The sequence below is a fragment of the Aethalodelphis obliquidens genome, unplaced genomic scaffold (assembly GCF_003676395.1).
Source record: "Aethalodelphis obliquidens isolate GAN/ISIS:26980383/991018 unplaced genomic scaffold, ASM367639v1 scaffold5, whole genome shotgun sequence".
NCBI classification, from domain to species: Eukaryota; Metazoa; Chordata; class Mammalia; order Artiodactyla; family Delphinidae; genus Aethalodelphis; species Aethalodelphis obliquidens.
In genome coordinates, this window is record NW_020837949.1 from 33,589,612 (window position 1) to 33,661,700 (window position 72,089).

Here is a 72,089-nt window from a genome sequence, read left to right on the forward strand (position 1 = left end):
TAGAAGCTTTGTGTGTTTACCTTATTTGATAAAATTCTTTATCCCAAGAGAAAACATTTAAAATCTTAATTATTATCCTCATAGCACCTTTTTATATTCATTAGCTCTAAATTAATAACAGCTTCATAATTTAGCTTTAAACACAGAATTAATATTAGTACTGTTATACAAAACATGTTTTGGGTGTGTTTTATTGAAACCAAAACTGTAACAAATTTTGAGAGCCTTGTAAACTGAAACTACATGAGATTGATATTTACATCTCAAAATGTATTGAAGTCTTAACAGGAGAACTATGATTATAGCTTTTGGATATTTGTCATCAATATGGTTTTGGTGGCCAGAGGGAATATGTTTTGCTTTTTTGACATGAGTTAGACACAAAAGCCCAGGGACACCTAGTGAGACAAAAATCTCAATAACTGAAGGAAAATAATAAACAGTAAGGACCTTTACTCCTGTCAGCCGTAGCAGATTCATAATGTGTTATGGGATGATGATATAACACATACAGGGTATTTAGACATTGAAAAGCAACATGTTGTCCTTAGAATATTTTCTATTAGCACATTGGTCTTAGAGGAAGGAAGAAAAGAAGGAAGGAATGAAAAAAGAAAAGAAAGGAAGAAAAATGAATTGATTGAGGTAGAATTTCTTACATTGAAGACTTAACTTCTAAAAATCTTGGAAAACACCTTGGGATATTCTGAAGAAGGCAGCAGTGTGATTTGACCTTGGACAGATGGGAGATTCATTGGTACTTCCCTATATAACTGCCAACTTGATTTTCGTTGCCTTAGGTATTACCATTTTACTTCTATAGTTTTCTCACCATTCCTCTGGTACGTCACTTCTGAGCTAAAAAAGAGAAATACTATTTTTATTTTCTTCTTTTAAATCCTGACATGATTTTTTTTTTTTCTTTTTGTGATATAGCATCCCTCCACCCTCATCTGACATGGTTAGTACACGACTTTACAGGTAGCTCACATCTCTTTGGGTCTTTGCAACATGCCAGACATGTTATAGCAATAATGTTTTCCATTAGAATATTTAGAATATTTTTTAAAGTTACATTATTTATTAGTTAATTCTTATTTGCACTTTTAGGAGAGAGTGAAAGAAATCAAAAGATTTTAGCTATATTATTTAATCCTTTCTTAATACTCTACTTCATTTTTTTCATTTTATTATTTCCTTAAACAAACAAAAAATGAAAAAAAATCTTTTACTCATGTGCTTTCATTCTTCAAAAATGGAACCGCTCTTCTCAGGTAGTTTGGGTTTCCCTTTCTAAATGATCCCTGTTTCTTCTTCGCCCTTCCTCCACTTTATACACAGTCAACAAGAATTCTCCGATTTTATCAGTAGTCTCACATCAGCCTTGTTCTTTTCATTTTCACGGTTACTGCCTTAGAAGAGGCCATCATTAATTCTCCTGTGGATTCTTGAAGTGTTTCCAGAGGGTCTTTACAAGTAAAAACTCCCCAGAAATAACTAGTCGATGAATTAAGTTTCAAAATTTGCCATTGAATTGTTCATTGCATCACTGTGTGTCCTCTGTTCCAGTGATTTCTAAACATAAAAAAAAATGATAGTAAGGATTTTTTCATTGTGATTTGGTGTATCTATTAATATGGATTTTTATGTGTACATCTATATCAATATATATATTAGCTCTGAAAAATCTTTCATGAAATAGTATTTATCCTGACTGCCTGAGATGAGCACTAATAATTTTTTCCTATTTTATTCCTCTCTATTCACTTCCAGTATAGAGTCAGTCTTCATTATTGGTAGATTCTGTATTTGCAGATTTGCCTAAACCCTAAAGTTTGTTTGTTAAGACCAAACTCAACACTCATAGTCCTTTCACAGTCCTTTGTAGCTATGTGTATGTGCAGCATGGTGAAAAGTTTGAGTTACCAGATAGGCACATACCAGCTGAGGTCACACATGGTGAAATGCACTGCTTTCTTGTTTAACTCTCATACTGTAAAAGTTTTTCACACTTTTGTGCTTTTCGTTGGTGATTCTGCTGTTTTAAATGCCCCCAGCATAGTGCTGAAGCTCTGTCTAGTGCTTCTAAGCACAAGAGGGCCGTGGTGTGCCTTACTGAGAAAATATGTGTGTTGGATAAACTTTGTTCAGGCATGAGTTATAGTGCTATTGGCCATGAGTTCAATGTTAATGAATCAACAATATGTATTAAATAAGGTGTCTTTTAAACAGAAACAAACATAAAATAAGGTTATGTATTGATAGGTTTACAAAAATGTGGCCAGACAGGTACTTAATGCTGAATTTCTCCAGTGGTAGTGAATCAGTATTTACTAATTCAGTGTTTGCAGGTACTGTATAGAATATAACTACTGTAAATAACAAAAATTGACTGTTGCATGTTAAATTTTGGTCAGGATCCAGTGACATTATTTCATGGGCTGGCCTACAATTTGCAAAACACTGCCTCCCATGAGTCATTTTTCTCAAAGTTTGCTGCTAGGAAAAACTTTGTTTTTCAGGAGCAAATTGCAGCTATGTTTTCTTTTCTCTGAGAGATTTGTAACTTGCTGCTTTGTATTTTTTACCTTGCCTGCCAGGAAACTTAATGCAGACTTTATGCTCAATTACAGCAGCAGTATTAATCCTTGATGTTGGAATGCTTGCTTTCCTGTTTTTAGCCCTGGTTTCCTCCTTTTATTTCTACTATATTATTTTTGTTTGATTTATTCTTTTTGTAAAAGAGTCTTGAAACCTCTTGGGGAAAAGACGGAAATGAATTAATGAATAGGTAAATAATTGAAACAAGTAATCCTGGAAGAAAGATCTGAGATAAGAGGCTATCTTTTTAGTAGAGACTCTAAAATATAATATTATTGTCAAATGCTTTGATGGTATGTGTTCTCCTTATTAAGTTATTTTTAAAATGTGTTGTGTGTTAACTTAAAAACATTCTTTGTGAAGATGAAGTAGAAGGGTTTTCTGAAGTGTCAGAATAATTAAGTAAAGCTTAACAACTTAACGATAACAGTGTAAGAAAATTACAAAATGTGTATTAACATGCTCCCTTCTAAGATCACCTATCTCTTCATTACTGTATGAATAGTCACCAATATAGATGATATAAAAAATTCTTGCTGTTCTTTAGCAATAGCAAAGTAGGTATAGTATGGATAATTAAATCATCAATAGTGAACATCTAGTCATAACCTCATTTTAATATTTCTACCTTACTCACTAGAGTTATTCACATCTTCCTTTCCACATCTCTGTGTCCATCTATGAAGATAATCCTAGATAGTCAAGAGTTGCTGTACCAAGTTGCAAACTAAGTGAAAGTTTATGTACTCTCTTCACTTAACCAAACTCAGTATATTTTATGGATTGCTTCAGTGAAAAAACAGTAATGGGTAATAAATTCATTAATCCTAAATTTCTAAGATTACATTTTGCCACAGTGTGTGAAAAAAGTTAAAACAGTTTGTGAAAAAAGTGATAAAGGACACACTGTGTGAATATATTCTCCTAACATTTATTAACATCACAATTGAGGATACCTCTATTGTTAAAAATAATTGGCAGTGTACGCTAAAGGATATTATGTCTCAGACTCACAATTTAAAAGGGCCTCTTAAAATAAGCTTCCTATAGTCTATCTCTAGTATTTTTTAAAACAGTAGAATTAGATGTTTTTCTATTTTCATTTACTAACGAATTTGAAAGTGTTAAACCTCAAGGTCTATTTTCAAGCAATATACCAATATTTTCCAAAATATAATCTTCTCTAAAAGTAATTCATATAAATAATATGAATATTTACTCATTTATGTTAATCTGACCATGAGAGCATCAAACCTTAATGATGGTTATATTCTTGTAGTTGACAGTCGCACAAAGGCCATGTTACATTATTTTACATGGGAAAAGTCAAATTTTAACATTGTTGGGAAGAGATAAAAAGCTCTCATATATCTGAATCATTATAGACTTGTTAAAGGATATTAATCAATCCACATTTGTATCACTAGTATATCACTAATACATTTGAAATATATGAGAGATAGAGCAATGTAGGGATTAAGCCCAATGGATTCTAGAGCCAGCAGCCTGGGTCCAAGTCCTAGTTCTACCAGTTGCTATCCCTGTGACCTTGGAGAGATAACCTCTCTGTGCCTTTGTTTTCCTCATTTGCAAAATAGGGATCATTATATGATATCTGTCTTACAAGAGTAAATGAGTTATTATTTATGAAGTCGTCAGAATCGAACCAGGCACATAGAAGTCACCATCTAAGTGTTTAAGTAAATAAATAACTAGGTAAGAGGATTTATAACTCTTTAGATAAGAGATGGTTATTCCAATGTTAAAAAATGTATGGCATTTTAAAACTGAATGAAACTCAAGATCATGTAGAAACAGTCCTTTTGATTTTTTAACAGCATTACCACTCCCACACCTTTTTAATTTTTTTCAAATGAAATCATGGGAACCTCAAAATAGAAAACAAATTGATGTTATTGAATGGGGCAGAAGGTCTGGATCTTTGCCCATGCTACATTTGGTTACATCTCTCAGAGGCTTCTGAATTATGCCATAGACTCCAGAGGTTCTAAGGATGAAAGTTTAAAAATTCCCGATTTTGATGAAAGCCTTCTTGTACAGATGAGGTAACTGATGCTCAGAGTTGGTAATGGTTCACTTTCAAGGTAACACAGCTTATTAGTCTTCAGCAAATGCTAAAAACCAACGATTCTTGTCCACTGCACACTCACTTACTCCCATGGCTCTCTCAAAGCCCCACATGGTTGAGCCCTTACTGGGCAAGATGAAAACACATTTTAGTCTTTATTTTCCAGGTGATCCCAATGTCTCACTTTAGACATGTCTTCTAACAATATTCCTACAGTTAAATGCCTTTCCATCCCAATCTATCATTATGGCCTATATGAAAAGAAAAATAATTTTTAACTTTCATATTTTCTTGTCAGTTGAGTAAGGCGCTCCATGTGCAAACTAATTAAGACTGAGTCAACACAGTGTTAAAAATATATTTGAGTGTGAATTTCACCAGTGATAAGAGAATGATCCTACCATCTACAAAAGGAATGGGCATTCAAATTATAACTTATTATCTACATAGCATTTCATGCTGTGCAGAATACCTGCACAAACACACTAATGGGACTCAAAAACGTTTGAACGGATGGTTCAAAAGATTGTGGGAATTAATATGGGTAGCTAAAACAAGAGCCAGAGTTTGAGTTGGACTCAAATCTAGTTGGGCTGAATTTTCATACCCTTGTAAAAGACTTAAACAATTGATGTGTGGGAGTCTTACTGTTGATTGCTAATTGCTAATTATATAAAAATCAGCTTGTACAAGTGATTGGAGCTAAGGTAAAATACAAGTTATATAGTGCAAGCCAATATTACAGGCTTAGAGAAGCACCTAAAATTTTTAATACTGAGAAAGCGTTTTTGAGTGCAAACAGTTAAATTTTCTTTATCCTTGATAGGTACAAACATTATTTTATAATTGATTTCCCTTCTTTGGCCCTTGACGAACATACAACTTAACATGTCATAAAGCAACTTACTGCCTCAGGGCCAAAAATAAAAATGGTAGCCATTAATGGCTATTTCACACATTTGAATATTGAATGAAATATTAATAATGTGATTAGTTTTTGCTTACGAGAATTTCAGACTTTGGAGGAAAACAAAACAATACTGATTGGATCATTGAATCCCTAATTACATCATATTGGAATAAACCTTAATCTTGGATTATGAATAAGGTTAAGGATTGTAGCATCATCTCTATAAGCTACTAGCTTCTGTGTGGTCATAAAAATTTGGCTGAATACTACTTTTTAAGTAGAGCAAAATGACATGGAAAAAATGTGTGCCATCAGCTGCTCTTCCTTTAATAGGATTTTCTGATGTGCAAATCACTACAGTAGAATGATGCAGTGGGGCATAAGGACAGTGAATCAGGTAATTAATTGAGTGTAACACTAATTATATTCACTATGAACTGAAATATATACATTTGATGGCCATGATGGCACACCAGTATTCAAAGCCCAAGGTGAGAAATGCATTTCAACTTCTCTCTTTATAAAAACTCAGCAGTCTGCTACAGTCTGTATCTGGTATCAAATTCTATATATCTACCTGTGTTTTTAACGTGGAAACCCAATTCCTAAAGGAAAGGTCATTATCATTATTAAGTTTTATAAGAAAATCTGTACGTACCAGTATCTATTTAATAACGGAGACATCATGAATGTCAGACTTAACACGCTTTGCAGAGTGCTAATAACTCCTAAAGTGTATCCTTGTCTCAAGTTAAAGTCAGTATTGGAAATTTTATATTACCTGCTCTGCCTGAAAGCATTAAAAAGTACTTCTGTAATAGCTAAGCTAAAGAAGAAAATAGTGACTTTTTACAACTTTGCCTAATTTTTGGTTCAATTTCAAAGCTCATTTATAGATAAGTCATATGAAGTTGGCATTGGCTTGAATTAAGCAAGGGGATCATTTTAACCACATATATTTTATGTTGCCTTCAGGATGAAATAAAAAAAAAGTATTTATGTGTGCTTCTGTTTGGAAGTTTTGTAAGGTATATGTGTTTTAGATACATTATTAACTACATCAGAATGCTTTTTTTCATATTTCTTTTAGTTTTGGAATTTCGTGGACATAAAATATGCATTTATTCAGAAACTAAACACAAAACTTTAGTAATTTCTGCATTGCAATGATCCTAATTCAAGTCCAGTGATAGATTGAAAGAGATTGTTTCTTTTTCTATTATATATTTAAATTAAAAATAGGAAGATGTAGTTTCTACTAATGAGTTTTGTAGGGCTGTTTTAATATGATGTCCCTTAGGAGGTTTCCTCACTCGGTATGAAGGCTCCTAAGAGGTGCTTGTGCACCTGATTAATTCATAAATGGCGCTGAGGGCTGCACATTTGCCCAATCCTAGTTAAATCGTAGTAGGCGGCTATTCCTCTGTAGGATGCATTGCAAATTGTGATGCTCTTATTATACACCTAATTACGGCATTCTACACCAGTCTGATTCTTTCCATAAATTCTTATAAATGTGGTGTCCATTTTAGAAGTTAGAGATTGAGGTTCATTAAAATGACTCCAATCCATATGATTGCAGTAGAACAATGACGAGACTTGCTGGAAAATTGCGCTGAAATTCTATAAAGAACATATATGTAAAATATGGCGAAATTAAAATACAGTGATTTACAAAAATTAATTTTGTATTGTAAATAATTAAGCAGATACTGTGGGGATACAAGAGGAAAAAAATGAAAAACATCTGAAAGGATAGATGTAGTTGTTTTGGGGTGAGTAACCAATTTAAAAATTTTGTGATTTGAAGCATAGTTCTTAACCCTTCTGTGCCTCAGTGCCTCGTGGGGGGTAGTAATCCAACCTATCTTATTGAGTGTGAGAGTTGATTGAGTTAATATATGTAAAGTGCTTAGAACGGTGCCTGACACATAGTAAGTTCTGTGTAAGCCCTTTTACAGATCCTTTTCTCTCAGGCTCTACCCAATCTAATTCTCACCTGAGATGTACTGTTTTCTACTATAATGCTTTAGCTAAAAGTAATATTCTAATATTTCCACTGCTGTTCCTCCTATCCTTTGACATTGCTTCTTCTTGATGTTATTCTGGCTGAGAGGAGAGGAGGTTTCCCTTTACAGTTAGAGAGACAAGATGGATTAGAGTTTAATCAAACACAAATTTGTACAGGTAATACATTTTTTTTCCCTAGATTTATAGCTGAAAAAAATGGCCCAGTGTATAAATACCATGTAACTCAAATTATTTGTCTTCAAATATGCCTTTTATAATTTCTCCCTATTATACGAAGCAACAGTGTTTTATTAAGATACAGCCATTTCTTGCTATATCTAAGGTAAATGTTCAGGTGTCTTCTGAATCCCGTCATTGTTTCTGGGGATACACAAGTTCTATCTTCATAAGTTAGGAACCATTCTACTGAACTGAATTCATCATTTAAGTCAGGTTTATTGTTATTATTTATCTGCTCTTGTGATGTAAATACCAGGTCCAGAAACTATCTGAACATTTATCTAAACCTGGAGGATACTCCTTCAATATGGTCCTTTCCTTTTATTGAGGAGCTGTGAGATGTCAATTACATTATATTAAAGAAAGGAAAGGAGTGTGCATATTATTAATGTTTTAAATGAAACATAAAGAAAAATGAAGCTCAAGGAAGTTAATAGGCTTATCTCAGATTTGACAACTAGTTAATGGTGTGGGTAGAACACATGGCTTGTGATTCATGGATATTTTTCCTTCCATTCTGCATTTTATCATAAAACACAAGAAACAGGAAAAAAAAGAGTTATGAAAAGGCAACAATATAAATGTGAAAACATATTGTGAATGTAAGTTTAACACTTTTTTCTTTTAATTTACCAATCACATAGTCACTCAGAATGTGAAACTCTTTTATGACCTTTCCATCTGACACAGCTGAATTGTTTCAGATCAGCTAAGAAAAACTTAGACATATTGTGCTGACTTATACGGTCTAATGGGTTTAACAGAAAATGTTTCTCCCCTAGATAAATATGTTCTAAGTTTTAATAATACAGGACCTTTCACTTATAAAATTATCCAGTTTATAAAACATAATTATCAACATTTAAAAATGCTTTGGATGTGTGCCATTTGACCATCTTTTTTTTTTTTTTTCCACATTGTAGACCAAAGCATAGAGAAACTTGATCACTTAGTAAAGCTGTTCTGACCCCAGTAAAAATAAGGTAAAGAATTAAATGATTACATATGTTGGTAGGATAAAATCTCCATTAAGGTTGAATTAACAGGATGATGCTCTGATCTCTTATTGGACAAAGAAGTGCATTATATTTAGAATAAATAGCATACCTGAGATCCTGATCCTTTAACACAGGTGGTTCACAGTGTATATAGTAGCAGTGGTGGTCATATTTGTGTGGAGACAGATTGAAGATGAATTTAAATATACTTTATAAAAGGGAAAAGAGAAGTTGCTTCTGTTGTCATAGTTAACTATAATAGAATAGTATCTTGCTCAATATTAGCTTGTTATCCAGCACTAGCCTGAGAAGTGGACTGATATTCAGATTTAGCATAAATAGAGTAAATAGAATTGTAAGAAGTTTAATTTATCAAATGAATCTGCACAAATACAATTATAAAATAAAAATTACTTTCAAAAAGTTTAAGTTGGTAAAATATACTGGACAAACATCACACAGTAACGCTACTATAATCCTAATAAATATTACTTCTGAGTTTTATCCCTAGCTGTCATATTGCCTTTATAAAGACTTCAGAATATGCTCTCTTGAGATTTTGACTGCATCCATGTGTTAGTAGCCCATACCACCTCGAGATCAAAACATTACAGGGTTTTTTTCTTTTTTTTAAGTGGGTCGTGGGTAGAAGGGAGGGGTGATTGGGATTCAAATGAATCTCCAAATCCTGCATTAAAACAAAGGTCTGTCAGGCTTCCCTGGTGGTGCAGTGGTTAAGAATCTGCCTGCCAATGCAGGGGACACGGGTTCGAGCCCTGGTCCGGGAAGATCACACATGCCGCGGAGCAACTAAGCCCATGCGCCACAACTACTGAGCCTGCGTGCCACAACTACTGAAGCCTGCGTGCCTAGAGCCCGTGCTCCGCAACAAGAGAAGCCACCGCAAGAGAAGCTGGCACACCGCAACGAAGAATAGCCGCCACTCGCCACAACTAGAGAAAGCCTGCGCACAGAAACGAAGACTGAACGCAGCCAAAAATAAATAAAGTAAATAAATTAAAAAAAAAAAGTCTATCAAGCTATGTAAAAGTCATCCTTAAATCTGGAATAAAGATATACTAAAAACAAACTTTCTTGGGGATTTTTTGAGGCTTATTGGATCTGGAATTTCTTTCCAAAATTAAAGTAGATTTTCTATTATTATTTGAATATATGAGTTAAAAACAGTGTATTATCAATTAACTTTACCTGTTCCTTTTTACTTTTTTTAGATTGGCGTTAGCTAGCCATTCAAAATCCCTTGGATTCTATACAGTACACTGGAGATCACATTAAAGGTACTAGACCTCTCATGAGGTGGGGAAGGGCCACAGAAGTAGCTGACCATTTGCCAGTGAACCTGAAGGGGTTTCTGATTAGCATTTAATGAAAAGGGAATTCATGACCCTGGTGACTGGAGGGCATGGATGCAGTAGGATTGGGTACCGAAAATGAATGCCTCTATGCAAACTGTAGAAGTTAGAGCAAGTTGGAGGATAGTGATGGACAAGTTAACTCCTCCCAGCCTCCCTCGTGGATCACTCATGGAGAGATGGCATGAAACTTGGGAAAGGGCAATATAATCTTGAAATGGCAAATTTCAACTGAAAGTGGCTGAGTGTACCTTAAAATGACAGGATTATGTAAAAATGGAGGGCCATGAGCTAAGTTAAGTTATAGAGAAATAAAAATTTTGCACATCTGAAGTTGTGGTTATAAAATCATACCCCATCTCTGGTATAAAAATTTAAAGAAATTATTAAAGAATGCTTTAACTCTCAAAATATCTTGGCTTAGGTTTTAGGTGTAATGTGGAACAAGAATATTACCTCGTCTTTTGTTCAAGAAAATTAAAGCAAATTATTTTTCGTTTATTGTCCAGCTTCAGGATTTTAATCCAAGCAATAGTTATGAGTAAGTCAAAAGACAAAGAGTCAGATAAAAGCCTTGCAATCTGAAATCACACAAATTAATTACAAGGGTCTGACTGAAAGTTGGACTTAGCAGAGTGTCTGCCAACAGTAAGCTGGGAATAAATGTTATGGTTGTCTTTATTACTTTTATTACATTCCACTCCTAACCAGTTTAGGAGAGAAGCAGGGCATTCAGGGGGAGCCTTCTTGGTCTTACCCATAACTACCTCCATGACAGTGTTGTAGGAGTTGGAAGCAGGCTTTGAGAGAGAAACTTGAACTTGCAAAATGATTCCTTATACTGGAATTTTTGATTCCCTTGATTGCTGATCTGAAAGCCACAGCACAGTGCCTATACAGTAGTGGTGAGGGAGGGAAGGGGCAGCTCATGGACACCTATGTTTGAATTAGTCTTCAGCTGTATTAGTCCTAAGGCGCCTTGATCTTGCTGGTGATAAAGCCCACCTATTGCTTCTATTTACAATCAAGGTTAAAGACTGTTAGTATTAAAGTAAATTTCATGGGCAGGAGGATTATAGTAATATCTCCATTCCTTGCTAAAACAACTAAGTTTCTGCCTATTCCAAATGGTATTTATACAAGTGTGTATGTGACAGTTTAACACCCTAAATGTGATCTAATAGTTCTACTGAATTTTAGACTGAATGCTACCATAAACATCTACTATATTAAAAATATTTGCATATGGCCTTCTCCTATTCTGAAAATTTATGAATTTTAATAAAGTTGCTTAGATTGTATAGCCCACAGTTATAATTGCTCATAATCCAGGAATATTATTTAAAGGGAATTGAAATTATATGAAAACACTTAAGAGCAGAATTATGTCTTCAGCTTTCCCATTACTTTTTATATGTTGATTATTAATTTCACCATGGTAAATGAAAGGATACTTAATTGAGATGAAAACTCTACTTAGCTTTGTAAATATGTTCGTGAATTAACATGTGTACAAATGTATCTTCATGATAACTTAAGATTTATCAACAAACAAACCTATAGAGTAATATGTACTTTGGTCTAGCCATTATAACAATTAAATAGTTGTTTTCTTAAGGCAAGGCAACACCACCACCAAAAAGAATACTATGTAATTATAATGAATGATTAAAAAAAATAATTAGGTTCCAGATCAATAATGTACATCCAGTTTCATGTAATAAAAAGTAACAACTTCATACGTTAGAAAAATATAAAATGGAAAATAAAGTTTTAGAAATTTATTTTAGAGCATTTTCTAAACTGGATAATTCCAGAAATCTTCCCTCACTGTCCTTCTCCTTCTATAGTAAACCACTGCTAACTGTTCTTTTGAATTTTTTTGTTTTTTCAATTTAGTTTAACACAGCTTTATTGCTGGGTATACAGAAGTCAACAAGAGACATTAGGTGTCCTGAAGAGTTTCACGATTAGTAAGGAAGATTATTTGTTGGCTCATTTATGTATGCTCCAAATGTACAAAAAATTATTTAAGGCAGCCTTAAAAAATACATTGTAACAGTATAAATAATATGAATAAAAAACAGGTAAGAATGATGAAGGGGAGAATAAACAGGACTAGGGAAATAAAATGTAATTAGAAATAACATCCATGCATTATACACATGCAATAAAATCTTAAATACTTTCAGTGAGATATGTGTAAAGTGATAAAATGCAATGTACGATTAAGTATAATAATTAAAAAGTACAGGGCTTCCCTGGTGGCGCAGTGATTGAGAGTCCGCCTGCCGATGCAGGGGACATGGGTTCGTGCCCCGGTCCGGGAAGGTCCCACATGCCGCGGAGCTGCTGGGCCCGTGAGCCATGGCCGCTGGGCCTGCGCGTCCGGAGCCTGTGCTCCGCAACGGGAGAGGCCACAACAGTGAGAGGCCCGCGTACCACAAAAAAAAAAAAAAAAAAAAAAAAGTACAAAGTAGAGCTGTAACAGAAAGAGAATTGAATGCATAACTAGCGAATCTTTTGAGGTTTTAGCTAAATGAAACAGGTTTTTGGAAGAGGTGGTATCTGACCTCACTTTTGAAGAAACTAGAGAAAGAGTAGACACATGGAGTAGAGGGTGGAACAATACCTGCAAAGTTGTATAGGCATGAAACAGAATGGTATAGAACGTGGTACTAGTGTATTTAGGAAATCAAATGCTGCATTATAAAGTAGAAGAGAGCACAGGTAGGCTTATTGGTGGGTGTGGAACTGGCCAGATCTAGAGTGCGTAACTTTTTGTATTAAAAGAATATGGATAAAGGAGAACTTCAGTGACCCAGGTTTGAGATGCTGGTTCAGTTGAATGATTAGGAAGAGGTGTGAAATAATTACTGTTATTTTCAAGTTGGGGTTGGGAAATCAAACAAAGAATAGTATCGTGAACCTCCAGTTTTTACCTCCTAGATTTTTGAAGGCAGTGTTTTTTTCATCTATATTTTCACCAACTACTACTTGCCCTACCCCAGCAATACCACTGGAATATTTTGAAGCTAATTCCAGAAGTTATATAATTTAATCAGCAAACAGTTCAGCATGTATTTCTATATGATAAGGACTTATTAGAAACATAACTGGAACACACATAAAACATTAATAGTAATCCCCTAAGATTCTCCAATACCTAGTCAATGTTAAAATTTTCCCAATTATTCTTCCAAAAATTCGTAGGGATAATATATTAAGGACACTTTTTTGCCTGGCTTTGTCTGTATATTTCATATAAAAGTATATTTCTTGGCTAAACTAATCAAAGTACTATTAACATCAATTCTAAAACATACAGTGTTTGAAATGATAGTGGCTTATAACGAAAGTTTTGGACTATTTAAATTCTGGGACACAGGATTCAGTTGTCAGCAGCTAGGATGAGATGAACTACTACAGAATCCGTATCGCCTATAGTTTTACAGATAGAGGAAAGGTGGCAGAACATAGCACAATTCAGTTTTCAAAGATGCATTAGTAAAAGTTCATTTAATAAATGATTTTTTTTTACTTGACGGAGAGCCAGAAACTACTTGAATATCCCCTGTATCTGTTTAAGAAAATAGTTCGGGTAGCTATAGGAAATGGGTGAAATGATTACTAAAATCAGTAAATGCAAAGAAAGCAAAGGAAAACATAAACCATACAAAAATATTTCCAGTACCAAATTTTTTGTCATTTGTTAAACCACAAATAGGCATACACAGAGCTGTAGTTCAACATGCTTTTGTTGCTAACTTAAAGTTTGGAGCACTGCTCTGCAAATCAACCAGACTGGACCATGAGTTACAAATTTTATATATACATATAATATATATGTATATTATATATATATAATATACATATATGAAGTGTAAGAGACTAATTGGGAAGTTATGGTTGGACATGAACAAATGTTAGAGACAAATTATTAGAGGGGTAAGAAGACTTAAGCTGGGAGGAACTGACTAGTTCTTTACAGGTAATGCATAATTCTAACTGATAAAATTGAATTCAACATAGATATTTCAGAAAACTTATTTTCTAGTTGTAATATTTATATTAGAATTCATAGTCTGCCTCATTTGAGCTTCAGTAAGTCTGCAAGTGGCTCCCTAACTTGCAAGTGAAAGTGCTTATTACATAGTAACAGATGGAAAAATAGAACCAAACTGCACATGGGATAAAATCAGAGTCAACATATAGTTTATTTGCAAAGGAATATTTTTTCAACTAAAATCATTGCACCTACTAACTGACCAAGAGTCTTTTCCTGTATTAATCATTAAAAATGACTTTTAAAGTGTTCATTTTAAAGGGAGATTTTTCATCTTAAACAGGTTTGTTGGGCAAGAAAGTTATTTAGTAATAAAAAATGACCAATACTGCTTTTGAAATTGTTCTTCAAAACATATCTATACAAAGTTCTTTATGAAAGATAGAATAAAAAGGGATTTTAGCTCATCAGTAACTCTTAAAATGTGTAAGTCCTTTATGACTATAAACTCTGTCATTTTATTCTTGTACAATAGCCAGCAGTGCTACACAGAGTAAACAGTTGTTCCCAACTTCAGAAGCCTGCAGAGGTCAGTATAGCGACAGCAACAAGACATCACATGGATCAGTTGATCAATGCTGAAAGTGGACCATTAGATCACAAACTTATTATTTATACATACCACCATCTTGAATATTAAAATGAAGTTTGTCATAGTTAGGATAGAATATCCTTTGAGTAATTGGTCTTTATAACATTTACATTTAAAGAAAATCAACATTTGGAAAATCATTCTGCTCAAAAAGGGTGGCGGGCAGAATAAGAAATGAAATTTAAAATTACAGTAGTGACCACTTTATATAAAAATAAATGTTCTTTATGTGTACTGAAGGATTTGAAAAATGTTCTGTTCCTTTGAACTGGGGAATATATTCTTCATACTTGGTTCACCAGCTTCTGGCACCTGTCAGTGAAGCTCACTGTTAACCTGGGCAAAGCTATGATTTTTTTTTTTTGACATTGATACATCAATGAAGTTTTCTTATTTCTAGTCATATTCTGTATAATTCAAAGTAAAAAATGCTTCCAAATATAGCCATAGTTCTCAGGTACAGTTTACAATTTTCTGTACCCACATTGAAAATAAGTATTTTAAATTTGGACATGGAAATGTGCACAGATATATTTCTTATGAAAACATTTTTACAATTGGTTTTTATGAAAGTGAAGAAAACAGACAAGTTTTAGAAACTGTACTTTGATATCCAGAAGCTGTCTTATCCATGATGACCTGTCAGTGACCTTTGTCATGACACTGAAGGACTGCACTCTCCAGGGGTGAGAAGTAATTCAACTTCAATTGTTCCTGTGCGCCAGACATGTATAAAACAGAGACTATAAACATATACTGTAGGCTTATTTTGGCTCCAGTTAAGCTGACACCATCAAACTCATTTAGTTTAGAACTTGGAGACATGGTTTCAGTATCAGTTCTCTGCTGCAATCCAGAAGGTTAAAGAAAAACCAACATTGGGCTTTTGCTGGGACAGCAGTTACCTATTGTAAAGTAAGTTCCTCATACTTTTTTACAATAATGCTATGTCAGTGTTTGCTGTTTCTAATTCCACTATGGATGGGCAAAGTCAAAAGCTTTCTCAAAAGATCAGAAGATAGAAAGTGAGACATTAAATTGACATTTTAAAAAAAAGAATATGTTTACTATTTTAAATTTAGCTTTGCTTTTCCCTAAATGTACTTCGGTAGGCACTTGTGCAAAAATATGAATGAAGTATGCAGGCAAGCAGTTAGTTTTTATTGTCCACAAATAAATGTATACTAAATTTTTTTCTACTTACATATTTGTTACAATTTTTATCTAAAATTTTAAAAACTTCTCTGAGAACATCATCTCAGTGTTCTTGTAGTATGACCATATATCCTAATCCATGGCAGTATAATGGACTGTAATAGCCTACAAATTAGGCAAAGATAAATAACCCTATAGTGGATATAAAATAAAGTTAATATAGTTAATAATGCTAATTAATATCACATTCTATATCCTATCAAAAAGTAACTTGAATTTATATAAACTGGTTACTTATTAGGCCACAAATACAACCTAAAAAAATCTCAAAAGGCATAAAGTATTTAGGATGTTATCTTAATACAATGCATAACCAGAAATTAATAACAAAGGACAAGTTTAAAATGTCACTTGCAATAAAAATAATTCTTTCTTGAATAATGCTAAGATCAAGGAGAATGTCAAGCCTGCGATTACCAGTTGTAAAATGACAATGGGAACATCACCAAACAAAGTGTATGGTGTGCATCCAAAGCTGTAATCTGACAAGAATTCAGAGATGTAAGTGCTTAAATTTAAAAATAAGAAAAAATAAATAGGTATTAAACAGTTGGACAAATGAATATAACCAGAGTTGAAGAAAACAGAAACTTATAAATAACTAAAAAAACCCCAAATAAACAAATCTCTCCAAGATAATGTTCTTTGAAGAAAACTAAAATATGAAATCTGTAATATAGCTAATCTGGTAATAATCTGGTAGGCCTCCCAGAGATGTCACATCCTAACCAGGAACTTGTGAGTGGGTTATCATAAATGGTGAAAATGACTTCGGATATATGATTAAGTTAAGGATCTTGAAAAGGGGAGATAATCCGGAATTATCCCAGTGTGCCCAAGGTAACCATAAGATTCCTAGTCTGGGGGAGGCAGTAGAGGTAGAGTCATAGAGCTGCAAGGACTCAACAGAGGTTAGAAGGAGAAAATATGTTACACTGCTGGTTTCGAAAATGGAGGAAGGGGCCATGAGCCAAGGAATAGGAGCATCCTTTTGAAGTGGGAAAGGCAGGGAAATGGATCTCCCCAAGAGCTTGCCAAAAGGGCACAGCCTGTGCACATGTTTTAGACTTCTGAAATAATTATATGTCATATATATGCATATAATATATAGAATAAACTATAAAAACTATCATGTTTTTATATGTACAATACAGTTGTTACATAATTGTGTTGCTTTAAGACTCTAAGCTTGTGATAATTTGTAACAGTGACAATAGGAAACTAATATAGCTAACAACTGAAAGGGAAAAGCTCATAAGGAGAATTAAAAGTAAGGCTAACTATAAAATAATATGTATGGCTGAGATTAAATATGTTGGATCACTAAATACAATTTAATGCTAATAATTTCAAAATCTGAAAGAATGCAAGAATCTCCTGAAATGGTTCCAAAGTCTGGCCAGTGAAGTATACAAAAATAAATGGTACAGTGTACTTCCAAAGCTAGATACAAACATTACAAAATAAATTCAGAGAAAACCCAAAAGAATATTAAAAAGTAAACCATCATTATATGTATTAACACTTTAAGCTTCAAGATAATCCCATGAGGAAAGCAACCTTATTATCCCCATTTTGTAGATGAAGAAACTGAGGTTAATAGGCCCTAAATTACATAGTTAATAAGTTTCAGAGCCAGTTTTGAAACACAGGGCATCTGGTTTCAGTGCTTATGTTGTAACATTTTTACTTCAAAATACAAGGATGGATCAAAATAGATCAATTTCAGTAAGTCATTGAATCAATAATAATTCAGAAAAAAATATTTTGTCATATTTCAAAGAATATCTTGATGAAATGCGATATCCCTTTCTAAAAAAATTGGCACAAACTAAATATAAAACAATGCTGTGATAAAGTTTATTTTAACAATAATCAGCATTTTATTTGATTTTGAAACATTGAATACATTTTAATTAAAATTAGGAACCAGAACAACATAAGGATGTCTATTGCTGTTATTCAAGATGATTCTGAAAGTTCTAGAGAATATAATAAAGGAAGAAAAAATTTAGATGTTAATATTGGAAAGAAAAAGATAAAATTATCGTTGCTAGAAAACATACTTGTTTAGAAAACTCAGAATAATTGATTAAAAATTTTAGCCCTAACAAGCAAGATTAGTAATGTAATCAGTTACAAAATCAATTTGTTTATAATATATCACTATGAAAGTTTAGTCAGTATAATGGCAAATATTCTCATTCACAAAGCAATGAAAATAAGTTATACAAATGATTTTAAGGTGAAAATATGTTCTAGACTTGTTGAAGAACCTCTATAAAGATTAGGAAAGGAAAAGAGAAAGAACACTTCAATAATTGTTTTCCTGAATTAGAAACATACTAAATCTGAGTACCAATTATCCCCTTAAATAAATGATAAATCCAATTAAAATTTTGAAGTAGTATTGTGTAACTTTTCTTAAATGTTTTACCCTGGGGTAGATATTATGTCAAGTAATAGATGTATAAGTATGCATGCTTTTTTAAGACTTACATAGTTTACTGGTTAGGATTATTATTATTTGTAGATGAAGAAACAGGTTTTGAGAAGTCAAGTGTTTATGACACAGAATTAAACATTGTCTCAGCCTGTACAATTTGAGATCCTCCCACTTTAATACTTTGTAACATGACTCAAAATCCCTATTAAAAATGTTGGGAAACTTTATCAAATGATTCTAAATTTCATGTGTAAGATTAAATCTATGAGAATAGCCAGGATAATTCTATAAAAAATATAGCTTATTTAATGGTGTACTTGGCTTTTAAATGTTAAAGTACATTGTAAAATTATAGTAATTAATAGGGAGATATCAGTACAAGGAACAGAAGAGAAAACTTAACCATCAAACCTAAGTATCAGTGAAAACACTAGTATGTGATAAAAATGGTATTTTAAGTCAGTGCAAATTGATGAAATATTTTCTAAGTAGTGCTAGGACAATTATTTTTAACCATAATTACATTCCCAATAACATGCCATACTTCAGAACTTCAAAATATAATCCGGATTGGTTAAAGAATTAAATACAGCATATGAATCTACAAAAAAGCAAAAAAAATTAAGCAAATATTAATGTGATTCCACAACAAGAAGGTCTTTATAAAAATGAAATAAAAAATCATAAAAGAAAAATGAATGGATTTCAATAAATAGACATTTGAAGTTTTGTATATAAATCAGTACTAGAAACAAGGTAAGCCACAAATTGGGAAAGAATTTTCAATGTATTTGATCAATGACTGATGTTATTATGTGGACAATTCTTATATATTAATTATAATAAAGTAAGCAATATTAAAAGAAATCAAATCACTAGACAGATGATTAAAATAAATGCAAATGTCTAATAAACACTTATAAAATTATTCAGCCTCACTTTTAATCAGTGAACACTAAACTGATCATACAGCATTCTCTCCCCCCTCAAAAAAGGCTGATTGAATGGCTGATTTCTGACTGTTAATGAAGAAGTCTGTTAGTTTACTTTTTTAAGTAATGGCTTTATTGAGACATGATTCACGTCATAAAATTCCTCCTTTCATGGTATACAATCCACTTTTTAGTATGTTCACAGAGTTATACAACCATAACCACTATCTAATTTTAGAACATTTTCATTACCCCAAAGAGAAAAATTATGCCTATTATCATCATTCTCCATTACCTTCTCCCCCTTGGAAGCACTAATTTACTTTCTGTCTCATCAGGTTTGCCTATTCTGGACATTTCCTATAAATGGAATTATCCATTTTGGTCTTTGATATTGGCTTCTTTCAGCTGGCATGTTTTCAGGGTTCATCCATGTTGCATCATGAATCAAAGCTTCATTCATATTTATGGCCAAATGTTCCATTTTATGGATTTCCATGTTTTCTTTATCTGTTCATCAGTTGATGGACATTTGTTGTTTCCACTTTTTGGACTATTATTAATAATGCTGCTTTGCACATTCATGTACAAACATTTGTGTGGACGTTTGCTTTCAGTTCTCTTTGCTATATATCCAGGAGTGGAACTCCTAAGTTATGTAGTAGTTGTATGTTTAATATTTTGAGGAGCTGCTGAAATGTTTATCAAAGAGGTTGCACCTTTAACAATCTCAGCAGCAATGTAGGAGAGTGCCAATTTCTTCACATCCTTGCCAAAATTTGTTAATGTCTGTGTTCTTAATTTTAGTTACCCCAGGGGGTATAAAGTGATCTTTCATTATGGTTTTGATTTTTATTTTCCTAATGACTAATGATACTGAGCATCTTTTCATATACTTATTGACCATTTGTGTATCTTCTTTAGAGAGCTGTCTATTTAAATCCTGTGCCACTTTTTAATTTGGCTATTTGTCTTTTTATTGTTGACCTGTAAGCATTTGTCCTGGATACAGGTCCCTTATTAGGTACAAGTGTGCAAAAAATGTTCTCCCATTCTGTGGGCTGTATATATATTTTCTTGATGGTATCTTATGAAGCACAGAAGTTTTTAATTTTGGTGAAATCGAATCAATTTTTTTTTGGTCACCTGTGCTTTTGGTGTCATATCTAAGAAAGCATTGTCAAACTCGTAAAGATTTACTCTTAAGTTTTCTTCTAAATATTTTAGAGTTTTAGTGCTTACATTTACATCTGTGATATATCTTGAGTTAACTTTTATATATTGTGTGAATTAGGGGTACATTTTCATCCTTTTGTGTGTAGATTTCCTGTTGCTCAGCACCAGTTGTTAAAAAGACTGTTCTTTCCTCATTGAATTTGCTTGATATCCTTGTTTGTTGTTGTTGTTTAGTGACTTAACTGCACTAAGTTTATAAAGTCTATTTTTAGTTATGTGGAAGCGTTGGAAACTCATTAAGCTTAGTGGTCAATTAATGATGGGACAGAGATTACCTTACGTATCTTGAATTAATAAATCTCCCAGCCTTTGCCAAGTGGTTCTCTGTGTATTGGAAGGCATGCATCACTGCTCCAACAGGCAGTCTATAACCCTGCCTTAGCCTTCTGTTCCTGCCTGGGGAGAGCCTCAAGTTCTGGTAGAGGTGGGCGATTGGGGTGTTTCCAGCTTTTCCTTGAAATGTGCACAGTTCTGCATGTGTGCTTGGCATTCTAGATTCTCAAGAATATATCAGAGCTTTACAGCACTGCTTATGGAAGTATCATTCCCCAGATATTCCTTTTGAGATTTTTAGTCAGCCTCTTATTTAGCACTGACTAGTACTCCACCTCAGGCTGCTTTGATGTTGAATAATTGCCACTGATTATTTTCAACAAATGCTCTAGGAATATGGCTGTTCACACAGGGCAAGCTTTGAGTTTGATCAAATGAAGGCAAACCCTAAGAATGGAGTTTTTCAGGGAGCTTCCAAATGGCAATATTTCTCTGGGAATGGGACTTTTGGGGATCTCCAAACCCATCTGTTTCTTCCAGTGGCTACTAGGTTGCTAATTTTTATAGCCATCATAGTTGTGAGGCTATTGGTTTTCAAGCATGCTATGGACCTGGGAAGAGAGGGATAGGAATAGAGGAAATTTAAATGACACAAAGCTTACTGTTCATACTGAGATTCAGTCATTTTTCTTGATAAGTTCTCCTTGGATTATTGCAAGTCTTTGGTTAAATTTCCAAGATTCTGAAAAAGTTGATTTTGATGATTTTTGCCAGTGGTCTCATTTCTTCTGTGGCAGAGCAGATTTTTCAGAAGTCCTTTTCCACCATTCCCAACATGCTTCTCTTAATTTACTTTTAATATAAATTATTCTATTCTAAGTTTAAATTGTTTTAAGCTTTATTTACAGTGTGGTTTAGAACATGCTAGAAATTGCATAATTTACAACTACTTAAGCTTATTAAAATTATGAGAAGCTTCAAATGAAAACTTAAAAATTTCCAAAATGGTACATACTTTTAGAGTTCTTTTTGAGCTAAATCACCAAAACATATTTGACGTCTGTCTTAATAGGAAAGGAGTTTGAAGGACCTGTTTGAAGAGAATGAGAATTGTGACAACACAGATGGACCTAAAGGGCATTATGCTCAGTGAAATAAGTCAGAGAGAGAAAGGCAAATACTGTATGATATCACTTGTATGTGGAATCTAAAAAAAACAACAACAACAACAAATGAACAAGCACGACAATACAGAAACAGACCCATAGATACAGAGAACAAATAAGTGGTTGTCAGAGGGGAGGAGAGTGGGGGAATGAAAGGAAACAAAAGGTAACTAACTATGTGAAATAATGTGTGTGTGTGTACATCACATTGTACACCTTAAATATATATAATTTTTTGTCAATTGCACCTCAGTAAAGCTGAAAAAAGGAAAAAAAAAGGAATAAGAAGACTTTAAGTATTATTTAGATTGGGACAGCAAAACACAAAGTTCTTTTGACTTCTCTATTTAAGAATATGACAGTGTTGAAGGGAATATATATGATATGAGAGAAGATAGGAAAAATTGTGAAGAAAACAAAGAAGAAAATGAGGAGGGAAGTGCCATGGTTGGAGATTGGAGCCTGTGGAAAGAGGCAAGTGGGAAATTCCTTAGGGCAGATGGTTAAATATCTTTTAAGAAAAGGGATTTCTAAAAATCAAGTTTGTTCTATATGCATACCCAAGCTCTCAATTAAGTCATTACCAAAAAAATTACATATACAAAACATAAAATTAAAAAAAAAAAAGGAAAAGTGAGAGCCAGCACGTATAAACTTTTTTTTGACCCAAAAGTTATTTATTAAACTTACAATAAAATATTTTTCAATGCATTAAAAAATTGCAAAATAATTGATGCATTTTTCAATAAAGATACCAGATTTAATATTTACTGACAAGATAAAGATATGTTTAATGACTTGTTCTATTTCAAGGTCACCTTATTGAGCGATACATCATGAAATCAGTAGTTGTACATGTAGGAAATTTACCAATGGAGCTTTCTTCCACGGGTGTGTATATTTTAATTTGTCTCATGTGGGTATCTCTTCCGTTCTGATGATTGGCTAGAACAGCAATCTGTATCATGAATGTACGAGTTGGCTTCTTATGATTATCAGTTAAGGGAACGTGAATCCAGCCACTTGGTTGCACCAATTCAAGTTGCCGGATTTCTTGAAGATTATGAAAATTATTTCCTACTCTGACTGAGATCTTGCTTGGAGTATAGCTGTCATCAGATTTGTAGTCCGCATAAATACATAATGTCTTCACTGTTGTTTTTCTTCTGAATTGGATGTTCACTAAATGAGGCTGGGAGCCATCTGACTGCCAGTAAGTTTCTAGATTGTCATCTCGTAATTGATCCACTCCAAATCCTGGTTTGCAAGATGAGAGAGCACATATAAACTTCTGATATTCTCTGGAGGGTGTATTCAACTCTCTGTCCTGCTGTAGCACTGTCTTCCAGTCTTATCATAAAACTGGATCACCAGATCACATGGACAGTTTGTATACTCTCTCGGGAGGATGAGATGTTTCTACAGTGTATTTTGGAACCCCATCAGTAGAGACCTCTGATTCATTGAGGATTCCAGAGAATGCCAACTTGAAACCTAAAAACAATTACGATAAATTTGAGGAACTTCAGTATTAATTTAGCATTGAATCCCATGACCTGGATGCTACTTCCCGAAAAATTTTGGCAAAGAATGCTTATAGTATTATCCTTGTGGTTGGAAACTTCTCAACAAAGCAACACACATAGATGAAAGCAATGCTTTGATGGACTTTTTGAGAAGGATTCAGTTTCATCTCCATCTATGATTACATGCCCAGAATCATATAAACAAAGACTTCACAATTTAGCTGATGTTCCAAGATTGAAATTAGTTGCCTTGGTTCTCCTTGTTGAATCCCAGAAGATGGGCTGAATTCAGGAAGCACTGTGCCTTTGCACTGCTGAAGCGTGCTTTCAGTGTGTCCAGCAAAATGGTCCCAGAACACCAGCAGAGCCACAGAGAGCTGGAAAACACTTTGGGACTAGTAATGAGAACCTTTAATGATTCCTTTCTAAAGTCCTCTTTAAAATCCTCTCTAAAATCCATTTTCTGATCCTTACTGTCAAGAAGAATAATGGGTAATGCATCTATACCTATATTTTGTGGAATATAAATTTTTCTCCCTTTTATTTAGATATAAAACAACCAAGTTTTAGCGCAGGTATTTTTTTGTAGCTATGGCACTTAACAATTTTTTCACCATCATTTGAATCAGTTTGACTTCCCAGTGAGTGATGTACAGCAGACAAATACTTCACTATACCTGAGAGTGAAATTAAATCGACTAGCCACACACTGCTAGCTCTAAACTTGGAATTCTTGTTGACAATAAAAGATTACAAAATATCTTGCTTCAGAGCCTATGGTAAATAATTTCAGATATAATCATTTTATGCATTGTCCCCCTTGAGGCTCTGAAATATTCGCAGTATCTCTCCACACAGTCTACACTAGGACACAAGCACACTCACTCACTTGCTCATCTAAGTTAATATTTTACTCTTGTTTCTTTAGTCTAAATGCCCTTCCCCTAAATTTCAAGTCTCATCCCTTAAATCTGGGCTCTACTGCTCATTCTTCCATACACTCTTTTCCTCATTCTCCTTGTACTTTTCTCAGAATACTGCTTGCACCTCTGTTTGGCTTAATTTCCGTCAACAAGGTATTTGTTGTCTGTTGGAGGCAGATGCAAAGCTCCTTGTAAGCAGATTCTCTCTCATTTATCTACTTTTCTCTGCAGCTAGCTTTGAAATATTTGGTGATCTGAATAGAAAAAGGAGCCCAAAATTCAGACTTCCATGGAAAACTAGTGGAGAAAAATATCCAGTTACTCTGCATTTTTTGTATTTTGTATTAGGAGTTTATGGAGAAAACTCCTAGAAAAATCAGACAGGGAAAAACACTACACTGAGGCCTATGCCGTAGTGCTTAAATTTCATACGTAGGCTCTAACTGTGTGGAAATTTGCTACAGTCTCTGAGTAGCAAAGACTTCCACAATGTGCACAAAGGTTTTGACTAATTGGACTGAAATGACAGGTTACTTTAATTGAACAAGTTAGATATCATTTTGAGCTACACTCTTATTTGGTGTCTAGAGAGCCAATAACAAAGGGAATTGACTGAACTTTTCAACTTTTCACTATTTATTTAGACACTGTATAGACGTAGCCCAAAGGAAATCTCTCCCAAAATACCTCAAAGAATTTTTTCTTCAACTGCATAAGATCATGAGAAAATAAAATCCCTCTGTTCTCAAATGACACTTTAAAGTTATGAGTATAATGTGGGGAAATCAGTTCAGCCATGGATTATCAAAACAACAGAAATATAAAACAGGTATCAATTTATAATATTTGCTGAAATAAATTGATTCAAACTGTCAGCTAGGTTGTTTGACACTGAAAATAAAATACCAAACATACTAAAGTAGAAACTTAGCAATGAAAAGCCTGACCCTCCCTTTTTATGATATTATCTTACTGTGAATTGAACTGATTGATAAATTAAGTTCAATTTGGCTCATTTTGCATGAATTCAGTCCTGGGTCAAAAGAATTTTTAAAGTTTTCTCACACCTTTTCTACTGGCCCATATTTTCATCCTTTGTAGAAACCATTCTGCAGTTATACCGAATTGATTCTACTGAGCTCCATAGCAATGGCTTTCTATCACTCTGTTCCCTTTGAAGAGAGCGGTTTTTCTGACATGATCTGGGTCTTGGGTGAGATGAGCGCATCTCTTCTTTTGTTGGTTGTCAGAAAGTCTCATTTGTGTGACTAGTTTAATACCAAAATTAAAAACTTAAGTAGTAAATGGACTGGGGGAGATTCAGGTGCAACAAGTTAAAAAGAAAAACAGTAGGCTTTAAGAGCGTATGCATGAAAGAGCAATGTGCCAGGATGGAGTTGTGTACCTCGATGGATGACTGCCATCAAAAAGCACGCATCCATTGAATGCTGCCATTGTATGTCGGCCCAAGCTGTGTTGAAACACTTTCTGCTGAAGTGTTCTGCCCAGGGTGGTGACCTGTGGTCCCCTAGGTTCTAAGCTGTCCTATGGATAGAAATACATTTCCTGTTTCCCATATCCCCCGTCTCCCCACCCATATATCAGGGATTGGTTTGAAAGAATGAAACAGAGACCTTACAGATGCTTAAAGACCAGAAATTCTATCAAGGGGAAAAAGAAATGGAAAAGAGAAGAAAGAGAATAAATCCCCAAATCCCTGCACATGCAAAGCTTTCTTATTTTTTTTTTTCACACTTCTAAAGTGCCCATTCAAAACCACATGAGTAAAAACGAAGTTGTGTGTTTTTCACATCCTTCAGAACAGGCTAAGGGATGAAAATGAGGGTGAGTTCCCTATAGTCAAACATGCCCAGAAGTAGCAAACTTTGACTTAGCCACAAGCCAAATAAACTGCTCCCGAATAATTGGGTCTTGGTTTAAATCCATAGAGATGCTCTTTTCATGTATGTGAGGTGGACTTTTGATTTCATCTCTGGGACAAAGTTTAAAGTTATTCTGTGACTCTGGCCTAGAAAATGAAGAAAACCCTTGTAACGGGATGGCTCATGTAGGCTTATTATGAGTGTGTGTTTAACTCCCTCATGTGAATTATATTTTGAATCATTACCACTCAAGAGTCACAAGGTTTCATCTACTTAAGCTCAAGATACCCGTGTGGAAAAGCATTCTAAACTCAACTCGCTGGGCAAATACCACTTTAATACTTGAGTACTTAAATACAAACATTATAACAGAAATTAGAGCTTTCTGGTTTTCTTGACTTGTATCACATTAAATTAACAGACACAGTAACAGACCTACATTACATATCAAAAGAATAACTTTTTAGAATTCATATCCGAGGGAAAGAGACAAAATTTAGTTTTTATGTCTTTTTACAATGGGTAGAAAGGTCCGTGAGACAGAAGGATAAGATGAGCTCTCATCCTAGCATATGATATAAAATGGATCTGAAGAAGTAAAAACATAGATGCTTAATGAACACTGAAAGCATGAGTGACACCAGGACTCACATCTAATTTATCTCTTTCTTTTCCCTGGACTTAGTATATTGGACTGATAAACTTACCTCAAGATGGATAGTTCATAGATAATTTCATCCCAAATCCCACCATTACAAATGGATTTCAAGCCTTTAAACTTTGCACTGTCCCCTGAACTTGAAATTTTTCAATCCTACTTTTGTCAGAGTGATAAATCTTTCTGGATGTATCTGGAAGGAAATTTGCTTTAAAATTTAAAATTTGCTTTAATCCCCTGTGGTCTGCAATAAGGTTCTGAAAGGGAAATACCAATATACCAGGTCAATACAGGAATGAAAATTTTTAAAGTACCAAATCCCAGCATGCATGTTCATAGTGAAAACCTAAATGACCAAACCAGGACTATGTTTTTTTTCTAGCTCAAACAAGCTCCAGTAATGAAACATCTAAAGCTATATAATAAAAATGATACTTTGTTATGGAAAGAGAATGGCTGTGGAAGTTTATTATTCTGTAGAATTTTATCTTCAGTAATATTTGTCTACATTTGGCCATGGAGCATATGAATTTAACCATTTGTTAAGAAGAGTGGAGGTTGTCTAATTTGAGGCAAATGCAAACGTAGCAATAATATTAGTAAGGGGAGTTTATTGTGCAAAGTATATTTTGAAAAATATACAGATAACTGCTAAGGTCATTGGAGAATTAATAAATTCCAACCCTAAATGTGCATGGGATGGTCTTTTACATGAATGTGTAATGCTCTTAATTTAATAGCCTGACATCAGCAATGGAAATAACAGTGTTTATTCTGCTATAGGGATGTAGTAAAGCCTAACCACAGAGGCAGTATTCACAGTTTTAGAAAGGATAAAATAAGAGATCAACACCAGTTTTGTCTTTTTAGTGGCAGGGATTTTGCTTCTGATAAAAAATAGTTCCCAGTTTTCATAAGAGAATTCCTTAATTAATAATTTCTTGCTAAAACAGATACTTATAAATGTTTATATTATATATGTAAAAAATATGTATACATATATAAAGCATTGTAATAGTGGAATACCTTCTTAAACAGTCTTATCTTTCCATCTTCTTTGTTCCTTTGTGTCAGAAACTAGGAGTATCCTGTTAGGTATGTCACTATTAGTTCTAGAAGTAATAACATTGTCCTTATTCACTACAGTAAGACCTCTGTGGTAACAGTGCTAATCTTAACCACTGACCAGTATAAGAATGCCACCCTCTATCTAGGGCCATACCTTCTATCCAAGTATATATACGATCAAACAGCAATAACCAACAAAAGATCAGTATAATAACGACCCAAGCTGTATTTCTATGGCAGAATCATTTTTTGTAACTTTGAAAGTTCAGTTATCCTTTTTGGTTAAAATTATGCAGCCCTTAAATAACTCCGAGTAAATGGATTATGTGCCATTAAGAGGTTTCTTGAAAGTTTTCATTAGCTACGAAATAAAATAGCTTTAAGCTTTAGAATGTTCTACTCAGTTGGAGACTCTCATGTCTTTCTGATATTCTTGTGACAATTTCTATTCTAAGTGTCAAAAACAACTCTGCTATCTGGAACAAGTCGTGTAGTATTCTCTCCTTTTAATATTCTAATCGTGAGGTGTGAAGTGAAATGGTTGCACAGTGTAATGGTGGTAAAGAAGTGGAGTGTCAATGAGACGGGGAAGGTGACAGACTCGGAATAGGTCCCTGAGGTGCTCTCCAAGTGCACTGGATAAAGATTCCCTTGGGAAAATTTTCTCATTAGTTCTCAGACACAGTTCAGTAATTCAATAGCGGGAGGTTACCATTAGTCACAAGACCAAAACATGTTACTTTCCATGCTTTAGTTCCTTTATTTGTATATGTCATTTTCAGACTGAAAATTATGAGCCCTACTCTCTGCAAAGGCAGTCAGCGAGTTGTTTACATACTGAAGTATGAACCATGACAAGCAGATTCTGTAGAGTTTTCTTTTAATTGTTGATGTATGAAGCAATTCAAAGGGAAATAGACATTTTAAATGATTCTAATGATACTTCCCTAAACAACTGTCAGTTCTTTATACCAGAATTACTAAACATGCACACACATACACACGTGTGCACATTTTCATAAGAAAATCAAGAAGCATTCAGACATGGTTAAAGAAAAGATCACATTATCAAAAACCTCTCTCACCCTTATTTATGCTACTTATAAAGTAAACTTGTCACTGCTTAAAACCAGTTACTCTCTAGTGACTATATTCTGTTTCAGAAATTGTTAACGTTCTTTCTAAAATCAGAAAATATTGAATGATTTACTGCACATGTGAATATGAAATATTCACATTTTGTACTGCAACTGAGGGGAAACTCAAAGACCGTGGCCGTTAATTTCCTATGTAATTAGTGAGAAAGATGTTAAAACACATAGATTATAATTCTGCATCTTTTCTTTTTCACTGTCATAAACAATATGTACCTTTTTCTATCTTTTGAAAGTTAACTGCACTCCCACTCTACACTTGAAGGCATAATGGGTCGGGGGATTGTCTGCCTCATTACTCACTAGGTCAGAAAGAAAGGAGTATACACCCGACAACCCTATTGGTCACTTAAATCCTCCTTGTTACATTAGGGAAACATTAATGAAATCTGTGAAAATGAAAATTAGATGCTATACTAACAGATTGTTGTAGATTTTTGTATTTCATAAGATAACTCAGTATTTTACTTCGCAGACTTTGTAATGGTAGTCATTCTTGTGTTTAAAAGATAACTAGTGTATGGTGTTGCAAAAAATTACTCCATTTACTTTATAATATATATTCTAGAGGAAATATAATTTAAATGTATCCACCTAAACATCATGACAGAATGGAAGAGGAAGTTAACCTTTTTTAAATGCAAAGTATGTTTCTTACAGAAATAAAATGTGGTAAGTAAACTGCAAGGGGAAGTTATCTATTAGAATAATGATGAGACATAGAGGAAAGACTAGACTTTTCCATATGAACTGGTTAAAAAAAAAAACCACTTCCTAATAGAAACACACTCCTATCAAAATAGTAATGATCAGGATTCCAAACAAACCATCAGAGACTTCTGTTTATGTGCTACCCATAGACTTATTGTTGAATTATGAATTGTAAATATTTATAAGTGACTCATTTTAAAGAAGTTGTCAGCTGCAGCTACAGTTCTTCACCTTCTGTCATCCCAGCTATCAAGGGGGCTGACTCAATCACTTTCTTGTCAGGCTACCTTTCTTCCCTAGAATACTCAATTCCCAAAACACAACAAAATATAAATGAATGGAAAGTGCTAATGATGCCTGATTGCCAAGAGGTATTAAGTTTTTAAAGGTACTTTGCTGACTAAATTTTAAATGAGCAAAATCCTGAAATTAATTTCCCAAGGCAATAATATTTGTATTTTTAATAGCTGTCCACTGAAAGGAAATATATAATATTGTCTTCTGGTATGTCTGTCTTTCCTGTGGTAGGAATCATGTCAGCTTTTAAAGTCCCAAGTATATGTAGTTTATTCCATGTTTAATTATATGATCTACACTCATAAAAACTAGACTAATGAAAAAAACCCAACATTTTAATTAAAGGAAAATGGCTTGAAATGATAAGATTTGGAAACTGTCCTGTATTAAAGGTATATTTTAAATCTTTAGGATCAGGCTGATGTCATTTTCAACAATTGAGTCAAAATCTTTATATTTAGCAAATAATACAGAATGGTTCTCAAATCTTATAATTTCATGCCATTTCCCCTTTAAATCACCTTAAAAGTGCCACTCTGGGGGCTTCCCTGGTGGCGCAGTGGTTGAGAGTCCGCCTGCCAATGCAGGGGACACGGGTTCGTGCCCCGATCCGGGAAGATCCCACATGCCGCGGAGCGGCTGGGCTCATGAGCCATGGCCCCTGAGCCTGAGCATCCGGAGCCTGTGCTTTGCAACGGGAGAGGCCACAACAGTGAGAGGCCCCCACACAGCCAAAAAAAAAAAAAAAAAAAAAAGTGCCACTCTGATGACAAAAGCTGTCTTCTCTACTGACTTCATAACAATCTAAACTTGTAATTTCTTTACCATTTTTGACTTGGGTTGGTTATATTATGTTTCTGCTGACATTGTGTTTTGTGGTATGTTTTCATAACTGAGAAGAATCTTTTCTAAGCAGGAGAGATGGATGGTTCCTGAAATCACAGCTTATGGGTTCAAATTTTTAGAAACAAGTGAAAAATTTTCTGTTGTGTTTGTTTATTTAGTCATTATTTTAGAAAAATTAGGCTTTTACTTAAATTTTATGCTGTGAAGAATTGCTTATATCTATATATATTTTAGTATACACAAAAGTCAAAATCAGTAATGGAAACTTAGCAAAACAGCTGAGTACTTTTCATTCAAATAATCAGATAGTCTCATTGAAAGGAGGCCTTAAAGTAGGAAATCAGTGGTTTTCCCAGGTTATGATATAAGTAAGCTAATGGCAATGTGTTAACCCTTCTTTAAGTATCTGTCCATTTAAAAAATCTTCTATGTGAAATAGCTCTTAAGAATCTTTTAGAAATTTGTGATGTCCTTACTATCATTGTAGTGCTGTGACTTACACATGCTCTCACTGACACTCACAAGCAAACAGACTCTATACCCACATGCAAACACATGAAAGTCAGGGCCCGCTCAACAGATGTACTCTTGTGTGGGAATCATACCACTTTTTTCTGAAACACTGAAGGCACGACTTTCAAGTAGTTTTAAATTTCAAATCAGGTTAGCGCATATTTAATTTCAACATGTTGGTTTAACACCAAGCCACACCAGACCTTTTAAAAATTCAGTGGCTATGATATAAAATTCTTCGCTGTGTTGCACCAATAAATTGAGAAGTGCAGTATAATTCTCCACTATCACTGGAACCATCGTGAAATGAAATAAAGACTTTGATACAGGTCCTCACTCAGGTGCACACTCTTTCACAGTTACATTCAAAGTGTTTGTTCACAAAACTTCATAAAAACCTACATAGAAGATGCATAATTTATGGAAGTGAGTAGTAAAAAAGAAAATCAACTCCACCATTTTCTTTCCTATTGGTCACTTTACATGCCAATAGATTAAAAGACTCTGAGTTCCTTTTCTTTGAAGACCACCTTTGTAACTGAGTTATTAAGTTTTTTTTATTTTTTTAAACTAAGCAGCCAAAAGAAAGAGGCACTTGACACCTCCAGCAAGTATCTCAGTTCTTTTCATATTGTCAATAGCTCCACTGATAGCACTGTTCTTTTGACAGCTAAAAGCAGATGTGCGGGTTAAGTATGGGAGCAATTCAGATGTCCACAGTAAACTGCAGGGGGGCAGAGAGAGCTCAGAGAGCAGCAGCTTTAAAGTAATTGACTAATACAGTAAGGATATTAAAGTCATTTAGTGCCAAAAGGGAACACACTGATCCCTGACCCTCAGCCACTTTGGAGTAATCTAGTATTCAATCCAGCGTGTAATGACTGCCAGGCCTGTCAATCCTCCAGGCTCTCCAGTCAAGTGCCTGTGGCTACTATTGGCTTATGGTAAAAGGACAGAAATGCAAGGAAATGCCTCTCAATCAGCCTGTGATGTGATAATGTTATTGCTCCAGTGTATTCTATATTGTCCCCGCATAGTTTAATCTGTTGAGACCCATGTCAAAAATTGCCCGTGGTCCCTAGAGGTCTTTACTCAATCTTTTAGTAATACAAGTGGATTTGAAAGGAAAGGGGGTAACTTACTTGATGAATTGTTTCCAGCTAATATATACATACTTATATATATATATATATATATATATATATATATACACACACACACGCACAAAATAAGAGGTCAACTGTGGCTTAAAGGCTATCTGTGCAAGGTATAAATTAGAAATGTGCTAGTCAGCTAGTAATCTGATTTGTGAACCCTTGTTCTTCTTTTACTCCAATGGGCAAAATATTTTACAATAAAAAATATTGACACAGAAACGTATTTACATGGTGGCTGATTCATATTCAGTGCATGTGCCAAAAGGAGTTTTAACAGGGGAAGATGTCAGAGAAAATGATTTACTTGTTTCTGCCACTTTGAGCACGTAAGAGTTGGCCAACTTCTGGGAAGCTTGCATTTTAAATGAGGTATTTTGCATTTGTAAAATATAATTATTGCTACAGGCTGCAATCGGGGGAAAAAAAAAAAAGAACCTAAGAGAAAGTGTAGGAAATTGCCATTTTTTGTTATTTTTATTTTGCTAATTAAGGCACTAGAAATTGACCCATATAGAGAGAGACTCTAAAGTTGAAAAATCAAAATGGGATAATATTCAAATCCTATTTTATTATCTTACAAAAAGTCTTTGTATTTCTTAGTCATTCCCTCATTTACTTTTCCAAACCTACTGTATAGAATCTTTGGAAACAGAAAGCTCCAGTGATGAGAATACACTATTATTTTTAGAGAACATTAAGGTTACATAGGGGAGGCATTTTGCCTGTTTTTATTCTGTAGGAATCTGCCCAGTTCACCACTGGCAAGGTGCTATACAAAATTAGAAACAAAAGTGAACATCTATTTGCTTGTAAGCTTGAAATAACTTTGGTGTCAAAAACAACTGACTTTCCCCCTCCGTCAACCTGTCCTCTTTCCATTCAGCACTGTAATTAATCAATGAGTGGTTGTATTCTAAAAAACATTCTGCACATTACCCACTTTTGCCACTTGAGATATTCTGAATTTGTGTACAATTTTTGGTAGAATATAAGAGATAGAGGAAAATCTCACTTTTGTGTTCAGTGACTTTCCAGACCTCAGGGGCAGAATGAATGCAGGAGGAATCCCATCGGGTAATTTTTCATTAGTATCCACGACAAGCTGTTTCACCACAGGCTATTGTTTTCATGGAAAGTTCAAATACAGTAGGATGGGATAGGTGTGCTATTAACACACAATGGTGTGATTATTACCTATTATATATATATATGACCTTTGTCACCTAGAACATTGATACTCTTCATTATGATGTACCATTCTAGTATAAGAGGAATAGTTGGACAGCTTTAGAGTTCTTTTGCTAGTTGTCTAATTTTATGTTTAAAGTTTTCAGAGCTTTCCTAAGAGGAGAGATAGAAGGGAAAACCAAATAGGTCAAAGAATCGTAGGGCTTTAAAGGACCTTGGCATTAATTTATCTACTCCTTCTACATCCTGGCATCAAGTAGCTAAGCTATTTCAGGGGAGGCTATTTTTTTTTTTTTTTTTTGCGGTAGCGGGCCTCTCACTGTTGCGGCCTCTCCCGTTGTGGAGCACAGGCTCAGCGGCCATGGCCCAGGCCCATGGGCCCAGCCGCCCCGCGGCACGTGGGACCCTCCCGGACCGGGGCACAAACCCGTGTCCCCTGCATCGGACTCTCAACCACTGCGCCACCAGGGAAGCCCCAGAGGCTATATTTTATATAAAATTCTAAAATTCAGCATCACGTGTATCTGCAAAAAGCAATATGACTCTAAAGTAATAACTTGATTCTACAAGGACAACAAAAAGTCAGTCTTTATAGCTAACCATTGTATTACAAGCTTCTTCAATGAGTTGAAACTTATTTCTTCCTACCATCTCCTTACACAAAGCAATAGTCCCTTTTTATTTATTTTTTGTATAACAACCTCATGTTCCCAATGACAGTTGTTAAATACACATTTAGTTTTCTCTAGAGTGAATGTGAGTAAAGCATCATTCGGTTTGGGTTCATTGAGTAGCTTCTCCTTTAGCTTCAGCAGAATTAAGGGCACATATCTTCATTTCTCATAGTCAGTATGTGGTTGAAAAAATTTCATTCCTTCAGCAAATGTGAAATTTCAGCTCTGCACATGGCATTATGCCAAGCTCTATAAGGGGTATAAAGAAGAATAAGATATGATCCCTAATTTCAAAAAGCTTACAGACCAATATGGGAAGTAAGACACTAGTCAAGTGACTATAGCCAACAGTTGAAACAGGAGAAGGTAACTAAAATTATTAAGCACCTATAGGTGGCCAGTCAGTCTATATAACTCCAATGAATGGACACAGGATTGTGAGATACTTTCATTCGTTAAGCTGTCCTTACTGAGGCTCGGGAAAGTCACCGTGTTGCAAAGTCAGTGACTATATTTGAAACAAGTTCTTTCTGGCTCAGGGGCCACTCTCTTCCAGCAAGACTGCATCTTTTCCATAACAGGAGCCATGATGGCCTAATTGCCCCCATTTGAGGAAAGCCACCTTATTCTTTTCCAAATTGAAATTCTGTTTTTCATTTTAAGGAAAGGTAAGACTCTGAAGGTAACCATGCCATGCAGTGTATGCAAAGTGATCTTTATGTGGGCTCATCTCTTATTAAATTGATCTCTGAGTCCATGAGGTCAAAAACTATGTCGTATTTCTTATGGTAATCAGAATATACTGGGAGTTTAATAAACATTGAATTGGTTAAATGGGTGCACGGAATGTCTTTATTCTTCTCAGGCCTGGAATTTTCTTCAGATCTGGAACAACTCCCAGAGAATGAAGATAATCCCACCAATTTACAAAGTTGTAAGAAGCCATAAACTTATTAGCCATCAAAATGTTTAGCCTATTTATATTTATCAGGGTTTTTCCCATACTTTTAATTAAAGCATGAGGATAAGAAGGCAGAATACTTGTGTGTATGAAAAAAGTATTATTTTCTGGGACTTTTATAATTCCATATTTAATGGCAGAATTGTACCAGCAGGTTAAAATCAATGGATGATTAGTCTACTAACCAGTTATATCTATATTTACATTTCTAAAGCTACTGGCTTAGAAGCTACTATTATTATTAAGGGCCATTATGGCAACCTACAGAGCTTTTTTTGAGCCTTAAACATTATGAATATCTCTTTATTCTTTCCCTTTAACCTGCCCTTTCTTGTTTTTTAAACCTTTTACTGTAAAGTATAACACCCATTCAGATCATTTGCACAAAACATAAATATATAGTTCAAAGAGTGATCACAAGCGAGCATCTGAGTAGTCACCAGGCAGGTCAACAAATACAAAATTGGCAGCAAACCAACAACATCCTTTGGACCTTTGACAATTGCTACTTCCATCTTTTTTCCTTCCTCTTTTCCAAAGGTAACCACTTTTCTGACTTCTAACTTTAAAGTTAAATTTTGTTCGGTCTTTATATACATGGAATCACTTTTGTATCTGGCTTCTTTCACTTAACATTATATTGGATAGATTCTTCATTGTAGTTGTATACTTCAGTAATTGAGTCATTGTCATTGTTGTTATCTATTTTATGAATACCACTTGACTAATTTATCCGTTCTACAGCAGATGAACATTTGGGTTTCTAGTTTGGGAATATTACAAATCATGCTGTTTTAAACACAGTGTGTGCAGGTTTTTTGGTTGTGTGTATGATTAGGAGTTGAATTAGGGTCATAAATCAGGCATATCTTCAAAATGACAAAATGATGCCAGTTTTTCAAACAGGTTGTACCAATGTATTTCTTCACCAACAGTATAAGAGAGTTCCTGCTGTTTTATATCTTAGTAGAGATTTGTGTTGTTAAAGTCATTAATTTTAGTCATTCTTTGGTGCATGTAACAGTATCGCATTGTTGTTTTAATTTGTATTTCCATGGTTACCAATGAATATAAGCATATTTTAATGTTTATTGGGTAGTATCAGTAGATTTTGCAAGTTGCCTTAAAAAATTGCACTTATATCATCAACAGTATAGAATGCATATTCCCTCACACCCTTAACAGCGCTGGGAACTATCAAACTTTAAGTGCAAACAAACAAACAAAAAATCACATTATTACCGTGATGCATTTCTTTTGTTATGGCTGACTTTGAGCATAGTTCTGTGCTTGTTGTTTTTTTTCTTTTAACCATTTTTGCCATTTTTTTGGTGTGATATTTACTGCTGTCTTTGATCATTTTTTTTATTGGATTGATTATTTTATTGATTTCTTAAGGATTCTTACAAATTTACTAAGATTTTTGTCTATGGCAAATATTTCCTTTAGTTTGCCCTTTGGCTTGGCTTATCCTATCTTTAGCCACACAAAGGTTTTTGTTTTTATGTGGCCAAATTTATCAGTCTTCTTTCTTCATGGTTTTAGGGCTTTGTCTATATTTAGGATGGCCTTCTCTACTCAAAGCACCACAAATTATTATTTTTTTAAATAACTAATGATCTCTTCTAGATCTCTATGGTTTCAAATTTTACAGTTAAATCTTTGATCTAGGGGGGTTATTTTGGAGTAACATAAACCCAGAAGCATTTATTGTTCCTTTTTTATCCCTAAATGGCTAGCTAGTTGCCCAAATACTATTTCTCAATTAATACACTATTCTCTACTGATTTAAATTGTCAACTTTGTCATTCACTAAATTCCAATATACACTTGAATTTATTTCTGGACTTCCCACTTGGTTAAAACTTTCTGTCTATTCCAGAACTTAATTATGAGCTGTTATAATTAAATTTGTTTTTTTTAATGTGTTTTAATAATAGCTTCTTTTTCCTTCCAAAATGTTTTAGATTTTTTACCTTAACATTTTAGATGAACTTTATTAATTAATTAATTTATTTTTTACACCTTTATTAGAGTATAATTGCTTTACAATGGTGTGCTAGTTTCTGCTTTATAACCAAGTGAATCAGTTATACATATACATATGTTCCCATATCTCTTCCCTCTTGCGTCTTCCTCCCTCGCACCCTCCCTATCCCACCCCTCTAGGTGGTCACAAAGCACCGAGCTGATCTCCCTGTGCTATGCGGCTGCTTTCTGGATGAACTTTAATATCATTTGTTGACTTCTCACCAAAATTTGTGTAATATTAAATTTACATTATACATTAATTGTTGGGAAAATTGGCCTCTTTGCAGTATTGAGTGTCCCCAAGCCAAAAATAAGATGTATTTTCATTTACTCAAATTTTCTTCTCATTCCTTTTCCATTTACTTTTTCTAATTTGCCAGCTTCGGCAAAGAGAGCTTAAGATGGCCAATTGGATACATAAGCCACTAGGTTTCAAATGAAAAGATTTAAATAAGCTAATTTAATAACTAGCTCGTTACTGAATGTCATATACTTTACAAATGTTATAGTTTAAAAATGCCCTGAAGTTAATACGTACTTTTGTGTAAATATGTTGCCCTGTATGTATTAAATGAAAATGCACTGTTTCTCTTATAATTAATTCTCTGGACCCACCAGAAGTCAACTTACATGTATAGGCATACGTATACCCATGTGCATATGATATATGCTAGTGATCTTTATACAGGTGGAGAGAGGGATTCAAGGTAAAAGTTATATATATTTATTCAGGTATATCTCTGATTACATTTAAGATGCAATACCAACAGTAACATAAAGAAAATTATGTACCTCAAGTAAATATTAAAAGTAATATTTTTTCTATGTGGTACAAGTTTGTAATAAATTAACTATAGAATTTAGGAGTATTTTTCCTCAAATAAAAAAGCTCTTGTCATGATCAAGTTGTTATTTTTTATTGAAGTAATCCAATGTCTGAAGGCCTCATATCCAACCAATATGGTAGCCTTCTTTTCCACAAGAAGGCATGGTCTGGTTGGATAGCAGTAGAGTTGGGTGAAGTTGTATGCAATCATGTCAATCTATCAAATAACTAGAAGGTATGTGCTGAATGCTTATCATGTGTTTACTTGAAATATAACAGCAGATGAACTGCATATTAACAGACTCTAAAGGGAGGTCAGAGCCATGAAAATTGCTGTGGGCTGGAAAGGAGGAAGACGATTTCATAAATTAAGTAGGATTTATAGAAAGTCTTTTAGATTTCTTAAGAAAAGAATGCTACGTGGAAATGGGGAAAGTAGGACATTCCAAAGAAAGAACAAACTGAGCAGATAAGAAGTAGTGATCAAAATGTTTGAGAGATGGAACATGGAAGCTCTTGAAAACCCTCCCTCTTTTTATGTTTTATCTACAACTCTCCAGTTTGACAACTTTCGACAATAAGAGGCTTAAATTTTGCAATGCTGTTCACCTTCTATTTGAGTTCAAAATATGCCTCCATAAAAGATCAGGCATTGTTGTGATGCTTACAAGCTGTAAGGAGCATCGTTGCTGCGTCAGTTCTCCTTTTAGACTAATTCTATTCTCCTTTTACTCAGAAATCTAAGAGCTCACATGCCAGCTACCCAAGGGATTTTGTTTTTGTTTTTTAGTGAACTAGTACTAAAATCCTAGCCTTCTGCTTCACAGTTGAAAGTAAATAATTTTATCTTACACCATAAAACTATGATTTCTCCTGCACTATTCCTTCAGGTACATTTTAATCTAATAGAACCATTTTGTAAACATGTGAAATGACAGTGCAGTCTTCGCCAAGTCGGATTTCAACACAAATATATATGTATATACACACATGCATAAATACACACACAAACGTATACACATGCACACTTCTTTATTACCTCAGAATGAAAATGCAGATGAATTTATTAGCCTGAGAGTGGCACCAAATGGAAATTTATGCACATACATTTAAAAAACAGAACCCTTGAAAATAAAGCAGTTGCAGCTATTAATTTTCCTCTTTGACAGTTTTTTAAATTCCTCTAAAAAAATGAAACAGCATGAATACTATCAATATATCACAACAGCCACATTAGGTTTTGTGATATACATCATAATATAAAGAGCACTATTAGAGCACAACCTGGGAACCATTAAATCATTCTAAATCACTGTTACATTCCATTAGTGTCAATGGTGAAACCACATAATAGGCTTTATTACAAACTTCACCTTGGTAGGCCATTGTCTCTAATAACCACTTCTCTATGATGTGGTATCATACTCAGAAATCCAGGGAGATAATAAAGGCTCCCTTATTTCTTTTTTATTGGATGGGTAAAGTTAAATTTAGCTGTAAGTAAAAAAAATCTTGAAGCTTTGTTCACTAACTGCGAGTTGCTGCTATTTGGACAAAAAAAAATTAGGCAGGCTTTGGAAGAACAGTTTGAAATAAATTTAAAACCTGGCAATGCTGAGGCCAGGGTAGGCTGGGCAGTGCCAGCAATTACGATGTCATTTTTGAAATGCAGTTTAGCACATTTGTGCACCTCTTTACACTTTTGTTCAGGAGCAGAGTATTGATTATAGAAACACTGTAAGTTTGAAACCTGCCCTTTCCCTCATTCTCCCCTGGTTTGTGCTGTACCCTTTTAAAAAGTCATTTGGGCACTTTGTTGAGGTGAGGCTGGTAAGGACTTCAGCTCAAACTGAGATCAATTTTCAAATGTTTCAGGGAGAATTGTTGTACAGTGTTCTGTGCCCCTCTTCTTTACAAATAGAACCATTTATTCCCCTCCCCCTACTACGAATTTAGTCACAATCCCTTCACTCTATTTCTTAGATACACTTATAAATATAATCTCACCACAAAGATTTATACTACACGATAGACACCTTTGTTATTGGCTAAGGATATTTTAGGATAGGATAAAATAAGTGAAATTCAGATGCAATTGCATAAATGAATAATAACGAATGGTTGAAATAATTCATCATTTAATAGACTACCAGATCAAAGACAAAATTCTTTATGTTCTCTCTGTATTAGTTTTGATACAAAATTCTTTATATTCTCTCTGTATTAATTTTGATAAATTGTAAAGTGTTTAAAGAGTTATTGATTATAAATAAGTACATTTATTTTTGTAAAACAACAGTCTATCCTCTGCCTGTGAGCTTTGAATAAGCCAGTTTAGGGCATTGAAATAGATTATTATTCTAATGGCTCCACTTTGCTTTTGGTCCATTCTTTAGGAACAGACTTAAAAAAAAAACAATAATACTACATGTGTCCCTATGATAAGATGATGTTTTAAACTTAGGAAGAGAAAGCGATAAGGCAAAGAGGAACAAATAACAAATACATTAAGGGAAGTAGAAGTCACCAGGAGTTGAATACTTCAGAAGGATAAACAAATAAAAATCATAGTGAGGAATCTGGTAGATGTACGTTTATACGAGTTATCTAATAAAAGGGACAAAAATAAATAAATTTGGAAATCATAAAGTAGATAAAGTATAAGAAATACAGAAATCTGGTCTCATACCTGGTAGACTTATTTAACGTATCCTCATGCCATGAAACACTTTTAGATTTCTCTGTTAATAGTGTTAGATTTCTTTATTAATTTGCTTACCCAAATCAGATATACCAGATTGAATAAAACATGTCTCTCCATCCCTCCAATTTCTCTTCCCTTCCGTTTTCTTTTCTTCTTCCTCTCTGTATCTGTCTACCTGCCTCCCTCACTCTCCTTTCCTTATCTCTTTCCCTCTGTCTCCCTCCCTTTCCCTCTTCTGTCCCATCTCCCTCCTGTTAGCTCTCTTGCCCTCTCTTCTTCTTTCTTTCCTTCCTTTTTAAAAAATTAAGTCTTTTTCAGTGCTGGTTTATGCATAATATGTTTGGAAATAACAATGCAGGAAAGTGTTAACATAGCACTTCATGGAAGGAAAAATAAAAACCTGAAGTATTATGGCTTTTTTTATGAGGATTCGAACAGAAAAAAGAATAAGCTTGATTTGCTGTCTCTGTTGCCTAAAGAAAGTCTTTTAGCTAAAGCCTCACCTCTGACCTTGTTTTCCACTTTCAGGGTATATTGTATTTCTCTTTTTTGTTACATGTCTGGTTTGCAATGTCATTGATGTTCATAGGAAAGAGAGAGAATTGCTGTTTGAAAAGTCCATGCTCTGCTTTATGAAGGCTAGCTTTATTTTCTATTTTTGTGATATTTTCTTTTTTTGCTTTTGAAAAAAAAAAATCATGATAAAGGTCAACTCTTAAATACATTGGAAAACTTACCTGAGTCAAAATTACAACATTTAAAAAATAATAGATGTTATCTTCTGATGTCAAATTGGCATATCAGACTTTATCACTTCAGAATTGAATCTCAAAGTGTCATGAATAAACTGGTATCAGAATTAAAAGGAAAACATTGTTGATGTTTGTTTTAAAGTACTGGTTTTAGGCTTCAAATGGGGAACACACTAGTTTGATTTGTATCACACAGTTATCCGACAGAGTAGTTGTGTCTTCCAGATCAAAGAAAAAAAAAAACCCAAGTCAAGCCATATATTATTGCTTCTTAATTTCATTTACCTTCTGATTCCAGAGAAGATTTTGCTGAAGGCTTAGGAAGAGTAAGAATCTACAGGGAGTGCTTCACTTGTGGCTTTGTCTAATTCTACATTCCTTCTAAATGGAAATGGTGACGGTTGGAAAGGTGGGGGGAAAACTTTGCGGTAGGATCATACTATGGCTAATCTGCCAGGATCAAATAACCTACTTATTACTGAATAAGCTAATCTGTTTTCCATATTCTGTACATCCATTCCAATTTTAAGAAACCGTGCTTAAGGAATCTGGATTAATATGTGATTGTAAAGCCTGCATGGAAAACCAAGAAAAGCAATGCCATTAAATACTCTTTCATAGACCTGGTGTGTATTTTGGGCGATTTTTTTGTTAAATGCATATACATTAAGATTTATAGCACTGCAAATCCTGAAACATCTTGCAAATTGTATACAGATTTAGAAAAGTAGACTTCCAGATCGGGCATTGGTTAATCAAATATAACTTTTTTTTTATAACTTTTTATAGTGACTGATTTTGAGAGTATAGTTTTGATATTATCCTGTTTCTGTAGATGCTATACATTTCACTTATTTATGAAAATAATTCCCTTATCGTCTTCACTTGCCCAAATAAAATGTAGGGTCATTTTCTTTAAACTATCACATAAATATACATGGATTTTCTTCATGGGAATGATTACTTCACATGGTTTCCCATATAACCTTTACACATTAATGTATAGGGTATTTAGAAGTCTGTAACTTTTTGGAAATTATAACTACAAGCTGAAAGATTATTTTTCCTTAGAAGACAGCCAGTAGTATTTCATTCAGTTCATTTATGACAGTATGTTAGAAAGCTGCCTGCTAAACCACAAATCTCATCCTGTTAACTCACAGATTCCTATAACCTTGAGCTATTCAGATTTCAAATGGCCAAGTGAAATGTCCCTACCTTGCATTTTTTAGTAAATACTAAGGCATTTTAAGAAAACAGAATTGTTTGAGTGCCACAACTATTGTGAACATGTGGACAAATGAGACTTATTTGATGTAAAATGTATGGGAAGAAAAAAGTCACAAACATGTCATAGTCTAAACATAGTTTAGACTAAATACTAAATATATTTTTCTCAGTTTCTCTGTTGTCTTCTTAAAGATCATCCCATGAGAGGTTCCATTCTTCTTTAATAAGTTAATTGAAAGTGCAGTTTTAAATAGGGGAGTTCAGTTAGAAACGGAGAAGGAAACAATGTGAAGCAAACATTTATTGAAGGTTTGCTAAGCAGTAGGCACTTAATTTTCTATAAATATCTTATTTAACCACTTAACTTTATGAGGGATGTGATGGAAATGGTGTTTCCCATTTTTTTTTAAGTGATTAAACTGAGAACCAAAGTTTCTTTCTCAAGGTAATATAACTAGGTCTTGAGTTTAGATGTTATAATTCTACTGAATTAAATGTAACACAATGGCTCCTGCCTCAGGGAATGTTTCATTCATTCATTCAACTAATTTTATTAAGGGTCTAGAATGCCAAATACTCTATCAGTCTCAGAATACTAGCCTGTGAATACAACTCAGTGCCAGTCCTCAAAATTAGCATATTCTATGTGGGAGAGAGGCACCCAAATAGAAAAGTTCAATTTAGTATAACAAATGTTATGATAGAGGAACACATTCGGCACTGTGCTACCAATATATTGGGGGCGGGGGAAGTTATGTTCTTTGTTGGAGAAGCAAGTAAAATCTTTCTCAGAAGAAGGAGTACTGGCATTGAGCCCTATGAGAAGTTAGTTTAGTGGAGCTGTGGGTCAGACAGAAAAGCAGCCATGTAATAATAAGGAGTCAAAAAGAGCAGAGACTATTAAGAATTTTGGTGAGATTTGATCTTTCTGTTATGGGCATCAAATAAGTTGAGACCTTTGGCTGTATTTTAACACAGGTGTAATCAGTGGAACAGAAATGATCATGGTTGATTTTTATTTCCAAAAGATTCCTCCCGCTGCATGTAGAGCAGAAGAGGCGATAGTGAATGCAGGGAGACCAGAGAGCTACTACAGTTATTTAGGTGACAGAAGAAGAAGGACTCCGGGATAGATTTTTGAAGTGGCATAGAAGGAGTTGCTGATAAATTACTTGTGGACAATAAGGGAAAGGGAAAAAGAAAATCAAAGATGAGTGTATCAATTAATGTTTGGAAGCTTAAACACTAAAATGACTCTTTAAGTTGCAGTAGTCTTTTGAAAATAGAGTTTTCAGGAGTATCCTAACTTTTACTTCCTGAAAGAGTAAGAGAATGTAGAAACTTTTGTGGTAACAATTTGTAGAGCTGAATTATACTAAGACTCATTTCTAAGGCTGTCATGTCGATTTGTTTTCTGTGGATTTTGAGATCTGATTCAAAAGGCGTGTATTAATCACATGACAACACATGAGGAACGGACGGTCTCTTCAACAAACGGTGCTGGGAAAAGTGGATATCTGCTTGGAAAAGAATGAAATTGGACCCTTATCTTACCCCATATATAAAAATCAACTCAAAATTAATTAAAGATTTAAATGTAAGATCTGAAACTGTAAAACTTTTGGAGGAAAACACAGGGGAAGAAAGAGTTTCTTGACATTGGTCTTGGAAATTATTTCTTGGATATAACACCAAAAGCACAGGCAATAAAAGTAAAAATAAGTGCAACTACATCAGGCAAGTTATCAATCAGTCATTCAATTGATCAGTTTATAGTTTGTTTTTGTCTCTTCTGATTAACAAAGCAAGGTTCCAAATCAGCTCATAGGTAACGGAACTCCATGTACACTTAGGTGAAGTCATATGACCATCACTGTCCTTTTCTCATAGCAGCCTTGGACCTGGTTAGGGACAGAAGGAAACACATGCAGAAATGAAATAGTCAAGCAATATACAATAATAGCTTCTATTGACTGAACATCTATTATGTGGGACTACATCAAACTTAAAAGCTTCTGTATAGCAAAAGAAACAAAACGAAAAAGCAACCTACAGAATGGGAGAAAATATTTCCAAGTCTTGTATCTGATTAAGGGTTTAGTAATATAAAGTACTCATACAACCCAAGAGCAAAAAAGAAAAACTGATTAAAAATGGACAAAGGAGATCCATATATGTTTCTTCAGAGAAGATATACAGATGGCCAACAGTTAGAAAAGATGCTCAACATCATTAATCATCAGAGAAATACAAATGAGACTCCAATGAGATACCATCTTACACCTGTTAGAATGGCTATTATAAAAACAAAACAAAACAAAAACACCTACAAAAGACGAGTGTTTGCAAGGATGTGGAAAAATTGGAACCTTGTACAGTATTGGTAGGGTTTCAAAATGGTTCAACACTATGGAAAACAGTACAGAGGTTTCGCAAAAAAATTAAAAATAGAGCTACCAAAAAAAAAAAAAAAATAGAGCTACCATATGATCCTGCAATCCCACTTTTGGGTATTTATACAAAAGAATTGAAATCCTGATCTCAGAGTGATAGTAGCACTCCCATGTTTGTTGCAGCACTATTCACAGTAGCCAAGATATGGAATCAACCTAAATTGCCCATCCATGGTTGAATGGATAAAAAAATGTGGTATATACATGCAATCGAATATTATTCATCATTTAAAAAGAAAGAAATCCTGCAATATGCCACCTCAAGGGTGAAACTAAGGACATTATGCTAAGTGAAACAAGCCAGTCACAGAAGGACAGATATTACATGATTCCACTTATGAGGTATTTAAAATAGTCAAACTCAAAGAAGAAAAAAAAAAAAAAAAAAAAAAAAAAAATTTGAATGGTGTTAACCAGGATTCTAGAGCTCTGCTGTACAACATTGTTCTATAGATAAGAATGCTATATTGTACACTTAAAAAAATCTGTTAAGAGAGTAGTTCCTATGTTAAGTATTCTTACCACAATAAAATAAAATTAACAACAAACAAACTTCTGAAGAGGTCATGATTATTTAATGTTCAGTTGCAGGGCATGATGGGAGTTGTAGTTTTCAGTTATTCATATGTGGTTTGTGGAGCATTATCTAGCCTTGCAAAATTCCACTCACCTGTCAAAAATATCACTTGCCCCAGGCAAATGGTTGAATGCAATTCTGCAAGACTGATTTATATAGAGCAGTGGGTGACAACCAGTTGCAATTTATAATTTCTTGGAAATAGCGCTACAACTACAGGTCTCCTTCCTTCTTCCTACAGAAAACATCCAGGCATACCCATAAGGTTTTTGGTAATATAGTGAAGCTACCAGCAGGTAAATAATTACCACACACTGAGCATCATTGTAGGTATTAATAGTGGTTGTCAGGGCACTTAAAGTGTGCACAAAACAGACCCAAAGAAATTATATACACAGGCTATACTCCGAATCAGACTCAAAAGTAGATAGTTCTGGTTATAAGAATATTTAGGGAGATTTTTAAAAAATACTTAGGATGACAGAATTTCATTACTGGATTGGGGATTACCCTTTTATTCTTTCTGAGAATAAGCAATGATAAATGGAAAAATGCCAGACCAAAGCAAACTCATCTTTAAATGATGAAGTGAAAAGAACAATGATGATCAAAAGCCTTGGTGACTACTAAACAAGTTACAGTTTGTCCCCCGGAGAGCTATAATGGGCTTTACTTGTCATTAGGAGGAAGATTAAGTGCCAGTGGTTTGGACTTGGTTAATTATACACTCAAATCCTTTCAGTATATCACAGAAGCCAGGCTTTTTGCCTTTGCATATCTGTATTGTGGCTCTTTGGATTGCTTATTGGTTATTTCTCTTGACAACTTGAACCTGAACATTAAATCCCATTGGCAACAACTATGTGTCAAGAGCAAAAAAAGAAAAAAAATTAAAAAAAATAAGATTTGTATATTTAGTTTTCATTATAGAAGTGTTTGTAGTTGAAAAAAATATGTACCTGTCAAGTTTTCAACATCTCGCTGGGGATGCAATGCTGTTGTGATTTCAGAACCTGGCTGACAAATTCACGTTTCAGTATAAAGACAAATCAAGGGTTTTTCTTCCACCCCTCCCAACTCCTTTTTTAATTCTTTTTTTCTTACCGCTTTGACAGTCATACATAACAATTTGAGACCTAAGTGCCACTTTGATGCACTATTCCATTATTAAGTGGCACAGTCACTATAGACTAGATGATGGGCCTCTACTAAAGGCATTGTGAATTAAACAGCTTTCTATGATGGGAAACTGAGTGGTCCAAAGAATTCTGAAATATTAAAAAAAATAATTAAAAAGTCTTTCGGAAACATCAAAGTATATAATTTAAAATAATCTCAGGTAGTAAATGGTAAACTATGGAAAACAAAATATTTTTTAGCAGAACAGTTAAAGTTTAGAGGAAACATTAAATACATTAGCAAACATCCTAAACCCCACAATTACTCATTTCAAATATGAGTGCATGATGGGTCTTGAGGAAAACTAAAGAGCAGCATGAACCTATGCAGACTTTAAGAGGGGAAGAAATGAATGTTTATTATGTGACAGTGATTTTACACCATATTAATAGAAGAATATTCTAAGAGTATTTCTTTATACCTAAAAGGTAAAGTGTCCACTCAAGTAATATTGACTTAAAGTACTTAAATTAATTCTTTTGTCAATATCTCTACAGTAAATCAATACACCTAGAATTAAACAGCAGTTTTTGCCAGAAGGCAGGCTAATCTTGGTAATTTTTAGTTACAATTCATTAATCAATTGGTCACAATAAGGAAAAAAATAAAAACAGAGCAGCAAGAATTTGATAAAGATGCCAAATAATAGAAGTTTAATATTTCTTCACAGGTTCTTCTTTTAATTCAGGGATTCAGGGAATACAATAAATCAAAAGCTACACTGTTACATATCCCTATTTTAGCTAACAAAATTAAGTAATTACTTTTTCTAGAAATATATTAAAAACAAAATTTTGGGGCTTATTGCACTCCAGGATATAATGGGTCCCCAAGTATTTTTTTCATAAGGTTATTAAAGGCAAAGGCATTATTTTACAGACATTGATCCTGTGATATGTCCTAGGGCAGGGTGGGGGGAAAGACAAGAAGAATTGAAAATTCTGTTAATCCATATAGTTGTTCTGAAATATTTGCCATAACAGTTATCTCCTTATGGTTTTGACAACTCAGTCAAACTGATGAGAATCTGAGGATGTGAATTACAATTTCAGTGCTCAGTACTCCAAATCTGTTTTTTCTTTCTTATTTTTCTGCACTAGAGAGACAAAATTGAATTACTACTTTATCCTCTTTAACTGGTAATCCCACAAAGCAAGAAAAAAATACATCAAGGATAAAGGGGGTGTTTTATACCTTTTATAGTGTGATGGTAGAGAGCTATGGCTCTGTGAAATAGCAGTCAAAAGTAAATATATTGTTTCTGATGTACTTGAGGCTGAGTCATTTAAGAAAGATAGAAAAAATGAATTTCATCAGTTTCCCACTTTACACTTCTGAAGTGCTAAAGGAGTTAAAAAAGGAGAGAGAAAAAAGTAATTATGGGAAATAAAATTTTCTTAGTTACAATTCCTGGCCCTTTGCTGATTGCAGTAAATTATAAATTATGCAGTCAATGTAGGCCAACAAAAGAAGACATCTTCAAATCTCAGTCAAAGATAATTACTTAAGTCGGCTGAATGTTCCCTTTTCATAGAGTGTGATCTCTTTCTGACAGCTCACACTGACAGATGACCTTCTCGGCATCGTTCTTATCCTTCGGATCATGAGCAGTGTGCCTCTCTCCCTGAATATCTCTATATATTTGTGACACTAAGCTTTCAAATACAGCTATTGACAAATCAGAACATCAGTCTAAGTGCTGGTCTTCCTATCACTCACAATAAAGTAGCTATCACTTGTGGTGGTGTAGAGCAAGCACATCTCTGAAAAATGAGTTCTCACCAAGTGCTAATTTGACACAGCTCGCTTGCCTTCCCATAATTGCTCTGTCATTGTCAGTTGGCAGTTCGGGCTCATTCCTGGAAGCTGTGCCGTACAATTGGATACAATTACTCCCATTTACCACCACTATTGTGCCACTGATGTTGCCCAGTCCGCATATTGACATGCCTCATTAAACCTGGATGCGGGCCATTAATGAACATTGTTAGCATTTCTCTTAAACTTTTTTGCCTCTAATAAACAGTCAGTGTTCCATGAAGGAGCACTGCCATCCTTGTGATATGATATTTATTATCTTATGGGGGAAGGGGACTCTGCAAGTGGAAACTAGTTGCGGAGGGAGAGATATACAGTTAGATCAGTGGAGAATATCGCTGATCAGCGGGAACCTTTCTCTGTCAGGAGCATCCTAACCATTAACCGAGTGACCTCTTCTGTCCAAAAGAAGACAAGCAGGGTAAACATGAACACCCCAGAAGTACCCACACCACAGCAGGCTTCTCAAGGTTGCATCATTGCCAACACTTCTCTCTAGCCCTCTCCTACCCCCAGGTGGTGCTATGTGCCATGACAAAGATAATTTTGCCCTGGGTCTTCAATCCATTATGTCCAGCTAACTTCAACGTGCATTTTTATTCAGAGATAATTATGTGTTGATCAGAGAAGTCAGCAGCTGTCACCCATATAGCAGGCACACCTGCAGTGTGACATAGGTGGTAACGATGGCATGCTCTTGAGCTGTCATGACACGGACAGGGACTTTATTATGTATATGTCATCATTTCTCTTAAGAAAATTATACTTTCCCACACAATGATAATAATGAACCTTTAGAACAATCCCATAAACCTCATTTGCAGTTTTATTCTTGACCTTCATTAAATACATTCTAAATATGTAGAAACACCTATAAATATACAGTGTGCTTTGAGTCTCTATAAATAAGTTTGTATCTGTAACCAAGTATGAGATATCAAATTGGAAACTAAAAATGTCTTGAATGCGATTTGAATTAAAAACTAAAAATGTCTTAAATGAAAAATAATTTAGCCACTTTGGCATTTTTAACTTTTCCACAATTATAAGAACATAAATATTTATACATTTGGAGGTATTTGTTGAACTGTTATATGAGTCTTACCAAAATGGACTTTACTGGATTAACTAGTGTCAAGTTATCATGTATATTCTATAATTAAATTTACGTGATAAAACTAAAGAGAAAATCTTCATGTAGACGATGTTGAGTTCTAAACCTTTATGCATATAAGATTTAAATACAGATTTCCTATTAAGTCATTGCAATAACTGAGTTGACATCCATATGACGCTGAGGCATATAGAAAACAGAGGCAATTTTAAAATTTTAGTTGCAAACCTTGTTCATAACTATAGAATTAAAGTATATGTTTTAGAAAGATGATATGAAATTGACCTGAGCTAAATTTTGGATAAGGTGATTCGTTACATTACAAACCTATAAAGGAATGGTTAAGGGATAATTTTTAAAATGCTGTTCTTTCAACTCCATAATTCATTACCCTTACAGACCTGTAGAGTTTGGAGGAGTACGTGGCATAGAGCATCCACGATCCTGGGCAATTAGGGTCCTTAACATTTAATAGTTGGCCTAAGATTACCTCTGTATTTATTTCTTGTGGGTCCTTTTAATAGAAACAAGGGTCTCCCTCCTCTCCTTTTAATTAGGAAATGTAATCTGTAGCAACTTCCAGGATTCGCTGAGCCCTGTCCCTTTCTCCCCTAGTCTGACTAAAACAGAAATTTATTTATTGAACAGATATTATTTCCTAGATATCATAACAAACCTTCTTCACATTATTTCACTTAATCTTCAATCAAATCTATGAATTAGGTACTATTGTTATCCTCACTTGAGAGAGTATACTGAGGAACAGAGAAGTTAAGTAACTCTCCCAAGGTCAACAGAGCTCTCAGCAGAGGCAGGATTTGTACCCAGGGAAGATGTCTCCAATGACCATATTCTTAAACAATATTTGACACGGCCTCTCAAACGACTGACATTTCTGTCTTTAAAATGGCAAGCCAGTTTGATTCATTTATTTCCACAGCATTATTTTTTTTATTGGAGTATAGTTGCTTTACAACGTTGTGTTCTTGCTGTACAATGAAGTGAATCAGCTCTATGTATACATGTGAAGTTCACTGTTTTGTATAAGGCTCGCAAATAAAGAAAAACTGTTTTGACATAGTGAAAGAATTATGGAAAGTGTAGACTTAATTAGATTATGTTCTGTAACTTTCAATATTGGGGGTTATTCTGCATTTTGGTACATAAAAATGCAAGGTAAAAAGATTAAATTTATTTTTTATTTGAATGTATTCTGTTTTAGAAATAGAAATATATGTCCTTTGTCTCTCTTTTAAAAATATAGGTCTAATTTCTTTGATCTAGTAATTTTTGATCCGTTATTTGCAAAAAGAAGGTGATATATTTTCATATGATATGGTTCACTTTTTTTTAGTCTGATGTCTAATTTAACCTCAAAGCCATTCTGCCTTTTGGTTTCTGCTGAGTTTTTCCAAAGGTTTCAAGAGCAGTGACTTTATCTTTGATGCGGACATCTATCTGTTATATGGAACAGGGCTAAGATCTCCAACTCATGTAACCTGCTAGTTTGATAGTTGGAATAGTTGCTTGTGAAACTAGTAAACTCTGTCTTTTCCACATTTGATCATATTCTTTGTGGGTCAACTAAAGCCAATAAATAATTTTATAGTTGAATGAAAAAAGAAATGTTTAAGAATTTCTTTGGCTAGATTTTGTTTTTTGGCAAGGGAAGGCTATGCGACTTTAATTGCCCTCAGTATGCATCTGTCAGCATAAACCTTGAAGTATTATTTTGGAAATTCTTGGGCTTGTTAATCATTTTAATTAAAATTAAGCTTAAAATTGTCTGCTTCTTCTCTTCCCCTCAGTGTTCCAGCAGTGTGGGAATAGAAAGAGAGGTGTGAGATGTGGCTAGCCAGGTAAACACAAGCTAGTGTTAAATTTTATAAAGGGGAAGGATTATATTCCCTGCTGGTGTTCTTTTCCCTTGTCTATATGTTACGAAAGTGAGAGATAAACTCTGGTTGGCAACCAGAGTAGTCTTTGATGTGAGGATAGATGGAACTGTAGCAGAAGCGATGATCAGGTCTGCAAATAGAGAAAAACATAACTGGCTGAGTTAATGATAAACTCACCAATGGCCTAGGAGTTTTATGGTGTCATGTCTTACAATTAGATCTTTAAACTATTTTGAGTTTATTTTTGTATATGGTGTGAGGGAATGTTCTAATTTCATTGTTTTACATGTAGCTGTCCAGATTTCTCAGCACCACTTGTTGAAGAGACTGTCTGTTCTCCATAGTATATTTTTTGTCATATACTATGTCTCCTTTGTCATAGATTAATTGACCATAGGTGAATGGGTTTCTTCCCAGGCTCTCTGTTCTGTTCCATTGAGCAATGTATCTGTTTTTTGGACCAATACCATGATGTTTTGATTACTGTAGTGAAGTCTGGGTGGGTTATACTTCCAGCTTTGTTCTTTTTTTTCAGGATTGCCTTGGCAATTTGCAGTCTTTTGTAGTTCCATATAACCATAAATCTCCTAGAAGAGAACATAGGTGAAACACTCTTTGACGTAAATCATAGCAATATTTTCTTAGATCGGTCTCCCAAGGAAAAATTAATAGAAGCAAAAATAAACAAATGGGACCTATTTAAATTTTAAAGCTTTTGCACAGCAAATGAAAACCATCAGCAAAATGAAAAGACAACCTATAGAATGGGAGAAACTTTTTGCAAATGATGCAACTGATGAGGGGTTAATATCGAGACTCTAGAAAAAGCTTGTACAGCTCAATATCAAAAAAAACAAGTAATCCAATCAAAAAATGGGCAGAAGACTTGAATAGACATTTTTCTAAAGGAGACTTACAGATGGCTAACAGGCACATGAAAAGATGCTCAACATCAACTGATTATTAGAGAAATGCAAATAAGATCCACAATGAGATATCACCTCTCACTGGTCAGAATGGCTATTATCAAAATGTCTACAAATAATAAATGCTAGAGGCGGTGTGGAGAAAAGGGAACCCTCCTACACTGTTGGTGGGAGTGTAAAATTGGTGCAGCCACTATGAAAAACAGTTTGGAGGTTCCTTAGAAAACTGAAAATAGAACTACCATATGATACTGCAGTTCTACTCCTGGGTATATATCTGGAAAAAACGAAGACACTAACTCAAAAATATACATGCACCCCAGTGTTCATAGCAGCACTGTTTACAATAGCCAAGACATGGGGGTAACCTAAGTGCCCATCAACAGACGATTTTATGACTGGAATATTACTCAGCCACAAAAAGAATGAAATATTTCCATTTGCATCAACGTGGATGAATCTAGAGAATATTATGCTTAGTGAGATAAGTCAGGCAGAAAAAGACAAATACTATATGATATCACTTATATGTGGACTCTGAAAAATAATGCAAATGAATCTATATACAAAACAGAATCAGACTCAGACATAGAAAACAAACATTTGGTTACCAAAGGGGAGAGAGAGAGGGGAGGGAAAAATTAGGGGTATGGAATTAACAGATACAGACGACTGTACATAAAATAGATAAGCAACAAGAATTTACTGTATAGCACAGGAAATTATACCCAGTATCTTATAATAACTTATAATGGAATACAGTCTGCAAAAAACTGAATCACTGTGCTGTATACCTAAAACTAACATAATATTGTAAATCAATTATACTTAAAGTTTTAGAAAGTATACAGAGAAATAAAAGGAAATGACCTAGGAGTTTGGCTTACCTTGCTGCAAGCTGCAGTACTCAGACCAAAATAGTTAGAAAGAGGTACATTTTACATCATGCTTATTCTTTTAGGAGAAGTATTTCTCCTCTCTCCTTCAGTGAGATATCTTAATGATTCACATTCATTCATTCAGAAATGTTTTACTGAATGCCTGTAAGTATGAGGCAGTGTTCTAGGACGGGGGGGATACATCAATAAAAGAGGTAAAAAAAAAAAACTCCTGTCTGCAACGTTGACCAAAAAATAATTCAGAAGTCTTCAAGTAAGAAAATTGTTTATTTGGAGTCTTAAGAATTAGAATCTGGAAGACAGGTTTGTTCTTCCCCAGAAAGAGTGTTCTGGGGAGAAGGAGTCAGGGGCTTAAAAAGGCAAAAGCCATGAAGTTGTGCTCTGACACAAGAAAAGAAATATTTGTCTTAAGGGATGATTATCATGAGTTATTTTAGATTAAGTGTTCCATAAGTATCTTGAGTTTCTGGCAGATGTTCTGGATACTCTCTTTAAGTACAATAAGTAGTGAAAAGGTCAGATCCCATCCAGGCTGAGACATGCATAAGTTACACTTCATCATTGGCCTCCCAGCTCCATTTTAGAGAGCTCTCTTAGCAATACTGACTCCTTTTGATTTTCCTTTCCCATCAGAAAATATACCAACGTGTAGCAACGTGCTGTTCTTAAAATTGAGTCGTTGGTTTTCCATCTCCCTTTTAGAAGTGCTAATGCCATGCCCCTCTTATCTCAAACAGAACTGGAGATCATCATGCCTGAAACAGGCAGCACAGATTCTTATTTGGGTTCTAGAAGCCGTAATGTCAATACTAGGTAACGAATCCAGCAAGTTTTTCTTTCTGCAAGTATTGGGTTGGCCAAAAAGTTCGTTCAGGTTTTCCGTAAGACATTATGGAAAAACCCGAACGAACTTTTTGGCCAACCCAATACTATGTTGGAGAAGGACTGCATTGTCAATCTGTTCAGTGTGTTACTGTGTTGCACAAGTCCCTAAACAACATTCACAGATTGGCAATGGTTTATGAATTTATATTTTCCTTCAGAGGTTAATTTAGCTGGCAGAGTTAAAGACATTTGAGACTAATTTTGCATAATTTTTGTTTTCTTATAGCATATTGAGCAGAAAGTTTCAGTGAAGCAGAGTAAAAATGTTAACAAACATATTATGTCCATTGCTTTCCCGTTATTCATTTATATTACATATACATGAAAGAAGCACATTCTGCCCTACTGTACTAGCTGGCTTAGAGTTTAGTTATTTACTGGTTTTTCTCACTTTATATGATTAATAATTTGTATAAACTAGCTGTTCTAGGACATCTTAATTATTATTAATATAATAACACATTTTATTTAACACGTGTATTTTTGAAACACACTCTGTCCCATTATTTATATAAGCCCGTGTTGCGTTATTATTTCATCTATGGTTTCTCATAGTTCCCACACATGGTGCTGCCAATTTTACACTTCTTATAATGTTTAAACTTTTGATTCAATAAATAAGAATTCAAAAACATTAAAAGTAACTGGTTAAGCATATAAAAAATTCTTGCAAACATACGTATGTACTCTATTATGGTCCAAATAGATGACTCATATGGTTCAATGCAGAGAAGTTAAACGTTTTATGATGTCATTACCTGCCAGTCATATTTTGTATAAAATTTATAAATTAATTGGATTTTCTTGACATAACAACTGGGTGTTTGCTTATTTATTAACTGGAGCAATTACATAACAATAAAAGTTGAACTCTAAATATATGTATAAATTGGTAGTAATGATAGGAGGTAAAAATAATACAAAAACAATAGATCCTTATATATGTAGAATGCTTTGAAATCCATACAGTTTTTTCTATCGTGTTCTTATAGAAATGCTTTCGGATTGTTAAGATTGGAGTCTTTAATCACAAACTTGTCTCTGTGGAGAGTGGAACATTTTGAGACCTAGCTCTCCCCAGGAATGAAGATAATATGAAGCCGTTTATAAAAACTTGGCACATTTTGGCATCCGTTTGACGATCTCTCTTTGTAACCAAAAAGCTAGAAGAGGGAATTTCCATCATTACGTATAATTTATTTCTGTAAACTACCCATAATTCACTTTATGGTATGGGTTGAATTCTTTTATTTTTTCTCTACCAAGAATTTCAGACATTATTAAAGAGAAGTATCTGAATCAAATGGATCAAAATAACATTACCATAAAAATTGTAGTGCCAAGAAAAAAATAGTGAACAACCCCCCTCACAAAATGGCACTTTCCTAATATGACATATTTTTCATAAGCAAATGGAAAGAACAGCCAAGATCCATGTTTGCAAGATGGAGTTGAATATGAAGTTTTGAATCAACATTTAAAAATGATAGTTGAAATAGAAGTCAGCATTTCTGAACTGAAAGGTTTTCTTTTTTTGAACCATTATTCTCATCATATTAAAGTCTGGAAAATTGAGAACCAGAAAATTAGAATATAATAGTGAAGAAGTTGCACGCATAACTAACATATAAAGGCAGGAAAAAAATCTGAAAAGAAGAATGAGGGAAAGTGTTAGAATAGTGAAGATAAATGCACGACAGCAAGTAAGAAGTTGTGAAAACATGATTGCACCCTCTCTTCCAACTCCTCATAGTCCCTGTGTAAAAGATCCTTTCAAAACTTTATTTTCAGATCTTTTCCATCTATTTCCTTCTTATTTAACATCTGATTAACAACATGTGGGAACATAAATGCCTCTACATGTATCCTTTAGCAGAAGGTTGAAAAATTATGGATGTAGAATATAGAATACAGATGGTCCCCGAGTTAACCATGGTTCAACTTATGATTTTTTGACTTGATGATGGTGTGAAAGCAATACAAAATCAGTAGAAACAGTTTTTCAGATTTTGAATTTGAATCTTTTCTTGGGCTAGTGGAATGTGGTATGATACAAGATATTCAAACTTTATTATAAAATAGGCATTGTTAGGTGATTTTGCCCAACTGTAGGCTAACTTACTTGTTCTGAGCATGTTAAAGGTAGGCTAAGCTAAGCTATGATGTTTGGTAGGTTGGGTGTATTAAATGCATTTGGGACTTCACAGTATTTTCGAATTAGGATGGGTTTATTGGGATGTAACTTCATTGTAAGTCAAGGAAGATCTGTATACTTTTAAAGAAGGATTCAGGAATTCAGTTGTTTGTAGTTAGTTCATATCACATTTGTACCATTGAATCTCATATGATTTTGCAAAACTAATAGCTGCTTACAAAGACTGGACACATAGTCAAGGAGTAAAAATATCTAAAGTGAATGTATTGAATCAATGTAAATATCCCAAGTTACACTGATTCACTTCTTTCCCTATTTTAAGTAACAGTATTTGTTACAATGCCTTAATATTTATGTCAAGATGCAAGACACATGATTGAGGTGTATACATAATATTCATTGCACATTATTTCTTCTACTATGAGCAGCCTGCTGCAAAATTGAAATTCAAGTGTTTCCATATATATATCCATTCATAAAAATTAAGATACTCTCAGTATAAGCCACATTATATTCCCAGTGCAAGTTTATAAGACATACTACTTACAATAAAATTTGACAAAAAGATTTAAGTCTACCAAAAACATGAATGCTGTTGTTTTCAGGAAGGTGTAAGTGGCTGGGAGACAGCTGTAGCAGTTCATGCCAGAAAATCTGTACGCCAGAGCCTTATAGAGAATGATTAGTTAACATCATTTTAATGATGAATTAATGAGCAGTAAAAGCATTCTAATTCCAATATGTACAAAACCTTCTACTTGAAGACACAGGACCAGGGAGAACAGATCCATGACCTTTGTGATACTGGCAAAGGTTGGGTTCACTACAGTTAACGTCCAATCTGTCTTTCAAGGTTAACTACACATGCCATGCTGGGAAATGAAACAATTACTAACGAATTTTATAGGTATATTCTGTCAAATTTAAAAGGCAATCAGAAGTCTAAATGAAAATTATGCCTGAGGAAAGCATATAAAAGGAGAGAAACTAGGAAGGTGTGTGTAGGTACATCTATGTACGTGTGTATTTCCTGAAAAAGACACCTTCAGAAAAAGGCAGCATAAACTTTTAAAGGACACAAATGAAAACCCTTACATGGAATGAAGGGAATACCCAGCTTATGGGAATGGAAGTGTATTCAGGAAGGACAGCATCTAATCATCTGGGCAACACTAGCACAGCAAGGGTAGATGATTCATTATTCTGTAATTAACTTTTAATTAACTTTACTCTGCTTTACTTATTTTAGAAAATTAAATAAACTTCATTTTATTGCTCATGCTAAACCAATGAGCAGAAGCTAGAGTTCTGCTCTAATTAAAATAAGCAGTTGAGCAAAATTGTGTGTAAAGCATAATGAAGAACTGTTTCTGTCCAATTGATATATTTCATATGTTCTGAAACACTTTGATAGGTTTTGCAAGAATTCTATTAGTTAGGCACTCAAGTCTTATTAAAATATGTGATTTAAGATATAATATTATAGGCCAGTCTTCAGTATGGGACACATAATTAATTTAAACTTGTTAAGTAACATTTCGAATTTGATGATTGAGAGAGAGAGAGAGAGGAGAGAAGAAGGAAGAAGGGAGGGAGAGGGAAATAATTTGAAATTATGCTATTTCATCAGTCATCAAAGCTGTATATGTGTAGTATTCATATATAAGTAGGAGCCTAGGAGCCAAAAGGAGAAGTTATAGAGTTAATATAGTAATATTACATATTTTCCATCTGTTTTTTAGAGTCTAGCTGTTTTACTCATTTTTAAACATTTGCTACATGTTTTGATGTTAAGCCTAAGACAGTGAAATTCAATAATCAAGTGATGTTCTAATAGTTCTAATCATGTGCTACAAAAGAATATTTGATAGAAGAATAAATTACATTTAATTTGGCGAACTTGACCTTTAATGTTCGTAACATAAAAGTCGAATGAGTTTACTTGAACACCTAAATTATGAAGATATTTTCTGTTTTGTTTATAACTCCTAATGTACATAAAAACATCTACATAACTCTAATGTATCATTTACTGAAATCCTTTATTTCACCAATTAAGAACTTCTGGGTTCCTTTCTGACAGTCACCTGCATCTCCATTCCATAATAATAACCCAATGACCACTCAATTCTGATTTCAGATTCTAAATTCTATAATTTGGAATTTCTGAAATCTTCTTTCTGACTATCAGCTCTGATTTCCACCTTCTCTAATTTTTAATTTCTTCTGAATCTACTTTTTCCTTATCATGTGCTCTTATTAAATATTGTGTTCTCTAAGGACATCATCTCTTTCTGGTTGCATTACTTTTCTACCCAGCCTTTAAACGTAGTCAACCTTATCAACAGTATAAACACTAGCATCCTAGAGATTGCCCTATCAAAAACTTCTAGATAACCAGTCTCCACTTTCTCCACCTGCAAAGCATTGAGCATTGCAAAGTTATATGTATAGGAAACTAGGGAAGTGAAAACGAACCAGGCCAAATAGCTGGATTGGATCAAAATCATCTTTAGCTAGAAATTTCTCATACTCTTAAATCTACTTAGTTCAGCTCTTGATACATAGAAGACGATTAGAAAATCTTTAATTTTCTTTTTTGTCTGTTTGTTTTAAAGTGGGTGAATTAATGAATTTGGTCCACAGCAAATTCCTTTCATTTAATGCCAGCTAAGCACTTCTTTATTCTCAATAATCCCTTTATTCATCTTTGACTATACCCTTTGCCAAGGGAGCAGCAAACCTCTTGTTACTCTTGGAAGCATCTCTCTTAAAACTGAAAAACTTTGGAGCTTTGGATAAGGCAGTAGGAGGTTCACTTGTAAGAGGAAAGGATAGAGGAAGCAGGTAAAATCTGAAGTTTGAGCAATGAAAAAACCCAAATGATTGAAAGCAGTCTGAAATCAACAAACAATGAATTTTTCATTATTTAATCAGAGAATTAATGTTTAGTTCTTTTTAAGAAAAGGAAATATGTAATTTTTATTGGGTTTTCCTTTTTCTCAGGTGGAAAAGTATTATGTATAGAAAGAAATATGTTTGTTTTCAGTGGTCTCTTTATTATTTAATTACTGTTATTATTTAACATTTTCTTTAGGAGAGGGTCTGAACCTGTATAATTAAAGCAATTATAAAGAGTATGCTATGTGTAGATCTCTCTGTGTGGGTCAAAAAATCTAGGTAAATCTACAATCATAAACTCCAGCTATCATCACTTAACTGCATTGCTCTTTATCAAATGCAAGAACATAGCCAACAGCTGGAAATTACTGGGTGTCAGAGTATAGTAGAATAGTTGGTATAATATAGGCTAAATTTTTTCATTTATTTAAACTTTTCAAGTTGTGGTATAGTTTCTTAGGATGAGACTTAGAGAATCTTATTTAACGGAAAGATTGGCAGCTAACATTTCACACATCCTGAACAAGTGCATCTTCTGATCCTGTGAGTGTCACTGTTTTCCATTCTTCCCTTTGTCATTTCTGATTTATTCTCTGTACTTATAGGTACATCATTTTCAGGCCTTTTCTAAACTTTATGTATTGTCCTTGATTTTTATTTCTAATGCAATGTCCTCCTACTGTTGCAAAGTATTTCTTAATATAAGGCTGAGACATTTTTTCTTTAGTTCCAGATCAGTGCTCCTTGTCCTTCCGTCTTCTGATGCTTTGAATTATCACATTCTTTCATTTATACAGATAGTACTTGTAAGGTATTTATAGACTGTGATCAAATCCCCTTCAATCTTCTCCTCTCTTGACTCTATAGATGTCTGTGACCCTATATCTCATCCAACACACTACTTGTATCATCTTTTGCCCTTCTTTTTTTATTATTAATTTTTCATTAACCCTCTCAATTCTTGTACAACTTTTCCATTGGCAGGATAAATAGACGTACAATAACTCATTTATTTTTATCATAGATTAAGTAGATTTAATACTTGAAAGGAAGGTATTGTCAATGTGTCAAGTTATATACTCATTATATAGACTGTAGTTACTCTTCAATTATTATATATTCAATTTTTTCTGGATTATTGTGTTTATGGCTCCTCCTTCAACTTCTACATATTACTTCCTGAAAGAGCCTCAATTCTCTGATTCACTAGGCATACCTATGTTGACTCTGGAAAGAGTGTTATATTCTCAATAGTTTGTTGATTACAGCTGCAGAAACTTGGTCTTGAGCTTGTATTAATTCATCATAAACTTAAGTAATTTCAAATGTGATTATTACTTCTGAAGTCTCTAACTTTGTACATTTTGTAGGAGTTTTTCTAAATAAATAACAATGCTAATTATCTCTGCTTTTTCTATGTTGGTGTGGGTGTCTATATGCTTAGATATGTGTTTTACAAAAGTAGCTATAGGTGTTCTATTATACATGCATATTCATAAAAAGATGCTGTAGTGTTCTACCGAATTTTTAAATGTATTTGATAGTAGAGATCTTGAAGAATTTAATAGGAATATTTATTTGGCTCACTGATAAAAGTGAACCCAAATACAATGATTAAAAATTACATAAAGACCCCTGACTAAAGAATTGTGAAAAAAATAATAATTAGGGAAGCAGGGTGTATATGTATGTATGTGTGTGTGTGTCTTGAGGTGGGGAGATTGTACGTGTTTGTAATCTGGGGGATGATTAGTCCTCAGAAGTCCATAGAGTATTTCCGGAAGGAGTTCACCACAAAGAGGTGATTCACTTAAGGGAACCTAATTGTATTTATGTATGTATGTATGTATGAATGATATATTCATTCATTCATTTATTTTCTATTGAAGTTTGGGAAATAAATGGAGGGATAGAATATAAAGAGGTGATATTTAACTGGAAATTTTTTTAAAAACCTGATTCATTTTCTTGCTGACTCTGGGGGTAGGAGCAAGCATTTTTTTGACACGGCCCTAAAGTTCTCCATGGCAAAAATAAATATATAAACTAAACATAAGTGGAAGACAGCCCAGACCAGTCCCCCAGGAGTCAGTGTCACCTAAGGTTAGAGAATATAAAGAAAAAAATAATGCTAGAAATGCTTTCTCAGGAAAATAGACATGCAAAAAAGCTTTTTTTTTTCCCCATATTTGTTTTTCTTGAACCAAAGGAGCCAGCCTTTGTAATATTGTTACAGGCAATTGCAATCCTAAGGCAAAAGAATCTACGCAAACAATTCATTTTCTCTCACTGCCCCTATCGTGAAATACCAAATGTGTGCACTCCCCTCCAGTCTTATACATATTGTCTGTTTTATCCTCTTAGAGCTCTCCTCACAAGACCAATGCACAAACTCCCATTCCTTTCCCTATGGGATTAGAAATTCCCTCAGTGGGCATCACCTGAGAAATTTTCTCTGTTGTTGGTTGTGGGGCCTTTCCCTCAGTTTCTGTTCTGAACCTGAATGATACCGTTTTATTCACCATGATTATGCTTGGATTCAGATACATTTTGCCATTGCTTTGCCAGCTTGCAGGTCTTTTAGCAAGTTCAGCTTGGGTTCACAAACTTGGGTGCATAATCTCAGGGCAAAATACCTACCATCCTTTGCACTGGACATACACTTTCATTTGTGCATCACATATCCCAGCCACAGCCTCATAACAAACCAAATAAAACAATATAATCTACTAATAATAACAATAATACAACATTCATTGTTAAAATAGTAACATGTTCCTTTGTAACACCCACATAATTCTGACATAAATGTTATTTTTATCTCTCATAAGTTCATATGTATAGAAACAAAATATTAATTTGCTCTAGTTCCATTTTGCATGTTAATGAAGGACTGGTAAACATCTTATTAACACTTCTTTACATTCTATGTTTATTTTAAGCCATCCTTCAGCTCTCAATATTCTTCAGATTTTCGTAATTATATATAGGTACCGGTTTTTCGAGTCATTTTTGCAAGAGGACTTAGGCGGGGTTTAGGCAGGCAAGGGACTGTGGCTTGAGTCTGAGATCATGAAACTGGGAATACAAGTTTCTGAGATTGCTGTAAATGAGGGATTAGGCAAGGGTCCAGATGACCCCAGGTCAAAGAGGCAACTAAACAATGTGGACTCTCAGTTCTTGGCAGCAAGCTGACAGGCCAGCAACCATAAAATCAAAGCAGAGGCCAGGAAACCTGTGATATCTATGATTTTGACAGGTCAAAAATCTGGGAATTGTGATGTCAAAGGCAAGCGCAGGATCAGTAACTTCAGCATGATCCAAGTATGTAACATGCCATGACTGAGATGTCTGATTTTGCAAGAGAACAGCCCTAATAATCAAACGGAGTGAACAAACGAGATTGTGTCTGGCCTCTTTCTGCTTAGCACAAGAAGCAGGAAGTGACAGGTCCCTAATATAACATGGTGTTATGGACAGAATGTTCTCTGAGGGACCCTAAGTAATCATTCAACACACGTTTATTGAGCTCCTAGGTGCCAGGGACAGTTCTGGGCATTGGGCAGACAAGTACAATTAAGATATATAGCACTTATCCTTCCACTTGTAGTCTAGGAAATGATAGGTAAATAGGTAATTACCCAGTAATGTAATACATACTGTGATGTGAAGACATACCAGGGCTCTGGTCATACATAAAGGGGCATCAATTTTTAAAATCATGGAAAGTTTCTAGGAAGCTAAATTGACACTTCAGACATAAGAGAGAGGAAGAGTTTTAGGCAGAGGAAAAGCATGTGCAAAAATGTTAAGAAGTGAGAAAAAACATAGAGCATTAATAGATACACAAGCAGTAATATGCCTGAAGGAAGCACTGGGGCTCTGCAGGAAGTATTGGAGACCCACAGGGTATTAAAAAATGAAAGGACACTACAGATTCTGTGATCTGGACCTTAGAGATGTGAAGCAGTTGAAGCACCTGACTAGACACTTGAAACCAGGTAAAGGGGTAAGGGCTTAGAAGGGTACAGTTCTGAACTTCCAAAAGTGGCCACCCCTCAAAATTTCCCACTAGAATATGCCTTATTAAATATGTACATATACTAGCTTTCCTCTTTATGTCTTTTTTTTAAAAAAACCTCTGAGTAACTCGTAATATACTAGGCTTAAGTCATTCTTTGTGCTAACTCAGTGTCTAAAGCTGGTCAGCCCCCCAAAACCTGTTTTTCCTCCGTGGTATTGGTTTTGACATCAAATTTATTTATAATTTCCTACCTTGTGGCCTTGCTTTTAATTTAGTGAGGCCTCAAATATATGTATCACAATATTCCTATTTCAATTTGTGCTCTTATACTTTTATTTATGTCATGATTTTATAAATATTCTAATACTTCAGTTTAAAACTTTGTTGAGTACCTATTATGTGTGATAAGCACCTAAAGGTGACTGAGACAGTCCTTGCCATCATGAAGCTCGTAGTCTTCTGGTAGGATATACGTGTAAATAGAGAATTGAAAATATAGTTCGGTTCATACTAAAGCAGATAGATGGATCAAGAGATAGAGAGGCACAAAAGGCGAACAAAGAACTCTACCGGAGGCAAAGGCAGCTTCAGGTAATATTTGACTTGTATCTGGAAGAATAAAAAGGAGTGTACAAGACTGAGAAATCATCAAGTATAAAAGCCAGAAGAATCATACAAGGAGTAGGCAGGCCCCAAGAAAAGTGACAGAGAACTTCACTCTGGCTTGCAATTAGAATTGATGAAGTTGGGTAATATTCTGAAATGAGACTGGACAGAGGTTGGGAATAAATTATGGAAGTCACAGCTAAGTTATAGAATTTGAATTTTTCCTCTTGGTAACAGGGATCAAACAAATATCTTAACTAGGCAATAGTTTTCTTATCTTTTAATTGAAGAAAATAACTCTGACAGCATTGTAGAAGGTTGTTTGACCTGGAGAAAAATTGGTGGCAATGAATCTTGTTATCCCAGAAGTTCAACTTAATGACAAAAGATGAGTGTTGAGAAGGGAAGGTGGAATTCAAGGGATGTTTTTGAGCTATAATGGGTGAAACACCTGGATTGAGCAGCAGTAGTGAACCTGGAGAGAAATGCTCGGATTCTAGAGATACAGAAGATGAAGTTGACAAATCTTGAAGATTTTTCGGTTATGGATGTGGAGACAGGAGGAGTCAAGGCTTACTTCCATGTTTCTGGTTTGCACAACTGAAAGGAGGAAGATGCCATACACTGGGATGGAGGAGGTGGGCCATGATGTGTGGGTCACTTTAGACCTGTTCCACCTAGAGTTTCTTTTGAGACATGGAGGTAGAGATACCAGTAGGTAGAGGCTATACTGACCTGTAGCTCAGGGAAGAAGCCTAGGCAAGAGATGTGTCACTACAGATGAAAACTGCGGCCAGAGTAGCATATCAGGTTACCTTTGAAAAGCATGGGTGAGCAGATAACAGAGTCTAGGACAGATCTCTGAGAAATCTGAACATTTAAATTCTGAATGGTGAGCCAAAGGAGATGCCTTACTTTGTTTTAAGTAAAACAAACAAATTATGACGTCATGGAAGCTATCAAGAAGAAGGGAATAATCAATAGTATTGAGTCAAATTGAGAGATCAAGAAATTGAGAGGACAGAAACTTAACATAAAAGTCATTGATGACTAAGCCAAAGTTAGTTTTCAAAACAGTTTTGGAGGGAAGTCAGATTGGAGTGTTTTAAGGAAAGTTTGGGTAGGGAAGTCAATAGAGTGAGGGTAGATAATACACTCAAAATTTTTGACTGTGAAGGAGAGAAGAAAGGACAGTAACTGGGGTGAGGAGTGGGGTTGAGTTATTTGTTTTAGAATGGACAAAATTAGGGTATACTGATGGGGGAAATTGTAGATGGAGAGTGAAGTGATAATTGGCTATCCTTGCTTTTGTCTTTACACAAAATATTCTTCCCAATTTAGAGATGTCCTATAGTAAAACAAAATGATGTTGAATTTTAGAGGCCTGAAAGTCACCAAGTTTGGGAAGCAGGAGTATCAGTAGGTAGTTCATTGTAGGAAAAGAAATTAATTCTGGGGTCTGAACCTGTAAAAGGAAAGGGGAAACCCATACATTTGCTCATCTTTTTCATCTTGAAATGTGAAAAAGTAACTGAATAATAATCTTAACTGTCTCCTCTTTAGTTCTATAATCCACATATGGATAAAATAGGATTCACTCAGCAGGTTGCAAGCTTGTGCCTCTAAACATATTTAGTTGAGCAAGAAGGCACAAAATGGAACCATATGTGTTTTCTTTTAAGGTAATCTGCTTCAGTAGTATTGTCAGCACTTCTGAGAGCCTCTTCCATATGCATCTTGCCATACTTTTTACAAATACTCTGTGTTGAGTCATTTTGATGTCATCTGTTAAACCTTCCTTGCAAATATTTATTCATTGTTTTACAGAATTTATGAAAATAATAGCCTCTGTAATAAGATATATTGTAAGAATGTTAAATCACAAACAGATCCAGCAAAGATATTGTATTTCAAATATTCAGTACCGCCTAGGAACAGCCATTTTAAAAGATAAGCCTTGTATCAAGGTTTGATGGTCAATAAACACAGGTGAGTTTCAGACAAAAATGAGATTCCTAAAATAATTATCCTTTGGGAAAAATCTCATGTTTCTTGTCCATGGAATCCAAATCCTAGGGCTATTATTAATAACACCCAGAGCTACTTTACTTTCTTTGCTTTATAATGACACTTTAAAACAGCATTCATGGATTTTCTTGGCAATATTGACCTTGATGTGGCATTTAACATTTGCAAAGCAATCCTCTGACATGTTTCTGTTAACATTGAGAAATCTATTTATGTTGGACCACTACACATATATTCAATGTGGTGCATTTTCAGTGGTCTGTGCTTTGAGTTTATAAGCTCTATTTAAACTAGAACCTTGTTCCCCACAATCAGAATCACCTCCACTGCACCTCTCTCCCCCAACTAAGTCCACTAAGTCCTTCACACGTGCTCTGTGCATGGAGCCCATTCAGTAAATGCTTTTTACATTTACAGCCATATCAATTGGAGAAAAATAGTTTAAACAAATGAACAATTGACAAAGTTTTGCACACTGTAAGTTTTTGTAACTAATTCATTAGCATTCTACAACACTTTTTTTTCCTAACACAAATGGAAGATTGCCATACAAATCTATTGAATTGAAATGCTGTACTACTCACTTCAATCTCAGAATTTTTTTCTCAGACTTACTGCCTGGTTTCCAAAGAGATTACAGCTTGATTTTGTACCCATAGAATTTTCCCTTAGTCAGTTGCGCTGCAGCCAGATATCCTGGTTAGTTTATTCCCTTTCACATGCTGCTCTGTCAAAACTGTTCACTTACATTTTCCACAGATCACTACTAGCCACGAACAACATTGCAGAAAAGCTGCTGTCCATGCTCTCTACACTAGATGCCATTATGCCTAGCACTGCCTTTCTTACTCTGGGACATGCCACTCATGTGTTTTAGCAATGCCAACTGTCCCTTATATCTAGTACTCTATCTCTCCATTGGGGACACTTTACAAGTATTCTATATTCATTTTACTTGGCGCTTTTTTCTATCTAGCAGATACCATTAATTCATTCACTCCTTCTGGCTTCTCTCACCAAGTACAGTATTCCCTATCCCAGGAATAAAATTTTGTAACATATTTCTCTTTTTCCCTTGTGACAATATTTTTATTCAGCCATTTCTTTTACTTTTGCAGGCTGCATCTCTGTTTTTTGTCAGGAGCCTTTTCAAAAACAACATGTATATATATTTTAAAGTGTATCTCATTATCTGTTTTTTCTCTGTGGACCAGAACAACTGAGGCTATGTGTACTCTAAAAATAGGTAGTGAAGAGCTATCACTGGAATATTGCATTTTTTTTCTATGTAAATGTATATTTCTACTTTTGTGGAAGAACATGGGATATTATACACATAGTAAAGATAATCCCCTGTAATAAAAGCTATAATGTTAGAAAGTGAGTAACATTCATAGCTTTAATCTATGGCAATGAGTTTCATCAGTAAGAGTGTCAGAGAACATAAGCAGTTAAGATTCCTGGAGGCAAAATGTACCCAATTAAGGTGATTTACCACATTCCAAAATGACTTGACAAGTACATTTAACTCTACAAAACGATATCTGTTCTTATGTCTGTCATGGCTTAGAAAATTATGAGAATTCAAGATGTCATCATCATCACCATCGTCATCATTGTAATCAAAAGCATCTATTAAGTGTATTTCTATGATGGATCTGCTACTAAAACCTTTTAAATATATAACTCATACCATCAAAGAAGTTCTAATCTGCTGTAGTGATATTATAAACCTATATTGAACACATGCATACATTAAGTAAATGAATGCCCAGATTGAATAATACTTTGCTGTTTTAGTAAGTCCAAGATGTTTGTTTTAAGATAAATAAGTTGCTGATGATTTAGATCAGGGGTCCAAAAACCTCTGTAAAGCTAGACTGTAAATTTTTTTGGCTCAGTGGCAACTACTCAACTCTGATGTTATAGCACAAAATTAGCCATAGAAATTCATAAATGAATGACCATGACTGTGTTCCTATAAAATTTTATTTACAAAAGTAGGCAGTAGGCTATATTTGACCCACAGACCATAGTTTGCTGACCTCTCATTAAATGGTGGAAGAAACTGTCATATCTGTAAAGTCTTATTTCTTTATAAAAAGTAAAACTAGAATAGATTTTTACATGTAAAGGGATAATGATATGAGCCATCATTATCAGAGCCATCGCTGGGCATTTAAGAGAGAAAAGAAAATTTTTGGAGGCTAAAGATAATGAGAAATGACAAATCCAGGGAGGTAAACCAGTACTAAAGCCTGTGACTGCTGTGGAATATTTCCCAATCTCCAGCAGCCTACAGCTTTGATTTGAATGACTCATGTGAGGAGGACTGAAAGCAAAGACTGGAATCTCTGTGAGATAGGAAGTCAGACTTTAAATCTCTATGAAAGTCTATAACTCTGAGAGAGAACCAGTGGTTGATCTTAAAATTTAAAATAACACTCTGTATATCTATCAATTGATTGGTACATGGGCTTGGATGGGCTTGGATTTTTAATTTATCTTTGGATCATCAAAAAAAGTATAAGCTCAACATTTAATTAAAAGTGGTTTTATGTTAATTGTACCCCTAGGCATCTAGAATGAGCAAAAAACCCAGACACATCTAATTTTCTCACACATAAAATTGCAAGGAATATGAACTAAGACTAGGGGAAAGAATCATAAAGCACATACAGAAACAAGCTACCATGAGTTAGATTTAGTAGAACCAATAATAGTAATATCAGACCAGCAAAACCTACAGATATTGGAATTATCATATATAAATATAAAATTAGTAAATGTTTAAATAAATAAAAGAGAGAATAACAAGTGTGACTAAAGAGCAGGACATTATCAGAGTTATCAAGGTAGTATTGTAAAAGAAAGCCATAGAAATACAAATATAAAAACGGAAATTAGAAACTGATTGGGACAGCTAAACAGCAGATTAGTCACAAGTGAAGAGAGAATTAGTAAACTGGAAGATAGAGCTAGAGAAATTGTCCAGAAATCAACACAAAGAAACAATGAAATAGAAAATAAAAAGACATTCTAAAAGATATGAATTGTAGAAACAGAAGTTCTAAGATGTATGTAATTTGAGTTCCATAGAGAATAGAATGAATGGGAGAAAGGCAATATTGAATGAGGTAATTAATGGCCATGAAATTACAGTATTTGAAACCCAACTAATCATAAGAAATATAAATCAAAAGCCATCCCAATCATGATTTACTATAATTAAAATGAATATTGATGGAAAACAGTCAAATTACAAAGGAGCAATGATTAGACTGATATCTGACATTGAAGTAGATGCTCAATGGAAGCCAGAAGGCTGTGGAATAATATCTTTAAAATTCTGAGAAAATCTAATTTTGAACACAGACTTGTATAGCCTGTAAAATTATTTTTCAAGAAAAAGCATTAAGTAAAGACTGTTTTTAGATAGGGAAAATTGAGAGAACTTACTATCAACAGATCTCTCTAAAGAACTAGAGGATGAACTTCATGAATAAGTTAAAAATCATTAAGAAGGAAAGACAGAGTGACAGAGGAATGGTAATCAGAGAAAATAGCAAGTATAAGGTTAAATAAAACTTGATGGTATAGAACAATACTAACAATATCTAATTTGTAAAAATTAAATGTTAGAATTAAAATATTGGGTAAAAATATGTTTGGAGATAAAACACTCTAAGGGCCTATAATGTTTAGAAAGAGGGAACAGATATACCTTAACTTTGGACATGTAAAGCTAAATATACATGCTAACATTTTTGGGATAATCGCAAAAGAATAAAGGTAAAGTATGTAGTTTCCAAACTAATGGAATGGAAATATATGGGGACTAGGGAGGGGACAAACAAGCAAGCAGATAATGATAAAAAATATTCTATGTCAAATTTTAAAAAAAGCAGGAAAGGAGAAAAATGATACAGAAAAAGGGAGCATTAGAAAGCCCCAAAGAATTAGGGTGGAAACAATTTCAAATTTCTTAATTATTATATTTATTATATTATTATATAACATATATAATGTTACATATTATATGTTATATATATATTATATTATTATAATAAATATAAATGGACTAGATTCTGAAATTAAAAGACAAAACTGTCAGAATAAATCAAAAGATACCAACTGTATTAATAATAACCAAAAGAATAACTAACCAGTAGTTACTAATACTAACTAATACTAAGCAAAAGAAAGTGTCCTATATTGTTATCCCACAAAGTAGACTTTAGGGTAAAGAACATTGCAAGCAATAAAGAGAAGCAATAATTAATGATAAAAGATTCAATTTCCCAGGAACATATAACAATTCAAAATTTTTATACTGTTAATAATATGGCTTCAAAATATAAAATGAAAAAAAACTGAAATACTTCAAGGAACATAGCTTTTAAGTGCCATCTATTATATTTGTTAAAAGGAATCTGATAAGTTTTATGAGGTCTTCACTAACATTAAGAAACTCATGAAAAAATCAACTGTGATTGATTTTTTAAAAGCAAATGGATAACCTACTATAGAATTTCTGAAAGGAGAGGCAGCTTAAAGATAAGCTAGCAAAATCACTGTTTTTAAGAATAAAGAAACTGAGGTCCCAACAGGTTTGGTAATCCATTAAAGGCCAGACAACATATACTGGCGAAGCTAGCACTAGAAGTGAATTAACTGACTTCCAGACCCTTTAAGTAGTACTTGCATACAGCCCTATTCTCAATTGCATTTCTCTTGTAACATAAGTTTTGGTTTTATTATTTTTGTTTTCTGTGCTTTTTTCCCTCTTACCTTATTTGGTGTAGAGAAGTAGATTTGTCCTAAGATAAAAAGTGGAAGGCAAGGAAAGGCATGGGTGTAGACATGTAGGATTTCAGATAGGATGAAAAGAAGTTTCAGATAGGATGAAAAGTAGATGGAAGTACACAAGTGAGAGCAAAACTCATTTGGAAGAACATACGGAATTACAATTCTGGTACAGAATCCTTTCCCTTACAAGTTATAGGTAACACCCATTCCAGTCCTGGAAAGGAATACTCTGGATTCTTCTGGGAATCATGTCTGCCTGGAAAGAATCTGGACTATATCAAAAGTCTGGAGAATCCCATACTCTCCTTTGCCATTCACATGATGTGATGAAGTTTATAGGACTGCTGGGGAAAAAGATGTTAACAGTAATAGAAGTAGAGTTCCAACAAACGTCACATACATGAACAAATAAAAGTCTGTGGGCAGTTTTATTCTGCTAGAATTCTTCTATCACAAAATTCTTAAACCCCAACCTTATTTTGTTCACAGACTTTTATCATAATGTTACTCCCTACTCATTGCATTATGCCAACAATGTCTTTTGTTTATCCTCATTGTGATGCCCAGG

General features: G+C 34.2%; 1 pseudogene across 1 annotated transcript; it reads right to left on the reverse strand.

Moving 5' to 3' along the window:
- Window positions 1-22,812: 22,812 nt before the first annotated feature.
- On the reverse strand, window positions 22,813-24,133 carry LOC113618568 (anaphase-promoting complex subunit 10 pseudogene; annotated as a pseudogene). Its single transcript, XR_003432037.1, has 2 exons — window positions 23,923-24,133; window positions 22,813-23,497 (listed from the first exon to the last, which is right to left on the reverse strand). The product of XR_003432037.1 is annotated as an anaphase-promoting complex subunit 10 pseudogene (transcript).
- Between the last annotated feature and the right edge of the window lie 47,956 nt (window positions 24,134-72,089).